The following is a 72,089-nucleotide window of genomic DNA, read 5'->3' as shown; positions in this document are numbered from 1 at the left end:
TAATTCAGTATCTTGTGGCGGGCTGTTCCAAGGGAGCCAAAATCGTGATTTACTTTTATTTATTTTTTATTTTAATCCCATTTATATCCCGCCCTTCTCCGAAGACTCAGGGCGGCTTACAGTCTAAAGCACAATTTAGCCAAGGTCAGGTTAGGTGGCTTTCTACAACCCAACTCACCCGTTATTTAACAGAATGACAGAGTTGGAAGGGATCTTACAGGTCTTCTAGTCCAAACCCCAGCACGAGCAGCAGTTTATTTATTTTTTATGTAATATTTAATTTTGTTTTATTTCAGTCGACTTTATTAAGTTTCAAAGAGAGATGAAATACAAAATAACAAAAAAAAAGGAAAACCACGAGAGAAAGGAGATCAAAAAGGGGGGAAAGTTAAAAAGTGACAAAACAAAGAGATTTACTTGGCCCTTTCTTCAGTACAGATGTAAATATGTAGTAAAAATAATCTCTTAGTCTTAATTAAAATAAAAGCACAAAAACATTAAAAAAAACAAATTAGACATCAAAATAGAATTATTTAAGCAAATAATTCTTACTCCAAGTTTACACCTAGGTAAAATATGTGTGTGTGTGTGTGTGTGTGTGTGTGTGTCCAACAGTAAAAGTGAAAATACACAGTATTTCTATAATCATAACAAATCCAAAAATTAAAGCTCTGTGTGTGTGTGTGTGTGTGTCAGTCAGAACTTTGAATTTGCATTGTAAACACCCTTTTGAATGTCTGTCATGCAGTTATTAAGTGACCCGTCAGACTTCCTGTACACTGGCTGTCTGGTTTGGAATTATTAATTAATTAATTGTTAATTAATTATTTGGAATTAATTAAGCAATCTGAAATTAAGGAGAAACTTCCTAACAGTGAGGACAATTGAACAGGGGGCTAGTCTAGAAGACCTTCAAGCTCCATTCCCGGCTCTATTCTGATTAAGTTGTTTGCTTAAGGATGGAGATATTGGCCTGTTTCCTTCAAGATATATACTCACAGATCAAGCAATGATGTTGCTATGTTCAGAACAGTGTTGCTTAACTCCTTCTCGGCTCCCGAGAGGGCGCCATTTTTCTACCCTTAAGATGGCATTTTGGCTCAGGCCTCTAACTCAATGTTACTCAACCTCAGCAAGGTTAAGATGTATGGACTTCAACTCCCAGAATTCCCTAGTTTGGGAATGGCTCGCTAGAGAATTCTGGGAGTTGAAGTCCACAGTCCCCTCGCTGGCAGCTTCTCCCTTCTTTTTTTTTGCCCTACCCATACAACATACACACTTCCATGCCAAACACCTGCATAGAGCTGTGTATATGCAACACGTATCCATGACGCTCCAAAAATTGCTTTATTGAAGCATTTGAATGGGATATAATCTCTGTGAACTATGCAGAATTGACTTGGGAGGCCGGTGTGTGGTGTAGTTGGTTCACATGGTGTGGCAGGATGGAGGGTTTGTTGTTACTGTGTGTTGGGGGGAGGGAGCACGGGGAGAGGCTCAGCTAATCTCAATGCCGCTTGGGGTGTGTGTGAAAGCCCTAATAAGCAGGCATATACATAGAGTGAAGGCTACTGCTAAGCTTGTAAGCCGCCCTGAGTCTTCGGAGAAGGGCGGGATATAAATGGAATTAAAAAAATAAAAAAAAATAAAAAATGTACACATGTTGTACTTTGACAATAAAGGTTTATTGTTGTTGTTATTATTATTATTATTATTATTATTTGAAGTATGAACAAAAGGGTGGGGTCTAAAGCGTGACTTTATAATTGAACATTTTTATTGATTGATCTATTTCTGGGTTTTATTTTTCTTGTGAGCCACCCAGAGTTGTGTTTTAAGTTGGGCGGCCAGACAAATCAAATCACTCGATAACAGTTTTTTTTTTGCACAAAGCCACCTCCCTCCGACTTAAGCCCACGAACCGCATGATGTCTCTGGTTTCTGTTTCAATTCCTTTCAAGCACATGGTCTGTTTCATTTCCCTTCCCAGTAAGGGGAATTTTTTAAGGGAAGTAGTAAACTCAAAAACCTAAAAAGCCCTTTTTGGCAAAATCATCCTGCTGTTCCAAATCTCTTAAGGTGGTGTTTTATCAACCTAGGCAACTTTAAAATGTGTGGATTTCAACTCCTAAAATTCCCCAGCCAGCCCTGCTTAAAGATGTGTGGAGTTCTTGCAAACTACCCAGAGTCACTTTTAGGGAAGATTTTTTATTTTTTATTTTTATTTTAATCCCATTTATATCCCGCCCTTCTCCGAAGACTCAGGGCAGCTTACAATTTAAGCACAAACCAATGTGCTTAGCAATAGCCTTCATTCTATGTATATGCCTCCTTATTAGGGCTTTCGCCCCCCCCCCCAAGCGGCATTATTACAAAGTCAGCTTAATTGCCCCCAACAATCTGGGTCCTCATTTTACCTACCTCGGAAGGATGGAAGGCTGAGTCAACCTTGAGCCTGCTGGGATGCGAACCTGCACTAATTGCAGGCAGCTGGTGTTACTTAAGGAGGCATTAGCCCACTGCTAAGATGGGTGGCATAAAAATTTAATAAACAAATTTCGGCTCAGAATTCCCCAGCAAAACATGCTTTAACTGTATGGACCTCAGGTCCCAAAATTCCCCAGCCAGCGTGATTCTGAAAGCTGAAGACCACATATCTTTTTCTGAGAGCGACTTTGTCTAGCGCAGGGGTTCCCAACTGGGGGGTGCGAGATGATATTCCAGGGGGTGCAAAAACTTGGGTTTTCAAAATTATAGTGTATATCCATAATTCATTGCTATTATTTCAAACTTTTGTAAGCGGTGCGAGAATATATCAGAAGCGTTCTAGGGATGCGGGGTATAGAAAAGGTGGGGAGCTGCTGGTCTAGCGGTTAAGGCACCAGGTTAGAAACCAGGAGACTGTGAGTTCTAGTCTAGCCTTAGTTTGTCTCCGATCAGAATCCAATTCACAAAATAAAATTATGTGGTCCACCAGGTCTACTGCTGTGTTCTTACAAGCAGAGTTTTTGTATGGCTCAAAATCTGGCTATCAGGAGTGTGAGGAAAAGCCATTTAATTCAATCTGATCAGATAAGACTGGATAAGAACTGTAAGGCTGATTAAACCTGGGGCCAGAGGCCAATTATTTTGATAAAGAGATGCTTAAATGAACCAGATGAGTTCTCCAAGACCAAAGAAAGTCCAGAATGGTATCACCTGCCGGGAGCAGTGGGTTAGAGTAGAACAGCGACCCCCCAACCTTTTGGGCATCAGGGACCAGTTTTGTGGCGAGAGGTTTTTCCGTGGCCTGGTGGGGGCGTGGTTTCATGTGCTGCCTGATCCCACGGATGGGGCTTTGCTTGATTCTGGCATGCCCTGGATTAGAAGACCTTCAAGATGCCTTCCAACCCTATGATTCTCTGTTTGATGTTCTAACTCTGAACTTTGCTGGACGAGGATCTGAGTTGGCATTTTGTAGCAGGCGAAGGTTTACTTTCAAACCTATTTTTCAAACAAAATTGGAGGAAGAAAGGCTATTAGATCACGTTGGCCACCTCGAGATATCTACGAACGTAATCAAAGTGGGTTAAACACTTCAGGAAAAACAGAATCACGAGCAACGGGTCCAATGTATGAAAATGCAAACACTAACTAAATCTATCCAGTCACACTGAGAGAAGAAAAATGAACAGCCTGGTTTGGTGACGGGTCTCATTCTTATTCTCCATTCTCCCTTCCATGGGGATTTGATCATTTCTGGGAAGTTTGTCCCTGGGCATTCCAGGAAAGAGAGAGTGGATTCCCAGGTTTGTTTTTTTTTGGCAAAGCAGCAGCTGCAGGCCTGGAGGAGTGAAGCTGGGGAAGGGGGAGGGGGGGAAAGGGTGGAGCGGTTTCATTATCAAGTGCTTGAGCGGAAATCAACTGTGTCCCAAGCACAGGGAAGTAGAGACGCAGGAAAGGGGTTCCCCACGCAGCACCTCAAAGCGAAAATAAGTCAAAGATTATCCTCCGGGGGGGCTTGCAGAAACAGCATGTGGTTAACGGTAGGTAAGGAGGCGGAAGGACCCTTGCTCCCCCATTCTGCTGACTCCTGTCACTGCCCCCCCTCCCCATTCCAGTGAGTGCTGCTTGCAGACTGCTTCAAGCTAGTTCTTGCTTAGCTTAATTAAGAGTGTAGCAAGAAGGGTGAGGATTGCAAGGTGATTTTTTAAAAAAAAAATTTGGTCACACTTGAGATGGCTGAAGTATCACCAGATGATTTGACCCATAAGCAGAATGCAGAATAAGAGAATTGGAAGGGACTTTGGAGGTCTTCTAGCCCAACCCCCCCCCCTGCTCTTATACCCTTCCAGACAAATGGCTCTTCAATCTCTTAAAAACCTCCAGTGACGGAGCACCCACATCCACTGGTTAATTGCTCTCACTGTCAGGAAACTTCTCCTTAGTTCTAGATTGCTTCTTTCCTTGATTAGTTTCCATCCGTTGCTTCTTGTCCTGCCTTCGGGCCCTTTGGAGAATAGCTTGACTCCCTCTTCTTTGGGGCAGCCCCTGAGATATTGGAATACCGCTATCTTGTCACCCCTCATCCTAAACTAGACATGCCCAATTCCTGCAACTATTCTTCATATGTTTCAGCCTCCAGTCCCCTAATCATCTTTGTTGCTTTTCTCTGCATTCTTTCTAGGGCCGCAACATGTTTTTTAATATCATTATAAATATCATTATATCACATGAAAACTGGGTGCAATATTCCAAGTCTGGTCTTACCAAAGCAATATGAAGCAGTACTAACACTTCATGTGATCTTGCTACAATTTCTCGGTTAATGTAGCCTAGAACTGTTTGGCCTTTTTTGGCAGCTGCAGCACACTGTTGGCTCATACTTAAGTGGTTGTCCACTAGGACTCTTAGTGGTTGTCCATTAGGACTCACAGTTAGCATTGCTGAGCCAGGTAATTCTATTCTATTCTATTCTATTCTATTCTATTCTATTCTATTCTATTCTATTCTATTCTATTCTATTCTATTCTATTCTATTCTATTCTATTAAGAGGCATGGACTTCAACTCCCAGAATTCTTCAGCCAGCACTTTGTCTGTGGAATTCTGGGAAATGAAGTCCCCACATCTTAAAGTGCCCCAGGGGTTGACAAATACTGGTTTAAGAGTTGTCAAGAGCTCTTTGTTGGGCAAACCATTACTGGTGATCGACCTGGGGAATTGAATTCCATACTTCTTGAAAGTTCTGAGATTGAAAAAAAAGTGTTTTAAAGCCTTTTGGGGGAGGATGGGGGCAAAGCTTGTAAGCCGCCCTGAGTCTTCGGAGAAGGGCGGGATATAAATGGAATTAAAATAAAAAAATAAATAAATAAAATAAAAATGCTATTATATTTCCCAGGCATTTATTCATGAACCAGTTGAATTAATATCTTTGAACTGGTAGCAGGTTCTGCATTTAATGGCTATTTTTTTTTCTTTTAACTTCTGGTCAGAGTGTTCCTTTTAGTGGTCCGATTTATGGTGGCCTCAAAGATGGGATGACCATATTAGTCTCCGGAAGTGTATTGAAGTCCTGCAAAAGGTGAGTCATTCAAGTGGAAGAGAAAAGGCGGGTATGGGAAGATCCATCAAAAAATCCAAATCTTTTCAAAATATCTGGGCTGCCATGGAACTAGTGAAGCCGCAACTAGAAGGAAGCTCCATCTCTGAACAAGGTGGACCTTTCAGTCCATATTGTATAACCATCATCTACCATCCGGGCATTGATAGGAGTGAGTTCTGAGACAAAATGATGCTTTTCTGACAGATTTGAAGTTTTGCAAATAAGTACAAAGAAATTAGGGACGCAGTGGCTCAGTGGGTTAGGACGCTGAGCTTGTCGATCAGAAGGTCGGCAGTTTGGCGGGTTGAATCCCGAGTGCCGCGTAACAGTCAGCGCCTGTTACTCGTCCCAGCTTCTGCCAACCTAGCAGTTCGAAAGCACATAGAAATGCAAGTAGAAAAATAGGGACCACTACGGTGAGAAGGTAACAGCGTTCTGTGCGCCTTTGGTGTCTAGTCATGCCGGCCACATGACCACGGAGACGTCCTCGGACAAGCGCTGGCTCTTCGGCTTTGGAACGGAGATGAGCACCGGCCCCTAGAGTTGGAAACGACTAGCACGCATGTGCGGGGGAACCTTTACCTTTACCTTTTTTACAAAGAAATTGCTGGTCAGTTGGAACCTTCATTTACGTTGCTTTATGATACAAACACTTCTTAAACAACCCGTTCCCAATACAATCATATTGTAAAACAGGGTTGGGGAACCATGGCCCTTTTATGATTTGTGGCTCAGGAATTCTGGAAGTTGAAGTCCACAAGTCATAAAAGGGCCATGGTCCCCCATCCCTGCTGTAAAGTGTAGAACTGTATAGTTTTGTATGGAATAAAAATGGATGTCTTTCAACTAAATCTGTTCGAAAGTCCTAAAAATTAAACAAGGAGCATGTCTCTTTATGCACATGATAGAAATAGATAGTTCTCAACTTACAACACTAATGAAGCCTGTCTTTGTGATGGTTGTAAAGCAGGTTACCCGCATGACCAACCCAATTTTGCAAGCTTTTTTGCAGCAATCATTAAGCGAACCAATCATTCACTTTAGACTGGTTTTCCCAAAAACTCTGAAAGTAAATGCTAGTTTTCAGCAAAAATGTCATAAAATATGGTCATGTGACCACAGGATGCTGCAAACAGCTATAAATGTAGGCTGGTTGCCAAGTGCCCAAGATGGAATGCATGTGGCCTGTTAACTGTTCAAAATTTGGAATTGGGTCATAAGTAGCCCTGTGGAGCAACATTGTAACTTCAAACAATTGCTTAGCAGCCGGCTGTAAATTGATTACTTGTATGAAGGGTATCTCACTTTGAAATTTCAGCACCTATTTTTGTGGGTTTTTATTGCAAAATAAGAATAGCCTAGCTTAGCCTAGGCCGGAATGGAATGGAATGGAACGGAACAGAACAAAACAGAACAGAATAGAATTCTTTATTGGCCAAGTGTGATTGGACACAAGGAATTTATCTCCAGCACATGAACTCTCGGTGTACATACAAGCAACAAAGTGATAAGTCATAAATTCAGTGATAGTCATAGGATACTAAATAAGCAAAACATAAATCACACTAGACCAGTGTTTTTCAACCTTTTTTGGGCAAAGGCACACTTGTTTCATGAAAAAAATCACGAGGCACTCCACCATTAGAAAATGTTAAAAAATTTAACTCTGTGCCTATATTGACTATATATAAAGTAATTCTCTTGAATAGGAATCAAATAAACACAAAGAAAGTATTTTATAATTACTTTTCAATTTTTCCCACGGCACACCAGGCAACATCTCGCGGCACACTAGTGTGCCGCGGAACAGTGGTTGAAAAACACTGCACTAGACTACTAAATAAAAACAATCGACATAAATACAAAGAACAAAGTAATAGTCATAAGAAGCTAAGGAAATAGGTAATAGGTAGAAGGATAATAGTAATACAGCCCTACTATGTATTTTGATATCCCAGGGCCATAAGACAGTGCTGTGGGAATTAGTTGCTTAGCAGAGTAGTGGTATAGCTGACTCAGGAATTCTGGGAGTTGAAGGTCATGAGTCATAAAAGAGTCGAGGTTGCCTACCCCTAGTATAGGGGGAAAAGCTGTCCTTGTATCTAGTTGTTTTGGTGTGCAATGCTCTGTAGCGTCCTCTTGAGGGAAGAAGTTGAAACAGTTTGTGTCCAGGATATGTGAGGTCTGTAGATATCTTCACAGACCTCTTTCTGGCTTGTGCACTGGGCTCCAATTGGGGCATGTCAGGGTTCTCTTAAAATCTACTATCATCTACAGTTTTGAGTGTGTTCACTTCAAGATTGACACAGATTAAATTTAAAGACACAGATTAAATTTAGCCTTTTAAGCTTATGGTGGCAGTATTTCCCAACCTAAGGAACTTTCTGATGCTGGCTGGGGATTCTGGCAGTTGAAGTTCATACATCTTCAAGCAGCCAAGGTTGAGAAACACTGGTAGAGTGGAACAAATGAATAAAAATATAATTTGTAAGTGGTTTGCCAAGGACTTCTTTTTTCTGTTTACCTTAATACCTGGTCCTCATCCAGATTATTTCTCTTTCTTGCTCTCTGTGCAGATTCCAGGTTGACTTTCAATGTGGCAGTTGCCAAATGCCCAGATCAGATGTTGCTTTCCATTTCAACGTCCGTTTTGATGAGAACTGTACTGTATGCAATTCACACGAAAAGGGCGGTTGGCAGCAAGAAGAAAGGAAATATGATATGGTTTTCCGTAAAGGACATCCTTTTGAGATCCGATTTCTTGTGAAAATCACCTCCTATGTGGTACGAAGATGATACGTCCTCTTTATGGGTTTTAATCATCATCTTTTTTTAAAATATAAATAGTTTGGTTATTGATTTTTACTTTGTACCAATAGAAAAGCATTTTCCAAAATATGTGAAATACAAAATGTCTCAAGACATCCCTTGCTGAATGCCAAAGTGCTATCTCAAGTGGTAAAATGGGCCCCCTCAATGCACACAAAAACCGACTGAGCTTTGATCAGACTTTCTTTTGATCTCATCTGTTTTTTTTATTTATCAACTTAAAACCATCTCCCTCACAGAGCAATTCATTGAGGGACTTACCAAGTTCTGTTTGAATGTTCCATACAGTCTGCCAACGGAGCCTGCCCATTATGGTCATATGTTGTGACTGTCATAATGTAGGTCATCAGATGATCAGACCTGTTTTTATGGCCTTTTTTCCAATGTTCATTAAGTAAAGAACCCATTCTTTACTATTGGCCATTTTTGCCGAAAATTGGGAGTAAACGCTGATTTTATACATAAACATTGTAAATCGCAGTCACATGACAGTGACGCATTGCAAAAGACTGTAAATGCAGACTGGCTGCTAAGTGCCCAAAACACAGTTGGGAGAGAAAGGTGGCTCTTGTAACTTTGCAACAAGGCTGTAAGTACTATTCGGCTGGTCCATCACTAAGCAATTGGTTGTAAGTCAAGGATCACCAGTAATCTCAACTTGGTTTAAGTGTTTTAGAGGGATCTAGCCCTTGTGATTTCTAAAACATGGTTTGTGATCTTCCAGTTGGCCTTATTCATAACTTACTAACGGGTTAGCCTGTTAGGTGGGTTCAACCGTTGTTTTTGTTCCTTCTCTGTTGTCTCAAAGGTGCTTTTTCCAAAAGGCAACTGGACTTCCTTGGTTTTTTTTTTCTTTGAAAACATTTTGCTTCTCAACCAAAAAGCTTCTTCAGTTCTTCAGATCAGAACTGAAGAAGCTTTTTGGATGAGAAGCAAAACATTTCCAAGGGAAATAACAAGTCCAGTTGCCTTTTGGAAAAAGCACCTTTGGGACAACCGTGAACTGGAGCCCTGGTGGCGCAGTGGTTGGAATGCAATATTGCAGGCTCACTCTGCCCACAGAGTTCGATCCTGACTGGCCCAAGGTTGATTCAGCCTTCCATCCTTCTGAGGTCAGTAAAGTGAGGACCCAGGTTGTTGGGGGGCCATATGCTGACATTGTAAACCATCCAGTGAGTGCTGTAAAGCACCATGGGGCAGTGTATAAGTCTGAGTGCTATTGCTGGATGATCGAGAATCTCCACAGACATTTCCTTCTCTGTTGTTGTTGTTCTAGTTGTGACAGGTTGCTCCCTTCTGTCTCTGCCAGGTTCTTGTAGATGGAAAGCAGTATTTGGAATTCAAACACAGGATCCCTCTTTCCCGGGTAAATACCATTGGAATATCAGGAGAACTAGATGTGGTCTCAATCAGCTTCCAAGGTCCAATTGTACGTATTTTATTGATTTATTTTATTTATAAAACACTTCTCCTACCTTCCCTCTGATAAACGGGTGCACTCATTTTTCTTGGGATTAAATGTGTGGAGAATTTAGACAGGGAAATACAAGCCTTTCCCCTTTCCTTCCAGTCTTTGAATAATGCAAAGATTTTCTGACAGTTTCCTGAGTGATTTGGCACAGTGGCTATGAGCAGTGGTTAGAATGCAGTACTGCAGGCTACTTCTGCTCACTGCTGGCTGCCTGCAGTTTGGCAGTTCGATTCTCACCGGCTCAAGGTTGACTCAGCCTTCCATCCTTAAGAGGTTGGTAAAATGAGGACCCAGATTGTTGGGGGCAGTGTGCTGACTCTGTAAACTGCTTAGAGAGGCTGTAAAGCACTTTGAAGGAGTATATAAGTCTAAGTGCTATTGCTATTGGGGGAAGATTAAAAAAAAAGCCAAGATAGTGGCCTAACGTCAACAATCCCTTATGTATGTCACAGACATGATGCACTTCAACGGAGACACAATGGTGATGGCATGTCATTAGTCGCCATCTTGATTTTTTTGGGGGGAGCACCTCTCTATCTTTTGAATTTGCTTGTTGTGAAAAGATATCAGAAAGTACCACATATTTGTATTGTAATTACAGGCAATCATCGACTTACAACTGTAATGGAGCCTAACATTTCTGTTGATAGTTGAGGCACTCACACGGCTGACCTGCTTTTACGAACTTTTTTGTGTGACAGTCGTTAAGCAAGCGCAGCACTTGTAAAGTGAAAGCTGCAGTCCACTCCTATGGGTGTGTTTTGCAGAAACCAGCCAAAAAGTCTGGAAACCAGCAAAAAAATATAAATTGCAGTCACATGATCATGGAACACTGCAACTGATGAAAAGTGAGCCAGTTGCCAAGTGCCCAGAATGTGGTCATGTGACTAAAGGTGTGTGTATACCTCAGTCGGAACCCAGAAACTAGGTTATAAGTATCTTCTGGGGGGAGGGCTTGTCGTAATCTTGGATGGTCACTAAATGACCGCTCATTAAGCAACACTGTCGGCACTATCTAAGGAGTGTTTTTCACTGGCTGAGGAATTCTGGGGGTTGAAGTGCATACATCTTAAAGTTGCTGAGGTTCAGAAAGACTGATCTGGAGGTAGCTCTTCCTTCTGATACTTGCTCATATAATTTCCTTCAATTTCTGATTTTTTTTCCAGACCTATCCAGTTTGTTCCAACCCAATTTTCCCAACATTCTCACAGGTATGACGTACGGTTCTTTTCTTTAAAAAATCTATGGAAATGTCTCCTTTTTTCTCCCCTATATTAATTGTTCTTACACCATGGAGAAGGAATTAGAGAAATAGCCCAGATGAAGTAGTATTAGCCAGTGTGGTGAAGTGATTAAGATGTTAGACCAGGGCTCTTCAAACTTGGCAACTTTAAGACTTGTGGACTTCAACTCCCAGAATTCCTCAGCCAGCCCTGAAGTTGAAGTCCACAAGTCTTAAAGTTGCCAAGTTTGAAGAGCCCTGTGTTAGAGTAAGATAATCCCAGTTTCAAAGCTGGATGGCATAGGGCCACCTATTGTTTGTCAGACCAACCTACCTCACAGGCTTGTTGTAGTAGAGACTTGGGGGGAAAGAATGGTCCTAAATGAAAGATGGTATATAAATCTTAACAAGCAAACAAATAAAAATTGTTAGGCATATGGTGCTAGCCTACAATGTTGGGTTGAAAATATATTAACCATAATGCTATGGCTTTAAGAAGTTAATTGGCCAATGGGTGTGTAAGTGTTCTCATGGCCATAAGAGGAAGCTAGGAACGTAGCTTCTCTCTCTCTCTGAATTCACTGATTTCTACTGTTACTGTTTTTTGCTCTGCTGTTGGTTTACTACTGTTGTAACCTGAACTGTGTATTGACCTCTGGACCGGTAAGAAGACTTTGTATTTTGGATTACTCCGTGGACTGTTGCTATTGTTTATGACCTGGACTGTTTATTTTTTGACTGTGCATTTTTGTTCTTACACCACCTCAAAAGTAAACTACTTTTTGTTTTTAGAACTCAGTGTACTTCTGTGTGTGACTTTTACTGCTCTCAGTACCATTCCTTGTCTGTGCAACTCTTTGGTAGCACAAGGAGACCTCTGCACAATAAATTTCATAACACTGGTTATGGGCCCAGGCCTGTACTGAGAGTAAGTACACACAGTATTCCTAGCTGAGTTTGTATTTGGTGTAAAATGGCACAGGAACTGTTGTCAGGCATCTCCTGGATAACCCGGTTGGATGGGACAAACTATGTTTCCTGGTCCACAAAATGCTGCTTGCTTTTGCGCAAGGAAGGACTATGGGCTGTTGTAAATAACCCACCAGATACTACTGCTTGGGATCCAGATGACGAAGAGGATGCAAAGAAGTTAGACAACTTTAAACGTAGCAGCGAGAAAGCTCTTTGCATTATTGGACTAACACTGAATGACCAGCAGCTTGTCCATATTCGTGGTGAGGAGTCTGCTGCTAGGTGTTGGGACGTTTTGCGAAGGCTTTATGTTCGAGACAGTGTGGGTGCACATATACACCTTACACGTAAGCTGTTTAGGGCTCGTCTGCAGAAGAATGGAGATATGCTGACCCATTTAAATTACATGAAGGCAACTTTTCAAGAGCTTCATGAAAAGGAGCTGATTTTTTCAGAGTTGCATCAGGTCTACATTATTCTGTCATCTTTGGATGAGAGTTATGATGAGTATGTTTCTTCTTTGGAAGTCCTGACCAGAGAGGAACTGACATTGACTAACATTACTGGGAGACTGCTGGAAGAGTCCAGAAGGAGGCGTGACAGAGACCAGCTGAGAGAGACACAGCCACAAGAGGAGCAGCAATTCACCACTGCTTACAACGTCAAGAAATGTTATTCTTGTGGGGCTAAAGGGCATATAGCCAAATTCTGTAGAAAGGGTAAAAAACAGAATGTGAATAGCAGTGGGAAGGCTAAGAAGGGCATTGGTTTGGCTATTTCTGGTGAATCAACATCCAGAAATAATGAATTGTGGGTTGTTGATAGTGGGGCTTCACAATGCATTACTAAAGTGAAAGAGAGGTTTATTAATATGAAAAACAGCAACCAATATGTTTCACTGGCAAACGGTTGGAGGATGAAGGCCTTTGGTGAAGGTAATTCCTATTGTCCATGCATTGATGAACAGTTACCTATGTTATATATACCTAAACTAAGATTCAACTTGTTATCTGTAAGGGAATTGGTTAAGGTTGGGTTTGTGGTAACATTCAGAGGGGAGCAATGCACTATTGAGAGGAATGGAACCTGTGTAACTGCTAATTTGAAAAATGGTTTATTCGTTCTCACAAGTAACCAGGTTAGTACAGTTAAAGCTAACTCAATATGTGAGAACAAGAAGCCACATGATGAATGTATACATTTATTGCATAGGCGGTTAGGGCATGTAAACTTTAACTCACTACGTAAAACAGTGGAATTAGTAGAGGGAGTTAAACTGAAGCCATGTAGTAAGTATTTGAATTGCAATGCCTGTAATCAGGAAAAGAGCAAGGCAACTCCTGCAAACAGGATAAACAGCTTCAAAACAACTGTACCTTTGGAAGTTGTGTTTGCTGATTTAATTGGACCCATGAAACCAAGTTTAGGAGGGTCATGTTATGTTTTAAGTATATTGGACCACTACTCTAGATATGGTTTTTGTTATCTGCTTAAGTCAAAGGCAGATACTTTCCAACAATTTGCAAACTGGCTGAAGTTCGTGGAGAGAAAAACAAAGAGAAAGGTTCAGTGCATAATTACTGATAATGGTACTGAATTTACAAACAAGCGCTTTGTTGATATGCTAGAATCTGCTGGTATTGAGCATAAACGTTCAGCCCCTTATAGGCCTCAACATAATGCTTTTGTTGAGAGACGTGGGCAAACGTTACAAGCCATGATGAGAACTATGTTAAGAGATTCTGGCTTAACAGATAGACTGTGGGGGGAGGCAGCAAAATGTGCAAACCATGTTCTGAATATAGTTGTTAATACTTCTACTGGTAAAATACCATATACTATATGGCATGGTAGAAGACCAAACCTTGATTACCTGCACACATTTGGCACCCCAGCTTGGGTCCACATTCCTGCACAACTCAGGAGTAAAGGCCAACATAGGGCTAGGCAATTATACTTCGTAGGTTACGAAGCTAATCACAGATCCTATCGTTTCTGGGAACGAGGCACAACTAATGTATATAACAGTGCTAGTGCAAAATTCCTTGAGCACGTTGGTTGGGATAGGTTAGAGCAAGTAACTGTTAATACTGATCCTCTAGTGTTTGAGGACTCCTCTGATAACGTAACTAGTAATGATAATACATCTCCTGTAAATATGAAAGATGAAGAGGAGATAGGGGAGATAGAAGAGAAATCAGAGGAAGGAAAGGAGACAGACATTCAAAGCCCTGTAATTTCTTGGCGTTCAATGCGTATCAGACATCCACCTGATCGCTATGAAGCTAGTATAGTATGTCAAGTTAGTGTAGAGCCATCTAACTATGATGAGATCAGGATGTATCCTGAAAAGGAACAAGCATCATGGAAAGCTGCAATGAACAGGGAGTTGAATTCTTTGGAGAATCTTAAGGTTTATGTGAAAGCAAAACTGCCACCTGGTGAGCAAGCTATAGGTTGTAAATGGATATATAAAATAAAGAAGGGTGTAGACGGAACTATAACCCATAAGGCACGTTTGGTTGCACAAGGTTTTGCCCAAACTACTGAGGATTATGACGAAGTGTTTGCACCCAGTCTAAGGGCGACTACTTTAAGAGCAGCTTTAGTATGGGCGGCTAAAAACCAATATATGGTTAATCATGTAGATGTTGAAACTGCATATTTACATGCTCCATTGCAACATACTATTTATTTAAGAATACCACCAGGATTGACCAGTGATAGAGACCATGATTGTTGGGAATTAAAGAAAAGCCTCTATGGATTGAAACAATCAGGCTATGAGTGTAATACATGTTTAGTTAATGAGTTAAGTGCAATAGGTTTTGTAGCCAGTAATGCTGATCCTTGTTTGTTTAGAAGAGAACACAACGGAGCATTATCTTTTATTTTATTATTCACAGATGATATTGCAATAATAACAAAAACTGAGTTAGAAGCACAAACTATCATTTCAAGATTGCAAAATAAATTCACAATTAGAAATCTTGGAGAAATTAGCCACTATTTGGGGTTAGATATTATGAAAACGAATAGGGGTTTTAAGGTGTCACAAGCCAGTAAAATATCTCAGTTATTAAAGAGATACAATATGGAAATGTGTAAACCAGCTAAAACTCCGATGGCTATGGATTTTAAGGACACTAATGTTGAGAGTCCTGTATTTGATAAGACTATGTACCAATCTTTGATAGGAAGTCTTATGTATCTGAGTAATTGGACTAGACCTGATATTTCTTACTGTGTAAATCAATTAGCTAGGTACAACAATAATCCAACTGTTAGACACTGGCAATCAGCTAAACGAGTATTAAGATATCTGAAGCAGACTATTCACTACTCGTTATATCTAGAGCCAAATCGTGAGTTAATCCTTACTGCATATGCAGATGCGAGTTTTGCCTCTGATACAAACAGTCGTAAATCTACCTCAGGGTTGGCTGTAATGTTGGGTGATTCTTTGATTGGATGGAAGTCCATTAGGCAAAAACACATAAGCTTATCTACAATGGAGGCTGAATTTTCATGTCTATCAGTGTTATGTACAGAACTGCTAGTGTACAAACAATTATTGTTAGATATGGGTTTAAATGTAAATGATCCATTTATTGTGTATGAGGACAATCAAGCTGCGATAAAGATGGCTAATAGTGCTGCAGTAAGAACAAGATCTAAACATACTGATCTTCGTTATTTAAATGTCAGACAATGTGTCAAAGATAAATTAATACAGTTAGAGTATTGTCCATCTGATGTAAATATTGCAGACCATTTTACGAAGGTACAAAGTGCTGTGAAACACAATGCTAATTGTGAAAGAATGTGCATAAGATTGTAAGAGTTATATATTATTCTACCCAAAGGGGAGAATGTTAGGCATATGGTGCTAGCCTACAATGTTGGGTTGAAAATATATTAACCATAATGCTATGGCTTTAAGAAGTTAATTGGCCAATGGGTGTGTAAGTGTTCTCATGGCCATAAGAGGAAGCTAGGAACGTAGCTTCTCTCTCTCTCTGAATTCACTGATTTCTACTGTTACTGTTTTTTGCTCTGCTGTTGGTTTACTACTGTTGTAACCTGAACTGTGTATTGACCTCTGGACCGGTAAGAAGACTTTGTATTTTGGATTACTCCGTGGACTGTTGCTATTGTTTATGACCTGGACTGTTTATTTTTTGACTGTGCATTTTTGTTCTTACACCACCTCAAAAGTAAACTACTTTTTGTTTTTAGAACTCAGTGTACTTCTGTGTGTGACTTTTACTGCTCTCAGTACCATTCCTTGTCTGTGCAACTCTTTGGTAGCACAAGGAGACCTCTGCACAATAAATTTCATAACAAAAATAAAATAAAAATAATCTGGTTAACTTAAACATACTTGGCCTGAATTAGTTCTGAGATAGTTACAAATTGCCCTCGAGTTAGCAACCATTCAAAGTTACAGCGGAATCCAAAAAAGCTGCTTATGACCCGGATTCTAATTTCCATCATCACTCCCTCCTGCACCCACTGTCACATAACCACATTTTGCGCACTTGGCAACAGGCCTACGTTTATGGCCATTTGCAGCATCCTTGATCATATAACCACGATTTATGCTTTAGCAGGAAACTAGAGTTAACTTCCAGTTTCTAGCAAAAAATGCCTGCCGGATTTGCTGCATGGGGGCTCAGTTGCGATCATAAGTCGAGGTCTACCTATATAGAGATACAATCCCTCATCCCGCAGGTTAAATAATATTGTAAGACAGACTCTAGATATTGATCTTTATGTGTATTATTATTGTTGGTGTTTGCTTAGACAGGTCACATTCAATAATGGCACCCCTTTCCTGCGGAGCAAAGTGGTATGGTCCTTGTTCTGTCCTCACTACACATTACCTCACGGGTCTTCAAACTTGGCCCTTTTATGGCTTTTGGACTTCAACTCCCAGAATTCCTCAGCCAGCATGCCTGGCTGAGGAATTCTGGGAGTTGAAGTCAAAAAGTCATAAAAGGGCCAAGTTTGAAGACCCCTGCATTACCTTGTGTGTAGCTCAATATAGAGTTAAACCAGTGGTGGGATTCAGCCGGTTCACATCAGTTTGGCAGAACTGGTAGCTAATTTTTTGTTGCCCAGGCCCAGAATGGACTTCCGGAAGCGGCATCCACATGGAGAACCGGTTGTTCACATAATTGAATCCCACCACTGAGTTAAACCGTTTATTCTTTAATAAACCAGACCATATAGGTAGATCTTGATGCTTTATTAAAGGAACAGGATGGTGAAACTGGAGAAGAATAGAAACACATGCAGTAAGAACCTGAATACAAAATAAACAATATTGAGTTGCTGGTGAGCATAATAATTAACAAATACTGATAAAGTCCAAGTCTCATCAGCAGTGCTATGTATATGGGACTTGGATTTTTGTTCTCTGATGAACATGCACCACAGATTAGGCTGGGTTCTGGAAGCAGGTGATTCTGTTTCCTCAGAATGGCTTCTCAGGATGCACCTGGTTTTTTCCCCCTTGAATGAGGGAGGATGGGAAGATGGGCATTCTGTAGGGTCAAAACACTACTAAAAGCAACTTTCTAAAGAATGAAAGGTTTTATCTTTGGCCACTAGGTGGAGCTCAGTACATGTTAGAGAGCAATAAGAGCATACAGGTAATCCCCGAGTTGTGAGCGTTCACTTAACGCTTGTTCAAAGTTGCGTGATGAGTGCCTCTAGTGCTTACGAGCAAGCCCTGAAGTTACAAATATTGCAGCACCACAGCAGTCTCCCTAGGCACCAGGCCTTTAATACTCACCCTGCGAAGATCGAGATCCTTTGCTTTCTTGGCTGCTCCAGGTCTTCGGTGCCTTCGCAGAGAATGGAGGCCTAAAGTAACACAAGATCACGTTAGATCATTGGGGTGAGATCTCACGCTATTGATCTCATGTGATCCCACGGTACTTTAGGCCTCTGTTCTCTGCAACAGAGAATGGAACCGAAGTTGGGGGATGCTTCCATGTGCCTCTGGAAGCCGGATCCAGGCTCCAGAGGCATTTTCCAGGCCTCTGCTGCCCTGATCTAAGGCCAGGGGACACTTCTTCACCCCACTGCGGCCCGATCCAGTCTCTGAAGGCATTTTCCAAGCCGCTGCCAGTTGGATCTAAGACTGGCGAATGCTTCCATGTTCTCCCATGGCCCAACCCAGGCTCTGGAGGTGTTTTCCAGGCCGCAGAAGTGTTCCCCGGCTTCAAATCTGGGCGGTAGCAGGAACAACAGCAGAATGTGGCAGGAAGGGAGGGGGAAGCATGCAGTATTTTAGTGGGTCGGGGAGGCCTTGGGGGCCTGTTCCAGCACTAGGCCCTCCATGGCCTTCCCTACCCTGAGATACCTCATGTTCGCTTAATGAGCCATGTGCGTTTTAACGAGCAAGGGAGTGATCTTCTTCGAGGTAGGAGATTCACTCTATGAGTTTTCGAGTTACGAGGGGAATGGGCAGGCTCCATTACACTCATAGCTCGAGGACTACCTGTACAGATATACAAACTGCTGTAAGTATAACAGTCCTTACTGTTTAGGACTCTTTTTTAAAAAAAAAAATCCCATTTATATCCCGCCCTTCTCCGAAGACTCAGGGTGGCTTACAATCTAAGCACAAATCAATGTGCTTAGCAATAGCCTTCATTCTATGTATATGCCTGCTTATTAGGGCTTTCGGGGGCCCCCAAGCGGCATTATTACAAAGTCAGCTTATTGCCCCCAACAATCTGGGTCCTCATTTTACCTACCTCGGAAGGATGGAAGGCTGAGTCAACCTTGAGCCTGGTGGGATGCGAACCTGCACTAATTGCAGGCAGCTGGTGTTACTTAAGGAGGCATTAGCCCACTGTTCCACCAAGACTCTACCACACTGAGCAATGTTTTGGGAAACAAAGAGATGGGAACGGGAAGATTTCATTCATGAACACTGGCAGGGATTAGATGACAATTGGGTTCTGCTTTAGAGAGCTGAGAGTTGCAAAATGAATTGCAGCCCATAGTGTGGTGTCACTGTACAGTTGACAAAAAAGGGAAGATGTGCAATGACATCATGAGGCACATGGTGTCTTTGTGGATTGTACTGGATGCCTACCTATTTCTCCCAATTTGCCTCTGCTAAAAAAAAGTCTGGCAGGTTTTTCAACTGGTGTGAAATCTGCAAAAGCTATTGGACGAAAACAGTGACATAAATGAAATATGCAGACTTCAAAACAAAACAGAATGGGTTGTTGGGATATGCTTGAAGACAATTGCCAAGAATTTGAGACCAAGAGTAGCACGAGTGTCCACTGTCCAGTGTTTCTCAACCTCAGTAACTTTAAGATGTGTGGACTCAACTTCATCCTTGCTGGATAATTTTGGGAATTAAAATGCACACTTCTTAAAAGTTGCCAAGGTTGAGAAACAGCTGTCAAGAGCTCTTGGTTGGGAAACTATTACTCGTGCTGGATCTGGTCCTTGCATTCTGGCTGTGATGTTGCCATACTCTGCGGCTTTGGGGGAACTGGAGTACTCACTGTGAGCTGCTATTGAAATTTCCTAGGTAGAGTTGTCAAAGGGCTTTATGGCAGACATTTTGCAACTGGCAAAACGAAGTAGTTAACTCTTGCAGGAAGAGGAGAAACCAGGATTAAAAATATCTCTTACTGGGTTGGAATTACTATCGGTTCTGCTTTAAGGAATTATTGGATTCCCAAGCTTTTTGATAAAAGTTTGGCTTATGTTTATATTTGGATTTTTTTAAAAAAAACCAAAACCTTTGCATGTAAAATCCTGACTGCTGTTCTGTTTTGTTCATAGCCAATTGCCTATCCCATTGGACAATGCATTCAGCAACAAATTTATGTAAGTCTTTATCATATTAGCAATATTTGCACATTTTTTCTGACCCATCAGTTATGAAGGATTTCAACCCTAGGCTAACATGGAATTATGAGAGTCAAAGTCCCACACATTTAGGGATCTGATTCTACTCAGGTAGGAATCCTCTGAAATGGGCACAAAGGATCATGGTAGGAATTTTGGCTCAGCGTGGGAACCCAGTCACCATGTTTGCACATTATGTGAATCAGGTTATCACAGTCAGACCTGCCCTGACTTGGTCCTTTAGTCAAGAAAAACCTTCGACTCCATTTGTAGTGACAGATATACTTTTACTAAAAGCCAAGTGGATTACAGTATAGCAAAAGCCAGAACTAAAGTCCGCCCGCCAAAATTCCCTGGTTAACTTTCCCCATCCGGTTCCTCTCCCCCCCTCCCCCCCCTCTTATTGTCCAATTATATTTGAATAAATTGTTTTGGGAATAGTTGCTTCAACGGGGGTGGGCAGGCTGGGGAGCCATTGCATTCCATTCCCAGAATTTTGACCTTCAGCTGGTGCCTCTGGATGGTAGGATGAGTAGTTGGCTTCATTAGTTTCACTTTCCCCCAAATAGTCAACCCCCTCCCGTTGGGCTCCCTCATCCCATAGCTCATGGCAGACTGACAGTGAAGGTGAAAAGCAAATGATAGCAGTCCTGACAATCACATTCAGCCATAATGTGCTTGATTAGTATAGGCCAGAGGTCTTCAAACTCGGCCCTTTTATGACTCGTGGACTTCAACTCCCAGAATTCCTCAGCCAGTGTGCCTGGCTGAGGAATTCTGGGAGTTGAAGTCCATGAGTCATAAAAGGGCCGAGTTTGAAGACCCCTGGTATAGGCTGTGCCGGGTACGGGAACTCAGCAACTGGAAGTTGTTAATGTGTCTTAAGCTTGTGTGACAGCAAAAGTGGGTAGCAGTTAGGTGCTGGACTCCGCTTCAAGCCCCTCCCCCCTGCCATGGGGGGCTTTGGGTGCACTGTGCTCTCACAGCTCAACCAGCCTCATTGCGTCATTGTTATGCGAAGATATTGGAGGGGGGAGTATTATATATGTCCCCTGAGTCTCCAGAAGAAAAGGAGGGCATAAATCTAAGATACCTAATAAAAATGAACCGGTATGAACCCAACCGTAGTAATCTGATGTAGCTTTTCTAATAAGAGCTGCAATAGGAAGGAATCAGTGCTGCGGGTTGGACTTGAGCATCCTTGGAATTTCCCATAATGCACCAGATTTAACTAGGCCCCTTGGGCATTGTGGGAAATCTGAATAGCTTGAAAGCCTTTTGAAAAGAATTCTTTAAGAAGTCAGCAGTGAATCACGGTACGGCCTTGGTGCTCTGGGAAAAAACCTGAAAGATGCCAGAGGCTAAGGCCATCAGTGGACATTTACAACTATGACCAGGAAGAACCATTGGTGTTTTCTTAGGGGAAAAGGCTACGCTTAGGTGGATAATCAAAGATGTCACCAGGAGGAGGTCAAAACAGTCAACATGGCAATAGAAGCTCTGCCCTCTTTTTATGTGAATGAGCGTGCACATTAAAGAGGGCAGGGATTTAATAATAATAATAATGATGATGATAATAATAATAATAGTTTCACATTTAATATGTGAGTGCAGCAAAATTGCGCAAACTGATTACAAGGCTAGACATGACCGAGTTGCTAAACTAATCCACTGGGCATTGTGTAAAAAATACAACTTGCCTGTGTCCGAAAAGTTGTGGGAACATAGGGTAGAAAAAGTTGTTGAGAATGAGAGGGTGAAGATCTTGTGGGACTTCCGAATACAGACAGATCGCCATTTGGAACACAACATGCCTGATATTGCAGTCATAGAGAACCGAAGCGTGCAGTTGATTGACATCGCTGTACCAGGAGATGCCAGAGTCGAAGAAAAAGAACTGGAAAAAAATACGAAATACCGCGACCTGGCCATCGAAACTGCGATTATGGATGAAACGTGTAACAGTGATACCTATTGTCATCGGGGCACTGGGAACTATGACCAAAAACTTTGCAAAATACATCAAGAAATTGCAGCTTCCTGCAATAACTCCAACAAAGCTACAAAAAACTGTGCTACTTGGAACATCTTACATTTTAAGGAGATACCTGGTTGATACCTAGGATGCTGGCAGCAACCCGTGTCAACCATTAGTGCCAGTCAATTTAAGTGTTCAGTTGACTGAGTTTCAATTTTTATGAATAAAAGTTTTATAATAATAATAATAAAGTTGGAAGGGACCTTGGAGGTCATCTACTGCAACCCCCTGCTCAGGCAGGAAACCCTATACCATGTCAGACAAATGGCTGTCCAGTCTCTTCTTAAAAACTTCCAGTGTTGGAGCATTCACAGCTTCTGGAGGCAGGTTGTTCCACTGGTTAATTGTTCTAACTGTCAGGAAGTTTCTCCTTAGTTCGAGGTTGCTTTTCTCTCTCCTTGATTAGTTTCCATCCATTACTTCTTGTCCTGCCTTTGGGCGCTTTGGAGAATAGCTTGACTCCCTCTTCTTTGGGGCAGCCCCTGAGATATTGGAACACTGCTATCATGTCACCCCTAGTCCTTCTTTTCATTAAACTAGACATACCCAATTCCAGCAACCGTTCCTTATATGTTTTAGCCTCCAGTCCTGCAATCATCTTTGCTGCTCTTCTCTGTACTCTTTCTAGAGTCTCAACATCTTTTTTACATCGTGGTGACCAAAACTGTTTGATTATGCCATGGCATCTGACTTTTTTTTTCCAGACCCACTCTATTGAACATCCTTATACAATTGGCCTTTGTTGATCTCTGATTGATAATTTGAAGGTGCAAAGTGGAAAGAAAAGGCAGATTAAATATAATACGCTTTGTGTGTATATTCTCTCCACAGCCTCTCCCTTACCGAGCTACCATCTACGGGGGCCTTTTTCCATCCAAATCAATAATAATCTCCGGTTCTGTGTCCCCTTCTGCCCAGAGGTAAAGACTAAGAAATATTATTGGTAAAATTTCCTTCTGCACGATTTTAGCCTGAATTCCTTTCGAATGAATGGTTTTGGGCTGCACAATTAAGTTGCCTTTTGAAAAAGCACATTAGAGACAACCGTGTAATGCAAGTGGTATCATCTACCAGAATATTTATATAAGCCTGAAATGTCTATAAAGTACATACGCATAACAAAAACTCTTGAGACATCTTAAAGACCAACAAATTGATCGTGACGTAGGTACAGTGACTGAAGATAATATATTTGTGCAGCAGTTTGAATTCAAAGGGAAAACTGTTTTGTAACACGCAAGGGCGCTTATGTTGCACCCATCAGTAACTCCTGAAATAACATGCAGGTTCCCCCCCCCCCCTGAATCATGCTGATTCCTAGAAAAGATGCTGCAATTTTAAGAAGTTGCAGAACGGACCTGTGAAGCATATTTTCCGTTTCAGTCAAAAATGCTGCATGGCTGTAATTTATTATTGCATTTATTTTATTATTAAACATATATGCCCACCCATCTCACTACTATAGCTCTGGACGGCTTATAAGATTTATCAGACTGTAAAGTGAGTCTCCATCCTTTTCTGTGTTTTGTATTTTACCTTTAGTGATAAAAAATAAATAAATATGTTTGGAAAAAAAATAAATGAAGTGAGGCTCCGTCAATAGATGATAAAGAGACACTGCAAATGAACATCAGTGTTCCTAGAGTGAGTTGGCCATTCTTCTGAAATGTATTCCTTCCAGGAACAAAGTTGGCCAGCCAAAAGCATAGCTAGTTGGGTGACAGAATGAACACCTCTTTGTCATCAATGCTCATTGTTCAGATCTGTTACCTTGCCCTATGAAATAAAATGAGGGGAAAGGACACACACCCAGGCACGGACACACCCATTCCAAAAGCACTACATGTGATAAAATGAACTTTGCTGTACTTTTTTTTAAGTGCAATTAAAAATAAAGAAGCATTACTAGTCACCCTCCATGCATGATGGTGTATGATGTGGTTATCTATCTATCTATCTATCTATCTATCTATCTATCTATCTATCTATCTATCTATCTATCTATCATCTATCTATCTATCATCTATCTATCTATCTCTATTATCTGTCTGTCTATCTATCTATCTATCTATCTATCTATCTATCTATCTATCTATCTATCTATCATCTATCTATCTATCTATCTATCTATCTATCTATCTATCTATCTATCTATCTATCTATCTATCTATCTATCTATCTATCTATCTATATCATCTATCTATCTATCTATCTAGTGAACCCCTTTTTCCAGATCTCTTTAAAGAATCTATTTGGTAAAAAGATTCTTGCTCGCCGGGTTCACACAGGAATTTCCTTTGAGAAAAATAATGGCTTTTGAATCAGCAATATAATATCTTCAGAAATTGGAATGTTCATTGTGTTGTTTCTGGATGTCGGGTCTCCTGTTTAGTCTGCGCCACAACCTATGTGTCTTTTTATGTAGGTTCCACATCAATTTGAAAGCGGGGAACGATACTGCTTTCCATCTCAATCCACGGTTTGATGAGAACGTGATTGTTCGAAACTCTAACCTCAACATGCGCTGGGGTTCAGAAGAGCGACACTTGCCCTGTGGGATGCCTCTGTTGCGTGGCCAACCCTTTACCGTAAGTCAAAGCAGTTTGGTTGCTCAACCTAGGCTAAATGATTTTGTGAACTGACTTAACTTTGCATTTATCAGGCTAGCCTAATGCATGAATTTCAGAGTCCTCGGTTCACCCACACAACAACACTCTCTTAAAAGTTGCACTGCTTACAATCACAGTTAAGACTGGAATTTTGGTCATACATTGGTGTGGTCATAAGTCAAGCCAACATGTTATCAGACCCAATTTTACAACCATTTTTACGGTGGACCTAAAGCAAGTCACTTCACAATTCAATCACCAACTAATCACTGTTAAACTTGAACTAGGAATGAGTGTCAGAATCATAATTAGCACAACATAAATTGCTAAATAAAATAATAAACAACTATGGTATTAATATATTGTATAAATAATGCAGTATGATGTAATATATACATTTCTTCCATATTGCTATGTATTTATTCTGATTTAAATATTTTGTAAAATTGAAATGTGGTAAACTAAAGTAAACCCAAATTTGGGGTGTGGTACTAATGCGTATATTAGGTTAAAATCTCAGACTGAGTTAAAATCTGTATCAGGGTTACTTTTAGTTATTCTGAATACTCATCATTTAATGACTTTGAGGACATCATCAGTTTTTGCAGATGCCTCTGTGAAACACATTTGCTGGTTTGTTGACTGGAAAATGGGTAATTTGTGATACAAATTAAATAAAATAAAAACTGAACTATCTGGGTTATATTATGGGACCCCATTAAAGTTATTACAAACATGCATTTTATCTTTGCAGATATGGATTCAGTGTGAAGCACACTGCTTCAAGGTGGCTGTGAATGGACAGCATCAGTTTGAATACAATCATCGCACACATAACCTACTCCAGATAAATCTGCTCGAAGTGGACGGAGACATAATGTTGACCAATATCCAGGCTTAAAGTTGTCAGTAGAGGCCCATTTTTGGATGGATGTGCAATTGATGGGAAATGTTGAGCTTTACTACCTAAAGTTTGAATAAATGCTCCTTTCAGATCATGTTTAAGAAACATATAAGTTCAGATTTTTTCCCTTCCAACCTAATTACATGAATAAACTTGTTTTGTTCATATCTAGTTTTGTTTGCTGACTCAAGTGTGGTAAACTGAAAATCTGGTTAGACATGGAAATTTCAGGAATATATCCTTCCTTTCTGCTGCTTTGGACTCTTGATTTAAGTAAATGGGAAAAGAATTTCAGTAGCCAACTACCAATAATATTCCTGACAGACAGTGCCCAATTTATTTGGGTGATGTTGCAGTATTTAAAGAGCGTTTTGCCTGCTGAAAAGCCTACAGTAGCTTAGAAAATAATGATCAGTCTCTGAATTTGCAAGCGTCGGTTAGGGATGTCAATAGCCTACAGAGGGGAACCCAAGTGTTGTCATCTCAGCAGATGGTGGTCCTGCTGAACCTTAGAATGGAGATAGTTTGGAAGAAGATGAGGTCCACTTCTAAGCCCTCATTAGAGTAGCAAGTGAGCGGAGACTGGCCATTTTTGTGCCTTTGGTTCCTTTATAGCAGACGTGTCAAACACAAGGCCCGGGGGCCAAATCCGGCCCGCGAAGTGGTTTCATGTGGCCCGCAAAGCCATCCTGGAAACTGAGGGAATGGCCCCCACTGCCTTGGCCCTGGCCCAGAGACCCTCAGATCTGTCCCACTCCTGCCCAGGCCCCCATAGGCACCCTTGATGCGAACGATGTAGAGCTGGCCACGCCCACCCAGTAGGCCAGACATGTCAAACACAAGGCCCGGGGGCCGGATCCGGCCCGCGAAGTGGTTTCATGCGGCCCACGAAGCCATCCTGGAAACAGTGAGGGAATGGCCCCCACTGCCTTGGCCCTGGCCCAGAGACCCTCCTCCTGCCAGAGACCCTCAGATCTGTCCCACTCCTGCCCAGGCCACCATAGGCACCCTTGATGCGAACGATGTAGAGCTGGCCACGCCCACCCAGTAGGCCATACGCACTCTAGCCACGCCCACCCAGTAGGCCCTACCCACCCGGCCCCCCGAGGGCAACCGCAATGCTGATGCGGCCCTCAATGAAATTGAGTTTGACACCCCTGCAGTAGGCCATACGCACTCTAGCCACGCCCACCCAGTAGGCCACGCCCACCATGGCCATACCCACCTGGCCCCCTGAGGGCAACCGCAATGCTGATGCGGCCCTCAATGAAATTGAGTTTGACACCCCTGCTTTATAGAGTGGTGCCAAATCACATACTTTCAGAAACTCTCTTCACCATGTGTGTTTCATGTGGGATCAGCAACTCAGCCTAGCTATCTCCATATGCTATTCATGATACCTTTTGGGGGAAGCAAATAGAACGGGGTCCTTCTGGGACTGGGGAGCCATCATCTGGTTTAGGAAGGTCACTATTCTACAAGGACTCTATTGGAGTTGGGCAGCTATAACAAATTTGGATGGATGGATGGATGGAGATGGTCAACTGCTCCCCTGACACTGAAGAATTGCAGCCCAGCAATTTTGTGGATCACTTAGATGGATGGGATCAGATAGAAAAGGTCCAGTGAAAAACAGCCCAGTGTGTAGTAGAGGTGATACCCATTCTGCCAAAAGAAGCTCCAAATTTATCAGGATGTGGATCAATTAAAAATTGGAGTTGGTTCTTCAGCAATTTAGCTCTTGACATCGGATGCAGAGCGCTGAGAACACTAACAGAATGACTGGAGAATTCTGCTAATCTGTGACAAAGAGGGACAATTATTTCTTTAACGTTTACTCAGTCAACCAAGCAGAAAAATGAAGGAATAGTGCCAGTGAGGAACTCACAAATGGTTTATTCAAGTCTTGTTGCATAGTTCTCTCCCTCACATTGATCTTTCCCAGTTCCCCCAAGATGTGAGACAAAAACATCTTCCAAGTCAGATGATCTGATTTTATTTGCCCTGTGCTGATAAGAGACCGGCTCCTTCAGAAGGGCAAGAAAGGGCAAGAACATTCAGGGTGGGACAATCAGTAGTCCATCATTTGGGACAGAGGTCTTATTTAAGATTAGGATCATCAATACCAAATCCATCTCAGCAAATGCTGGGCACGTTGAAATTCCCAAAGAGTAGACTCAGTCACAACCGTAACATACTGGGGATGGAGCGGGGGGGAAGAAAACATTTGCGTGCTATTGGAATGTGAAATTGCGTTGTGATGTGTTGAGAGCCAGCTTGGTGTAATGGTTATAGCACTGGCTAACAACTGGGAGACTGTGAGTGCTAGCCCTGCCTTGGGGACAAAGTCTGCTGGGTGAACTTCAGCCAGTCTCTTTCTCTTAGCCCTGGGAAGAAGGAGGTCCCTAGCAACATAGCTATGATCACTTCCTTCCCTGTAACTTTATGTGCCTAGAAAATATGACCTCCAATAGCAATGTCTCAGGCACATATGGAAGGCCAGGAGCATCCGTAGAGGAAGTCAGAAAAGTCAAGATGGCAAGTGCAATGGCACAAGTATTGCCTGCCCCTTTTTAGGTGTGATGTGCACGCAGTCATGTGATTACTCTTGTCATCTTGATTGGCTTTTATCCTCCTCACAGATGCCCCTGTGAAAGCACCTGTAAGCGGTTCCAATTTTTGGTTTTAAATGAGGTTAGCCTTTGCTCTTCTGAACACTCAAAAGCAGGGTGAAAACAGCCCGCAAAAGCTGCCCCTTTGTCCAAGAATGGGATTTAAATAATAATATCATAAAGACTGATCGGTACAAAAGTTCCAATAAAATATACGTAGTCTAAAAGAATTAAATATATAATTAAATAAAATAGTACAGTATGTAGTGTTTTGTCCAAAACCCAAACTATTAGGTTTTTGTGGTGCAAATCCTGCTTAATTGGTCCACGTTGGCAGATACTGCTGCAAAAGCAATACTCGGGGACCCCTGTTGAGGCTAAGGAAGGCCTAAGTGTGAGGTTACAGCTAAAGTTTTAGCTGGGCTTGAGATTCCAAGACTTTCATGGGTCTTTCAGCTTTCATTTCTTCCATGTTTCTTTGGTTCTCCTTTGGAAACGTTGCTCCAAATATGTCCTCTTTGTAGCGTTTCTGCCTCTGTAAAAACAAAACAAGAAAAGTTAAGAATAGGTAGAATTGTTTTAGTATAATTCCTCTTGAATTTTAAATAGAGGCATGGATGGAAGGACTCCGTTAAAACACAAATTGTTCAGACCGGCAGCATTCATAGAGAGGGTCAAAATCTGGCTGGTAGTGGGTGCAATGCCATGATCCAAACCATGTCCCTTTATTAGGTAAAGGTAGAGGTTCCCCCGCACATGCGTGCTAGTCGTTTCCGACTCTAGGGGCCGGTGCTCATCTCCGTTTCAAAGCCGAAGAGCCAGCGCTTGTCCGAGGATGTCTCCGTGGTCATGTGGCCGGCATGACTGGACGCCAAAGGCGCACGGAGCGCTGTTACCTTCCCACCGTAGTGGTCCCTATTTTTCTACTTGCATTTTTACGTGCTTTCGAACTGCTAGGTTGGCAGAAGCTGGGACGAGTAACAGGTGCTCACTCTGTTATGCGGCGCTCGGGATTCGACTCACCAAACTGCCGATCTTCTGATTGGCAAGCTCAGCATCCTAACCCACTGAGCCACCGTGTCCCATATGTCCCTTTATTACATGCCTGTAAAAATGGGTAATGCTTGGATTGCAGCTACTTGCCTTTCATCTTGCAGATTTTGATCATTCGCTGTGGATACCCCTTCAATGCAAACTCAGTTGTTAAATTGGGAAAAATATTCTATAAATACGTTATTCAATTTATTCAGTAAATAAATTGAGATACCCAGGATTGGTATCTAAATAAGTCCTCATCACCAGCTCCAAGGTTATCTTAGCCAGCTTGGTTACAGAGTGGGGCCTACACTGGCAGAACCCATCATCACTTCTGAATTAGTTAGCCTTATGGGTCTCTCCTGCTCATTCTGAGGTCTGGGGTCCAAGACTTCTGCCCTTTCTCTGCATTTGGGCAGCACTGACAAAATCACCATCAGTCAATTGCAAAAGGTAGCATTAGCTGGAACAGCTTACATCCTGCAATGATTTCGTTAACACTATCAAGCAGCAACATCTGCCTATCCCAAGTCCTTGGAAGGATTCTATAGGGGGAGAAAAAGGCCAGATTCAGTCTAAACATCTAACTGGCTATGCAGCAAACCATAACCTATATTAGGTCTTATCTCGCAGCGATGAGGGCGGCGAGGTGTAATTACTTCTCCGCCCTCATCGCGTCCGCAGATAATCGCCCGGTCACCCTGTTTAGGGTGACTCGCTCACTTCTTAATCAGGAGGTGAGGGGGGATCCCTTGCAGGGTCGTGCCGAGGAGTTTGGTCAGCATCTGTCGGATAAAATCGCTCGGATTCGGACCGGTCTGGACTCCAGCTGGGCAGAGTCTGACGATCAGGACACGGGCGGTCTTGTCAATGTTATCTGGGAGGAGTTTGATTCTGTGACCCCTGATGAAGTGGACAGGATTATGGGGAGGCTGAGCTCCACCACATGTTTATTGGACCCGTGCCCTTCCTGGCTGGTTTATGCAGCTAGGGAGAGGACACGAGGCTGGTTCCAGGCGGTGATATCTGCTTCTTTGAGTGAGGGTAATTTCCCCACCGTCTTGAAGGAGGCGGTGGTGAGACCCCTCCTCAAGAAGCCAGCCTTGGACCCAGCTGTGTTGAACAACTTTCGTCCAGTCTCCAACCTTCGCTTTCTTGCGAAGGTTGTTGAGAGTGTGGTGGCGCATCAGCTCCCTCTGGTCCTGGATGAAGCGGATTATCTGGATCCGTACCAATCGGGTTTCAGGCCCGGGTACAGCACGGAGACGGCATTGGTCGCTCTGGTGAATGATCTCTGGAGGGCTCGGGATAGGGGATGTTCCTCTGTCCTAGTCCTATTAGACCTCTCAGCGGCTTTCGATACCATCGACCATGGTATCCTGCTGCGGCGTCTCAGGGGATTGGGAGTGGGAGGCACGGTTCTTCGGTGGTTCTCCTCCTATCTCCTGGGACGTTCGCAGTCGGTGTTGGCAGGGGGGCAGAGATCGGCCCCTACGTCTCTTGTTTGTGGAGTTCCTCAGGGGTCGGTTCTCTCGCCTCTCCTGTTCAACATCTACATGAAACCGCTGGGTGAGATCATTCATGGTTTTGGAGTTGGGTATCATCAATATGCTGATGATACCCAACTTTTTATTTCGACCCCAAACCACCCCAGTGATGCCCTCGCTGTGATGTCCCGTTGCCTGGAGGCGGTTCGGGTCTGGATGGGGAGGAACAGACTTCAACTCAACCCTGACAAGACTGAGTGGCTGTACATTCCGGCATCCCGGGACATTCAAAATGTTCCATCTCTTTTTATGGGGGGTGAGTCTTTACCCCCCGTGGATAGGGCGCGCAACTTGGGAGTCCTCCTAGATTCGCGGCTTACCTTAGAAGATCATATAGTAGCCGTGACTAGGGGGGCTTTCGCTCAGGTTCGCCTGGTGCATCAGCTGCGGCCCTATCTAGACCGGGAGGCCTTGTGTACGGTCACTCATGCGCTCGTGACCTCTCGTCTTGACTACTGCAATGCTCTCTACATGGGGCTTCCCTTGAAGACCACTCGGAGGCTCCAACTGGTACAGAATGCGGCCGCGAGAGTTGTCTTGGGAGTTTCCCGGTACTCCCATGTTACACCTTTGCTCCGCGAGCTGCATTGGTTACCAGTTGTCTTCCGGGTGAGGTTCAAGTTCTTAGTGATGGTTTTTAAGTCCTTACATGGCATGGGTCCGGAATACCTCGGGGACCACCTGCTGCCGGCGTCAACTCCCCTCCGCCCTGTGCGTTCCCACAGAGAGGGCCTCCTCAGGGTGCCTCCGGTCAGAGAATGCCGGCTGGTGGCCCCCAGGGGGAGGGCCTTCTCTGTGGGCGCCCCGGCTCTGTGGAATCAACTGCCGGTTGAGCTCCGGATGGCACCGGATCTCCGCTCCTTCCGGCGCGGGTTAAAGACCCACTTATTCGAACAAGCTGGCCTGGCCTGATGGGGAGTTAATTTAGGGTTTTAAATATTTGTATATTTTATTGTTTTATTTTGGGCATTAATTTAATTCTATTTTAACTTTTGTATTTTTGTATTTTTATTATATGCCCTGTTCACCGCCCTGAGTCCTTCGGGAGAAGGGCGGTATAAAAATTTAATAAAACTAAACTAAACTAAACTAATAATAATTCCAGTCATCAAACTGAACACCATAAACACATGTAGATACCTGCAGAACCCATGTATTTCGTTTTAAACACTTCCATCCTGATATTCTTAATCCAAGGTAGTTCAGGCTATTATAAGTGTGATAAAATTGAAATCAATGGTACAAAGGTGAATGAAAAAGAGCTGAAAAATGAGGGGGGCAATATATTTGTAAAGAATTAAATAGTTGACAAGAAAAGTAACCGAAAAGTTAACGGTCACAGTATAATTTGCATTTAGATTAAACTTTGTGGTCTGTCCCCAGAATTTTGCAGAATTAGAGATACTTCATAATATAGCCAAAAGCCACAGGAGTGGAGAAGATAGAACTAGTCGATTCTGAAATGGGAATTAAGCTCACCCTTAAAATAATCTTCTCTAATCCAGAGTAAAGGTAAGGTAAAGGCGTCCCTGCAGATTTTATTCCACTAGTCCAGACATGTCAAACTTGTGACATCATGTGACATTGTGCAACGTATCGGGACAGTTTTGCCATTGCTGGCAATGGGGTGGGCACGGCTTCTGCACAGTGCGTCTGGCCTGTGGGCCGGCCGTTTAACACCCCTGCACTAGTCATTGCCAAATATAGGGGGTGGTGGTCATCTTCATTTCAAGGCCATTGTGCCAGTGCTCTCCGTCATGTGGCCAGCATGAGGTCACAGTGCATTGTTACCTTCCCACCAAAGGGGTACCTATTTATCTACTCGTATTTACATGTGTTTGAACTGTTAGGTTGGGCAGGAGCTGGGGTTGGGCGAGAACAGGAGTTCAGCCTATTGCGTAGCATTTGGGTCTCGAACCTGGGCTGCCAAACTTTCCAGTTGACTTCTTAACTGCTGAGCCACCATGCCACTCCTTAATCCAGTGTGCTGGACAACAATTTGGGAGATGGCGGAGATTAGAGTTCACCATATTTTCAGGGTCTGAACTTGGAAAGCCTATCTAAAAAGCAAAGGTTGCCAACTTCCTAAGGCTTCCCGCAGCCTACAGTGAGTGGCATTTGTGTCCCTTGAAGACACTTCCTTGCCCACGTGGATCATTCCTAAAGTCATTCAACCAAATAATCAATTCAGGCCCCTTTTGTTGAGAAATTCCAAAAGCCTGGATGACCCCAGATGCCAAGACATGAGTTGAGAACTTTCACCGTGTGTGTGTGTGTGTGTGTGTGTGTGTGCGCGTCTGTGTGATTTTAGCCCATTCCATATAGACCACGTTTACAATGCTAATTAGGTTTAGGATTGAGTTTGGCAGCCAACCAAATGGAAATGGGTCATACCTTCAGCTGAAAACAGTAGTCCTCGGCTTCCTCTTCGGCTAAGTTCAGCTTCTTTGCAAACATCTCCTTTAAAGTCTTAGCCACTTCGCTGGCCATGAGGATGTCGCCACAGACATACAGGTGTCCCTCTTCTTCATGGAGAAGCCTGTACACCTCTGCTCCTAATTCGTTCTGAAGGAGATCCTGCACATAAACCTGAACCATTTGCACATCATTCAGATTTTTTTTCTAAGAGAGCGGCAGTATTTAATCACTTAATAAGCTGGATAATTAGTCTGCTGCTTGCCAGAGGTTTTGGGCTTGCAGTTCCCATTAGCCCTCCCCAGCGAGGCTGGTGGCCAGGATTATGAGATTCATTTATCTGTTGGAGGCATGGAAGCGGAGTGCTTTGGCTACAAAGCTTTTTAGAGCAGAGCAAATGACAAGTGAATCATTCTTGTTTTTTGTTTTTTTTAAAGACTAATAAACTTACACTCCAAAAGGAAGGAAGAAGAGAAGGGAAGGAGAAAGTTGAAGAGTACTTCAAAACATTTTGAAGGCACTAGGGCAGGGCTTTTCAACCTTTTCACCCATTGTACCACTTTTAGGATATGGCAACATCCGAGTACCACTAGTTGCCTAGCAAGGTGTCAAAAACTTGATGCCCCCCCCAAAGGAAAAAAGTGATGCAGTACAGGTAGTCCTCGACTTACAGCAGTTCGCTTAGTGACTGTTCGAAGTTACAATGGCACTGGAAAAAGTGCCCCCCAAGCCACAGCTGAGCAAGACACCTGCCTGCCTGCCTGGCGGTGCTCTTCCTCCTGTCCGAGGTTTTCATTGTTGTGAGCATTTCTGTTGAGGATTGGCAGCGGGGGTGGGGTGGGGGGTGCTTGGTTTTTATTCCCCCCGTCTGCTGGGTGGTTGCAGCAGGTTTTGGGCACTTCACATGACCCTGGGACACTGTGATCGTCATAAATATGAATCAGTTGCCAAGCATCTGAATGTAAATCACAAGACCCTGGAGATGCTGCAACATTCCAGCTGGTCGGTGCTTCTTCTGGGCTCAGAACTGCTAGGATCAGCGCCGAGCTCCAGCTGGAGCCTGGTGCTGATCCTGGTGCTTCCGCTGAGCCCTGACAGCCCTGCAGCTCCAGGCATCTCTTGCTCAGGCTTGTGTGGTGCTGCCACCGGTTCAGCTCATTCCTCTCCCCTGCTACCACTTTTCTAGGATGGTTGCGTACCACCTGCCAGGTGCCAATGTACCACAGGTGGTACCCGTACCACTGGTTGAAAAGCCCTGCACTAGGGTATCTATCACCAAGTAGTTAGATAATCTATGCCACAGTTGGGACAAATAACTAGTAGAATCCCAGTATTTTAGAGTATGACACCCATAACGTATATACTATTAGAAGAGAGTTTTTGTAGCTCAGAGTTGACCTGTGAAGTTCTTGGTGCTCTTGGAAGTTGGTTGTTTGCTTGCAGAATTTTCCTGACCCAACTAAGTACGTTCATCACTGCAAGCAAGTGTGGGGTTTGCTGCCATACACACTTGCACTGATGAGGTTACTTAGGTAGAGAAGATAAAGATTATGTACACGTAGTCCTCAACTTACGGCAATTGAGCCCAACATTTCTGTTGCTAAGTGAGACATTTGTTAGGTGAGTTTTGTCCTAGTTTACGATCTTTACGATACGATACAATAATCTTTATTGTCATTGTCCGCAGTGCTTTTTTTGTAAAAGAAAAAGGTGCCGGAACTCACACATGTCATACAACCCGCCTTGCCTACCCTACAAGGTTCCATCCAAAAAAGGTGCCGGAACTCCGTTCTGAGCGTTCTATGAGGAAAAAAGCCCTGATTGTCCCATACAGAACAACGAAATTTCTTGCCACAGTTGTTCAGTGAATCACTGCAGCTGTTAAGTTAGTAACACAGTTGTTAACAAGTTGATCTATGCTTGCTAGAAGGTCCCCAAGGTGACACAGCAATCATCATAAATACGAGTCGGTTGACAAGCATCTGACTTTTGATCACGTGACCACGGGGATGCTGCAATGGTCGGAAGCGTGAAAAATGGCCGTAAGTCATTTTTTTCAGCGCCCTTGTAACTTTGAACGGTCACCAAATGAACTGTTGTAAATTGAGGACCACCTGCACTGTACTGCTTTTGGCCGCCCTGCTTCCTTACTATCTTTGTGTTCCCCCTTTTTTTAATCAGTGAGACCAGAGACTGAACCCAGGTCTTCCTGGATACAATTTAGTGCTCTGCTCTGAGCAAAGTATCCAAGGCAAAGAGGCAACTGAGGCTTACTTTGGGATTCCCAGGCTCTCTGGAGTAAGCTGTGTAGACCTCTTGGAGAATCCCTTTCTGATGCATCTCCGCCATTTCTTCTCGATAGAGGTGGTCCAGGTTGGAGTGCCGGCAGCCAAACAGCAGGATCAGACCCCTTCCTTGGATCCCTATAAACCAGAAGGCCAAAATCGATTGGGCTTCTTATGCAGCTCAAGGCAGTGTTTGCAGTGACTAAACTAGAGAGAAGGAGTCCATTGTCCCAATCAGCAGAATGAACTGGGGGGGAGGAGACCTTAAATGCAGCAACATTATCACATTTTGAAAGAAGAGAAATAACTCACAGTGTCATCTAAAAGGCGCAAAGCCATGTTGCAAAACCACAATTTAATGATATAACTGCAGCTCTGAATGGGACACACAAACACGAGTCTCGTGAAGGAAACATAAAACCTGCCTCAGACTAACCTGGGGTTTACCTTTAGGCTTAGCTTAACATGTTCGCTTTGCAAGATCTACTTCACAGAATTGAGCAGACGTTCCAAAAGTGTAAGGCTTGTATTCCATGACCCCCAAATAAGAAATTAGAAAGTCTAATTTCTAATTAGAGCCGTGGTGGCACAGTTGTTAGAATGCAGTATTGTAGGCTAAGTCACTGCTCACTGCCAGGAGTTCGATCTTGACCAGCTCAAGGTTGACTCAGCCTGCTATCCTTCCAAGGTTGGTAAAATGAGGGCCCAGATTGTTGGGGGCAATATGATGACTCTGTAAACCGCTCAGAGAGGGCTGTAAAGCACTATAAAGTGGTACTGCATATAAACCTAAATGCTATTGCTAGTGCTAATTGTTACATAATGTCAACCCCTAATCACTGCCCATTTCAGTTACATGTGGATTTGTCCAACCAGATCGCTCAGAAAGTAGCAAAGCCCTCACCTTTATTTTCTAAGTCAAAAAGTCGTTGTTGCCAGAAGCTTCTAAAAGGAGCAATTCCTGTGCCGGGACCAATCAGGATACAGGGTTTCCTTGGATCCTTTGGCAGTCGAAATCCAGCAGCACTAGAGAAGACAAATAAATATCTTACTCCTAGAGAAGCATGAAGTGCTAATGCCTCTTCCCAGATTATTTTGCAACACGTCACGTATCTTAATTTCTTTAGCTTTCAAACAGATCTAAGTAGTTGTCACTTAGTGAGCACAACTGGGACTGGCAATTCCATTGGTAAACATTGTGGTCGCTAAGCAGAAAATTGCATGACCACCATGGACTTATGACACTTCCTCTTTGCAAAACATCATGTGATTGATTTGCAATTTTATTTCCATGTTCCCCATTAATTCTGTATGTCACAAGGAACTTAGGAAGCATGCAAATGCAATCATGTGACCATGGTACAATGTGACAGTTGTAAATGTGAGGAGGTGATAAAGCTGATTCTTTACACCTTCATTTTTTTTTTACAACTCCAAATGGATGCTAAATGAGGCAGTTAATAAGTGAAGATTACCTGTAAATTGAAATAGATGCTGCCTATATGCCAGTTGGAAATGTTTAGGCCTCGTTGGTCTGTTTTTATTTTTCTTTTCCTTGTCACTTAAGAGAAAAGGCTAAGATGCAGCCCATCCCCTTATCTTAATTTCTATTTGCAGGTCTTTGAACAGCACAGAAATTAGTCCCTATGCTTTACAGAAATTAATTCATATGCTTTTCAGAAATTAGTCCATATGCTTTACACCCCTAACAGAATCAACCTATATTTCATAAGATGCCATTTAGGTATTTTTCAGTTTGAGAACTCAAGTTTTTGTTACCAGCTACTTTTCATCTGCAACTTTACCTGCGAATAAAACAGGGCACTCTCTTTTTCAGGTCCATCGTGTTCAACCAAGTACTGCAAACCCCATGGTGCACTGGACCTTTTCCATCTGAGAAGAAAGGGGGAGAAAAAAAGACCACACATATGATGTTTTTGTGAAGTATTTTGAGAAGGTTTAGCTGAAATCCCAAGAAAGGTTATAGGAGAGTAGGCAGACTTTGCTATATGGTGATTTTAGCAGGCCCTACTCAGAGGATAAGAAGAGTATTAATGCTTTTGAACTTTCCCTTTGGAGAAGACTCCCAAGAATTCTGTCTACAAGTAGTCCTCAACTTACATCAGCTCATTTAGTGCACATTCAAAGTTGCAGTGGGACTGAAAATAGTGACTTATGACCATTTTCCACACAACCATTTTAGCATCCCCATAGTCATGTAATCCAAATTTAGACGCTTGGCAACTCATATTTATCATGGTTGCAGTCTCCCAGGGTCATGTGATCGCCTTTTGCGACCTTCTTACAAGCAAAGTCAATGAGGAAGATTCACTTAACAACCAGGTTACTACCTTAATAGCTGCGGTGACTCACCTAACAACTGTGGCAAGAAAGGTCGTAAAACGGGGCAAAATTCAACAGTTGTCTCGCTTAGCAACAAAAACTTTGGGCTCGGTTGTGGTTGTAAATTGAGGGCCACCTGTAGTTACCGTATTTTCCGGCGTATAAGACGACTTTTTAACACATGAAAATCACCTCAAAAGTTGGGGGGTCGTCTTATACGCCCAGTCGTCTTATACGCCGGAAAATACGGTACTCTTCTTTCTTGGAGATGATAAAAAGTTGCAGGAACTTTTTATCATCTCCAAGAAAGGATGATTCCTAGCACAGCTGGAAAGAGGATATAATCTTGGGATATTAATATTTGTTGAGCTGTTCAAAAGGACATTTTTAATTATTTTTATTCTGCTTTATTATTTTTAAATAACTCAAGGTGATGAACATAGTTAATACTCCTTCCTCCTCTTATTTTTCTCCATAATATCAACTCTGGGAGGTGAGCTGGGTGGAGAAAAAAAAATGACTGGCCCAAGGTTACCCAGCGGGTTTTCATGCCTAACATGGGACTAGAACTCTCAGCCTCCTAATTCCTAGCCTGCTGCTTTAACCACACTAGACCAAACCAGCTCTCACATTTAATGAAGGATCAGTGCAAACACAGGGCCAATGGAGTTTCAGAACAGAAAGCCCACTTACTTCTAGATCTATAGGTCACCACTGCCACAGTCAAATGTAGTTCCTGGGGCTCCCAATCCTGCGAAGAACTGATTGAGTAATATCTGGGCTTCAGTAAAGGCAGCTGAGAGAGTAAAAAGGCTGTTGAGATCCTGATGGATGGGAATTCCTCCAGGACTTCCAAGATGGTAGGGCTGTTGTAAAATTTCCACTTGTTGTATTCCTCCAAATTCTACAGTGAAAAGCAAACATATAGACTACTCAGGTACCTGGTGTTTATTCACTGATTTATATTTATATCTCCTCCGAAATGGAGGTGCAGCTTGTTGTAGAAATAATGGCATCCTGTAAAATTGGATAACATAAATATAAAACAGGAAAAGAGCATAGAAATAACTACAATAGGCGTAAATTTGACTCAAAGCCAGAGATGAAAACGCGCTATCCTAAACAAAGTTATTATGTTACCGATCCCTAATCAGTTCGCTGGGGTTGCACTATTGCAGCTATGTTAAAGCCCCTCTTGAGTTGAGCTTGAATCCACATGACTATACAGACATGTCAATGCAGCTTTTTTAGTAGCAGGACAAAAGTGATCTGCTATTGGAATGTTTTCAACTTCCCAGTATGGTCTACTCTACAGCCATGAAATCTCCTGATGGTCTCCCGCCCAAGCACTAATAGAATAACAGAGTTGGAAGGGACATTGGAGGTCTTCTATCTTGCCCAACCCCTGCTCAAGCAAAAAATTGTCATCCAATCTCTTTTTAAAAACCTCCAGTGTTGGAGCACCCACAGCTTCTGGAGGAAAGTCATTCTACTGATTATTAATTGTTCTCACTGTCAGGAAATTTCTCCTTAGTTTTAGGTGGCTTCTCTCCTTGATTGGTTTCCATCCATTGCTTCTTGTCCTGCCTTCAGGCGCTTTGGAGAGTAGCTTGACTTCCTCTTCTTTGTGGCAGCCCCTGAGATATTGGAACACTGCTATCATGTCCCCCCTCGTCCTTCTCTTTATTAAACTAGACATACCCAATTCCAGCAACCGTTCCTTATATGTTTTAACCTTCAGCTCTCTATTCATCTTTGTTGCTCTTCTCTGTACTCTTTCCAGAATCTCAACATCTTTTTTATATCATGGTGACCCAAACTGGATGCAATATTCCAAGTGTGGTCTTACCAAGGCGTTGAAAACTGGTATTGTGTAGTGGGTCATGCATACATAACAACTGGTATTAGCACTGAGTCCAACCTTGCCTAACTTTTGGAGATCAACCATGGTTGACCACGTGCTAGCAGACGAAACAGAGACATGCTCTACAAGTAATTTTTTTTTCTCTCTGCCCGTAACTGATGCCAAACTCACATGACACAAGAGATTCAGCCTTTCCTTCTCATTTTCATCTTTTGCCAGCTGGGAAAAAGATCTTAGCAACTGCTGAGAAGGAGGAGAGGTTACATCGAGGAAATGCATCAAAGCTTGTGCCAGTGTACACGCTGGAAACTTTTTGTAAGGAGTCCAGTAGTCACCTGGAATGAAAGCGGAAATGGGTGACAATATATTCTAAGGGTCAGGAGAAGAAATCAGCTGGGGAGAGACTTCATCTAAGTCTAAAATAAATGTATCTCACCAGTTGCCTTCCAAAATAGTCTTTCCTGTTGACCTGAACTGCTAACTGAAGTCAATCTCATCCCTGCAAGGGGACGCCTCATCTCCAGAGCCTTTGAGTCATTCTGCCCAATTTGTAATGAATGGCTTGCCCATTTTGGAGTGTGAAAGTAGTAAAACAGGAGCGTTAAACTCTCAGTTGACTTAACACGCCTATTTTACTCAGGGGAAAAATAGCTAGCAAAAAATGCCACACCCCAAATTGAACAAAGGAAGCCCCAAATTCCACATACACACACCCTTTCTGAAAAAGCCATCCCTTCACCATGAGGTCCCTTTGGAAGGTGAAAGGCTAAAATGCTGCCTAAAGGTAAAGGTTCCCCCGCACATGCGTGCTAGCCGTTTCCAACTCTAGGGGCCGGTGCTCATCTCCGTTTCAAAGCCGAAGAGCCAGCGCTTGTCCGAGGACGTCTCCGTGGTCATGTGGCCGGCATGACTAGACGCCAAAGGCGCACGGAATGCTGTTACCTTCCCACCGTAGTGGCCCCTATTTTTCTACTTGCATTTTTACGTGCTTTCGAACTGCTAGGTTGGCAGAAGCTGGGACGAGTAACAGGCGCTCACTCTGTTACGCGGCACTCGGGATTCGACCCGCCAAACTGCCGACCTTCAGATCGACAAGCTCAGCGTCCTAACCCACTGAGCCACCGCGTCCCTTAGCAAAATGCTGCCTACTCTTGCCCAAAAGGAGAAGAGCTGAATGCTAAAATAACAAGGGTTTCCTTTTCTTTTCCTTGTTCACTCCAAATTCATATGGATATGCATTGTCCCTTTCATGAGCCAAAATGCATCTTTATTTACAAAGATATCCACTCATATCCCAGAGCAAAAAAAAAAAAGTTGGAAAGAGGACTCCAGACTTACGATCACAGCAAGCTTCCAGTCTAATGATTTCATTGAATGGAGGAGCATCTGCAACATGGGATATGATGCCATCGACCAAAGCTTTTTGGTTTTCAGGGAAGATCCCAAGATGATCTCCTGGGAGATAGTGGATTTCCTGATTGGTTTCACAGGAAAGTTTAATTAGCATGGTAACACGGCTGAAAAGGAAAGGGAAACACAAACCCGTTTTAGGTCAACCGTCACAGGATTTCCTTATTAAAACCACAGACAGGATACTTCTCAAACTTCATGTGGGAAGCGTTAGAGTTGTTTGACACCATTTATGGGAAACCTTTTGAACCTTAATGCATGTCATTATATTTTTAGTTGAGGGGAGCCATAAGCCATAAGCCTCCATAAGCTAACAAAATATACAGCGAGGATTTTAAATCCCAAAGATGCTTTTTCCAAAAGGCAACTGGATGTTCTTGGTTTTTTCCCTTTGAAAAGTGTTTTATTTCTCATCCCGGAAGCTTTTTCAGTTCTTCGATGAAAAATGAAACATTTTTCAAAGGAAAAAATCCAAGAAAGTCCAGTTGCCTTTTTGAAAAAGCACCCTTGGGACCATCATGACTTGGATGATTGAGAAACTCTTTAAACAAGGATTTTAACCTCCTATACATTTAAAATGTAATTGACTCATGCCAAGAGATTGAAAAATGTTAATACCTTTTCCAGCAAGAAAAGAGAAAATTAAGAATGCTTTTTTTTTCTTCTTAGCCCATATTTATTGCCACATACAACTCTTGACAGGTCTTTTAAAGACTGAATTTAGCTTTTGACCTTTAAAAAGAAGTGTCTCTCTTCCTTATATTGAGCTAACAAATATATTTAGCTATTTATTGGTAAAATGTAATTCTTTTATTGATATAAACTATATGCTTGCATATATAATCACATGGAAAAGTTTAGGCAGTTCTGATCAAAATGCATATCTAAGTACACAACGGCTAATGCAAACTCTGCATGGCACAGAGTTAAAAATAACATCTTTCTGCAAATTTGAATGCATACTTAAGGGCAGTCAGATGTTTAATGGGTTCAAAATAAAAAAAACTGGAAGCATGAGAGAATACCTGGACTGTGAACTTTGAAGATTCTGCCGAAATTTGAGGATCAGTGGAACTACATTTTTCCCATGAATATCACCAAGTGCTACAGAGAAAACAGAAACAAACTGTCTTTTGCCACAGCTAAAAAAAATTTGGACCATTCCCAGGGCTTGTTTTGTAAAAGAAAAAGGTGCCAGAACTCACACATGTCATACAACCCACCTTGCCTACCCTACAAGGTTCCATCCAAAAAAGGTGCCGGAACTCCGTTCTGAACGTTCTATGAGAAAAAAAGCCCTGACCTTTCCACATAAGACCTCAAAACCATCCCAAGACGGTTCAGTGCAATTCCCCTCAAGATGCTGGAGCAGCTGTGGGAAAGATGCAGCTGTTTTTGAGGTGTTCTCAGTAACCTGAGTACCTGATTGCACTCCTATCACATGTGGGTAAATTGTAACTCAAGAATTGCAACTGAGCCTGGCATTTGGGTTGTAAGTTGTTGCAGTTATAAGTTGAGTCATTAAATGACTGGGCTTGATTTTGCAACCATTTTTACAACTATTGTTAAGCCAGTCACTGCAGTCATTAAGCAGATCATGTAGTCTGAATCCAACTTACCTAATGGATGTTTTTGGCTGGAAAATGGCAAAAAACATTGCAAATTAATTGCATTCACATGACCATGGGACGCTGCAACCAGTCATAAATGTGAGCTAGTTGCCCAGTGCCCCAAATGCAATTATATGGCTCTAAGACATGTGTGTTAATTTTTATTGCTTTGTTTCAAGTTGCCATTCTTCCCTAAGGTAGAATAACTCAAGACAAATTTTGTCTTAAATTTGGAACAAACCCCTAAAAATAGGATATTTTGTTCAAGTTCAGAACATATCCCTTTTGATATTTTAAAATCAAAAGGGATATGTTCTGAACTTGAACAAAATATCCTATTTTTAGGGGTTTGTTCCAAATTTAAGACAAGATTTGTCTTGAGTTATTCTACCTTAAGACAATTTTTGTCTTAAATTTGGAACCCCTAAAAATAGGATATTTTGTTCAAGTTCAGAACATATCCCTTTTGATATTTTAAAATCAAAAGGGATATGTTCTGAACTTGAACAAAATATCCTATTTTTAGGGGTTTGTTCCAAATTTAAGACAAGATTTGTCTTGAGTTATTCTACCTTAAGACAAATTTTGTCTTAAATTTGGAACAAACCCCTAAAAATAGGATATTTTGTTCAAGTTCAGAACATATCCCTTTTGATATTTTAAAATATTACCCTAATAACTACTAGGATATATTTCATGAATTAAACCCTGTTTTCCAAGCTTGGCAATTTTAAGAAGTGTGGAATTCAACAGCCAGAATTCCCCAGCCAGCATAAAGCCAATGTATCTTAAAGTCACCAGGATTGAAAAATATTGATGGAAAAGAATCAGAGTGATGATAATATCATTCAGTTAAAAATAAAGGCATTTGAGTATCAGAGAAAACATACCTTTCTCTAAAGCCAATGGCTGAGAGTCATATACAATCCTAAAATCCTTGGGGTTCCAGGTTTCTTTACATGTATATTCTTTTGGTAACAGGATCCTGTGCTTTCCACGGATATCAAAAGCTTCACAGGCAGTCTTTTCAAATATATATAAAAAGAATAGATGAAAGTTATCGAGGACTCTACGTAATCATCTTGGGCCTTTGGGCTAGTCATCTTGAACCTTCCAGTTAGGGGTTGAAAGTAAATGAAATTGATTTCAGTCAAGTGGCTTGTTTAAAAAACGCATTTTCAATTCACAGCAGAGCAACTGCGAGGAGGATCACACAAACAATACAGCTTTCTCACTTCTCGGGAGGCCTACACTAATATGTGCACGGAGAAGGAAAGTGAGACTGTTCAATGCAATTACCATCCATTATGCACAGAAGTGACATGATTTGCTTCTTTAGGAAGCAAAGCTGGATTAGAAGATTAGCCCCATTGTTTCTTAGAACAATTTAACGGATAACTAGGGACACCGTTGGGAATGAGAGGAGAAAGACCAAGAATACTGCCTGTTAATTCAATGGCATGGCTAATCAGCAATGTGGTGTGAACACAGACTCTACACAGGCTTCTGCAAGAAGATACAGAAAGTAAAACAGCAATATACTTGTATAGCAATATATACAAGTAGTTTTTGTTAATTGCGAAGTCGTGTCCGACCCAACGCGACCCTATGGACAATGTTCCTCCAGGCCTTCCTGTCCTCTACCATCTTCTGGAGTCCATTCAAGCTGACGCCCACTGCTTCAGTGACTCCATCCAGCCACCTCATTCTCTGTCGTCCCCTTCTTCTATTGCCCTCAACCTTTCCCAGCATGAGGCTCTTCTCCAGTGAGTCCTTCCTTCTCATTAGGTGGCCAAAGTATTTGAGTTTTAGCTTCAGGATCTGGCCTTCTAAAGAGCAGTCAGGGTTGGTCTCCTCTAGGACTGACCGGTTTGATCGCCTTGCAGTCCAAGGGACTCGCAGGAGTCTTCGCCAGCACCATAGCTCAAAGGCCTCAATTCTTTGGCGCTCGGCCTTTCTTATGGTCCAGCTTTCACTGCCATACATTGCAACTGGGAAGACCATAGCCTTGACTATACGCACTTTTGTTGACAGGGTGATGTCTCTGCTTTTTAGTGTGTTGTCTAGATTTGCCATGGCTTTCCTCCCCAGGAGCAAGCGTCTTTTAATTTCTTGGCTACAGTCCCCATCTGCAGTGATCTTGGAGCCCAGGAAAATAAAATCTGTCACTACCTCCATTTCTTCCCCATCTATTTGCCAGGAATTGAGAGGGCCGGATGCCATGATCTTGGTTTTCTTAATGTTTAGTTTCAACCCAACTTTTGCACTCTCCTTCTTCACTCGCAACAAGAGGCTCTTTAGTTCCTCTTCACTATATACAAGTAGTTTTTGTTAAATGACTGCCTTATTTAGGAAGGTGATGAAAAAGTAATTTTAAGACCGATCTTTGCATTTACAACTTTCACAGCTTGTAAAGCCAGTGAAAGCTGAAGAAGTCCCTAAGTCCAGTTGTGGGTTTGTTTAGCAACCTCTTTGCTTAACTGGAATTGCCAGTCCCAATTGTGGTTGCTAAATGAGAACTATCTGTATTCTAAGGCTACCTTCCTATAGAAGTCAAATACATTCATTTTTGCTGCTCTGTGTTTATCTCATTTAGATTCTTCCTTTCTAGGCTCTCTCGCCCGGGATAAATAATGTTTTGGGGCTGGGTCAAACCTTATACCTCTCTTTTCTCCCAGGAAATTAAGCTAAAGCAGAGTTTTTCAAATTTGGCGACTTTTAGATGCGTGAATTTCAACTCCCAGAATTCCTCATCCTGGCTGTGAAATTCTGGGAGTTGCAGTCCACACATCTTAAAGTTGCCAAGTTTGAAAGACACTGAGCTAAAGCACTGAATTCTGCTATCCCCTGCAGAGACATTGCAAACTCCAAGACTCACTGTGCATCAAGATTATTATAGTTACCTGAAATGTAAGAATGGCCCAGTTACGAAAAGCTTCTTCTTGCCCATTGAGTTCATCGCCTTCACCCATTGGACTGATTGGAACTGCCCCCAACTGTGCAAGTTTTTGGTGCACAAGACGGGCAAAGGCACAGAATTCTGGATACATGCTTGAACCCAAGCCAAAAACTGCATACCTGTTTCAAGAGAAAAGCTGCATTAATGCTGTTATATATATATATATATATATATATATATATATATATATATATATATATATATATATATATATATATATATATATATACACATACACACACAACCATGGACAAATACGTGTGTTGGAAGAGATCTCATTTTAACACAGGCATTTTTCCTTCTGAGATTGTCCCTGTTGAAGTACGTATGTTAACAATATTTTTATTTATTTTATTTTAATTCCATTTATATCCCGCCCTTCTCCGAAGACTCAGGGCGGCTTACAAGCTTAGCAGTAGCCTTCATTCTATGTATATGCCTGCTTATTAGGGCTTTCACACACACCCCCAAGCGGCATTATTACAAAGTCAGCTTAATTGCCCCCAACAATCTGGGTCCTCATTTTACCTACCTGGGAAGGATGGAAGGCTGAGTCAACCTTGAGCCTGGTGGGATGCGAACCTGCACTAATTGCAGGCAGCTGGTGTTACTTAAGGAGGCCTGCTGCTTGATAGAACTGAGAATACTTTTATAGCCAACCAACATTTTTAATCTATTATACTTAACAGGTTTCATATTAGCTGGGGTCCTGCTGATCAAGATAAATAAATACACAAATAAAGAAATAAAGTCATTTGTATTACTCTACTGGTATGCAGCCCACTTCACCAGAGATTGTGATGTTCACAAGAACACATCAATAAAATTCCAATAATAAAAAATACAGTTAAAAAATAGGATCATACAGTCACCTAATAGCTAGCACATCAATTAAAAACCAGAAGAAATTCTATCTCTAGTCCAGGGGTGTCAAACTCAATTTCATTGAGGGCCACATCAGCATTGCGGTTGCCCTCAAGGGGCTGGGTGGGTATGGCCAGGGTGGGCTTGGCCTACTGGGTGGGCGTTGTGGAAAATAACTGGAAGTAGTGAGGAAGTTTAAAAATAAAAATATATATGCTTTTAGTATTATCATGTAATCCTATTTTATATTTTATAATAATCATTTTATAATCAATTGCTTAGTAGATGCTTTGAGAATATGGGGAAAAATACAGGCCTCAAGTGGAGGGAGGGGGTGAACAGGAGTTACTATGGGGCCCAAATGTGAGTCACTATCTAGGAATTGTTTTTAAGTACCTTCTGGTGCCTGGTACCCCTGGCAGGTGTAGAACATGGGAGACATCTCTCCTTTAGAAACAGGATAGTAGGGGAGGGATCTTATTAGTATAATGTAAGCAAACAGGGGCAGAGATAATGTATTTTGTTTAGGCGCTTCTGATAGATTTTAACCTCCAAAGCCTAAGCCAATGGGGCCATGGGGGAGGGAATGGGGCGTCGCGATAGGATGTATAATAATATGTGATTTTGGAATTTGGGGGTGTGGTTCAGTGTTTGGCTACATTGTTTGCCTTCCTGAATCCACCAGCTTTGCAAACCGTTACTTTTTAGACTTTGTTGTGAAGTCTAATAAACTTCTTTTCTATTTGTAACACAAACAGAGTGAATTTCAATTTGTGACTATTTTTGTGTCTAACAGCGTGGCTAGAGTGCGTATGGCCTACTGGGTGGGCCTGGCCAGCTCTACATGGTTCGCATCAAGGGTGCCTATGGGGGCCTGGGCAAGAGTGGGACACATCTGAGGGTCTCTGGCAGAAGGAGGGTCTCTGGGCCAGGGCCAAGGCAGTGGGGGCCGTTCCCTTCACTGTTTCCAAGATGGCTTCACAGGCCACATGAAACCACGGGCTGGATCTGGCCCCCGGGCCTTGTGTTTGACATGTCTGCTCTAGTCTATCTTTTATAACCCCTTTTTAACCACCATCTGAAATATCCTTAAGAAGGGTGGTGGTGGTGGTGGGGGGTCACTCTCACATGGATGATATGAAGGCAGAGGTGATGGGAACATTAGCTGAAAAGTTAGATATAAGCTCTGGGAAGAGGTGGTTTAATTTCCTATACCTCCAGATAGAGAGAGGACACATTCCTGTTTAAAACTTTTGCTGTAGGTCTGCTTCCCCAATTTGTGTCAGCTACCCATTTTGGACTCAGTCATCATTTTCCATTTGGGGTATGTGTGTGATAGAACATAGGTACATATTCAGCGCACTGCTGGATGGCATCCCTGGTCATCTAATTCAGCAGTCTCTTCTCATAGTGAGCAACCAACTGTATGAGGAAGTCCATAGATATCCCAGCAGATGGTCTTCAGAAGTAGTTCCATTGCCATCAAATTATGAGCTTCAGTGAAACCACTGAAGTTATAATCAATACAGAGAATTCCAAACTGGGGCCAGCTGGTTTACCTTAGGAATCACCTGCTGCCAGCGTCAACTTCCCTCCGTCCAGTGCGCTCCCACAGAGAGGGCCTCCTAAGGGTTCCGCCGTTCGGAGAATGCCGTCTGGTGGCTCCCAGAGGGAGGGCGTTCTCTGTAGGCGCGCCTGACCTATGGAACCGTTTACCGGTTGAGCTCCGGATGGCTCCTGACCTTCGCTCCTTCCGACGCGACCTAAAAACCTATCTGTTTGAGCAATCCGGTCTGGTCTGACGGGTTCTGTTGTAATTATTGTTTTAAGGTTTCTTATCTTCTACATTAATGTTTTCAATATCTGTATTTGTGCATTTGATATTTATATCACTGTTCACCACCCTGAGTCCTTAGGGAGAAGGGCGGTATATAAATCAAATAAATAAATAAATTATATTAGATGAAATAGCAGCCCATCTTAAAATAAGGGCATTTAAAAAGAATAGGAATCGGTGAACTCGAAGTAATTACCGGAATTTGTTGCTCAGTTGTTTCATAGACAAGAGGGCATTCTGCAGAGTCTATAATAAAAAAAGAAAGACCGTTCTATGGCACGAAGAGTCTGACTGATTATGGAAAATCTGTATATAGCATGAATTAAAAAAATATTACTTTGCCATTGCTCGGTGCATCGCCATTTCCAAAAGTACTGGTGACCACCAGAAGAAGAGTTTCCTTCTCAAGGTCTCTTAGGTTGTAATCGCCCATACAGGTGACCTAAAAGGAGAAAGAAACGTTATCAGGAACGGTAGAAGGTAGAGGGAAGTGGATAAAACGTTTTGAGGCAAAAAAAACAATGTTCACTGTCCATCTTAAGGTGGGAAGCATATAGTCAGACCATAAGGTCCTCTAGACCAGAGGTCCCCAACCTTTTCGGCACCAGGGACCAGTTCTGTGAGAGAGAGGTTTATTCTGCAGACTGGAGAGTGCGTGGTTTTGTGTGGATGGGGCTTTGCTTGTTTGTGCGGACCGGTTGTGCTGGCATGCCACGGCCCGTTACTGGTCCACCGACCAGGGGTCGGGGCCCCTGCTCTAGACCAGGGATCCTCAAACCCTGAGCCATGGATCGGTACTGGTCCGTGGCTTGTTAGGAACTGGGGCTCACAACTGGAGGGGAGCAGCGGGTGAGCGAGCAAACTTCACCTGCGTTTGCAGCCACTCCCCAGCGCTAGCATCACCGCCTCAGCTCCACCTTAGATCATCAGGCATGAGGTTCCCATAGGAGCATGAAACCTACTGTAAACTGAGCACGCGAGGGATCTAGTTTGCATGTTCCTCCTCCTTCCCCAATGCATGGAAAAATGGTCTTGAACGAAACTGGTCCCTGTTGCCAAAAAGCTTGGCGACCGCTGCTCTAGGCAATGGTCAAGACTTATTGGCAATGGCATTTCTGTTCTCAGCATTTTACTTGTTTATCAAAATATAAAATACAGAAAATAAACAAAGAAAAATGAAAATGGGAAAATAAGGGTGGAAAGGGGAAGAGAAGAAAGAGTAGGGGAGAGGGGGAAAGAAAAAGAAAAGCATTGACTTCCAACTCTTTTTAGTGCAATAGAATAAGGTAATAGTAAAAACATTTACGTTATATAATAGTATTTACTAGCCATTTCTATAACAACAAACCTATTTAATCAGCAAAATCCAAAATCAAAGTTTCTTTTTTTCCCCCACCTCAAGCACAAAAGTCCAAAAGTGGTTTCCAAGTAGAAATCAAATTAATTGCGTTCTTTTCTTTCATCAAAGCAGTCAATTTAGCCATCTCTGCAAACTCTAGGAACTTTTGCAGCCTTGCATCACTTGTGGGAATCAAATAATAATAATTTATTTATTTATTTTATTTATTTATTTTAATTCCATTTATATCCAGCCCTTCTCCGAAGACTCAGGGCGGCTTACAAGCTTAGCAGTAGCCTTCATTCTATGTATATGCCTGCTTATTAGGGCTTTCACACACACCCCAAGCGGCATTATTACAAAGTCAGCTTATTGCCCCCAACAATCTGGGTCCTCATTTTACCTACCTCGGAAGGATGGAAGGCTGAGTCAACCTAAAGTTGGAAGGTGCCTTGGAGGTCATCTAGTCCAACCCCCTGCTCAGGCAGGAAACCCTATACCTAAAGTATACTTCTATTTTTTATTAATAATGGTATTTCATAGTCTCAAGCAGAAGTTGAGCTATTCAAGAGTGAATGTCCATGTGTCCTTCGGAGCACTTAAAAAAAACCAAAACTATAAAGTGCTACAAAGCTCTAAAATGAAACAGTTTTCAATTTAGGTTCAAGGAGACACAGGTTACTTAAGAACATAGCCAAACTTCGGTAGTGACATGATACATTGTGGAAGACAATCTTCCTTAAAAGCTTCCCTAAAGCTCAGGATTCAAAAAGATCTTGACAAACTGGAACAATGGGCCCTATCCGACAAAATGAGTTTTAATGTGGAGAAAAGCAAAGTTTTACATTTAGGCAGGGAAAATCAAAGATACAAGTACAGATTAGGTGAGACCTGGCTCAAAACAGTAACTGTGAGAGGGACCTTGGAGTCCTAGGGGACGATCAATTGACTATGAACCAGCAATGTCCAGCAGCAGCAGCAGCCAAAAAAGCTAATAACAATCCTGGGTTGTATAAACAGAGGCATAGAATCAAGATCACGCAAAGAATTAGTACCACTTTATAAAACCACACCTGGAATACTGCAACCAATTTTGGTCACCATACTACAAAAAAAGATGTTGAGACCCTGGAAAAAGTTCAGAGAAGAGCAACTAAGATGATCCGAGGCCTGGAGACGAAAACATATGAAGAACGGCTGCAGGACTTGGGTTTGGCTAGTCTAAAGAAAAGAAGAAACAGGGCTGACATGATAGCAGCATTCCAGTATTTGAGAGGCTGCCACAAAGAAGAGGGGTGTGTGTGTGTCAAACTATTCTCCAAAGCACCAGAGGGCAGGACAAGAAACAATGGCTGGAAGCTGATCAAAGAGAAAAGCAACCTGGAATTAAGGAGAAACTTCCTGACTCACTGGAGAAGAGCCTCACGCTGGGAAAGGTTGAGGGGAAGAGAAGAAGGGGACGACAGAGAACGAGGTGGCTGGATGGAGTCACTGAAGCAGTAGGCGTGAGCTTAAATGGACTCCAGAAGATGGTAGAGGACAGGAAGTCCTAGAGGAACATTGTCCATAGGGTCGCGATGGGTCGGACACGACTTCGCAGCTAACAACAACCATCACTGGAGGTTTTTAAGAACAGACTGGACAGTCACTTTTCTGAAATGGTATAGGTTCTCCTGCTTGGGGGGGGGGGGGCTGGACTAGAAGACTTCCAAGGTCCCATTCTATTCTATTCTATTCTATTCTATTCTATTCTATTCTATTCTATTCTATTCTATTCTATTCTATTCTATTCTATTCTATTCTATTCTATTCTATTCTATTCTATTCTATTCTATTCTATTCTATTCTATTCTATTCATAAAAGCTAGCTACCTTATCTATTTTATCAACCCTGTCTCTGCTTTACACAACTGGGAGGCAGGGACACTGCACTATTTTCTAAATATCTGCAATAATATGGCTCTTCTTCACAAGCAAAACAATATTTATTGTTCATGGTCAATCACAGGCATCTTACCTTGGTACTGAAGGCACAGTTGAACATGTCACCCAGCTTTCGAGCCAGTGTCTCTGATTTCCCCGTTTCTGTGGCATAGAGCACCGTTGCTTTGATCCTGACTGCCATGGCTCTTCGCATCAACAAGGATGCAAAAAACACGGCCCTGCGAAGAGGAACATTTGCTGTGATGCAGATCCGTGAGTGGATTGTCAGACAGATATTACAGACTTCTCCTGGAAACTTACTTGGCCCATATGCAGAATCTGATCTCTCTTTTCTTTGGCTTGTGTTTCTCATCTTTCCAGATATGTGTTTTCCATGCATCCACCTTGAAGAATAGGGAGTAGTTGGACATTTCAAAGTCAGATTACCAGGATTTAAGCCAATTACCCAGTGTTGCTTATAAAGCTAGCACTGAATCCACAGATCTATCACTTCTCCTGCAAATGTTTCCTTCACTGGCCCTTTCCTCATTCTGCTTCTATCCCTTTTCCCCCTTGTTGCGGAAAACAATGGGATTTTTGCACTTGCTAAATTGAACTTGGGGCACTGGTGAATTGTATCGCTTCCTAAGGATCCTTGTCCACTTCTGGGCCATTCTGAAATCTTTTAGGAATCCAGGAAGCGTCACAGAGATATTTGGACACTGCTGTCTGTTAAGGATGACTTCAAGGAGGTTACCCTTTGACAAATCATTGCCAAGCCTAATTGTAGTATATTTATACTTAGTGTTGATAAGAAACACTTGCTTCTTTAATAATGTTCTAAGCCAGTGATGGCAAACCTTTTAGAGACAGAGTGCCCAAACCGCAACCAAAAACCCACTCATTTATCGCAAAGTGCCAGGGCTGCATCAGCGTTGTGGTGCCCTCAGTGGGGGGGGGCAGGGAGGCGCCTCTGAGTGCCACCTCTGGCACGCAAAAACTGGGGGCACAAAAATGGGCCACCGTGCTGCAAGGCGCAAAAACGGCCGCCTCCAAGCCACGGGGTGCAGATACAAGGCGCTGCACCACGCAAGAATGGGGCAGGGCTAGTGAGTATCACGCAGGCACTAGCCCCGCCCCATTTGCAGCGCATGCATGCTCACGGCCCCATGCACGGATGCACACATGTAAAATGCTTTCCCCTCCCTTTCCTTCCAGTCCACCAATCGACAATGGTTGGTGGCCTCTGCTCTACCACCTCTACTCCAGCTTGCTAGTTGGCTGCTTTGCCTCCTTTGTGCTGGGTGGGGCTCCTGCTCCGGGTGGCAGTGGCGGCCTGATGGACCTGCTGCTGGCGGCGGTGGTGCGCGTGCCAACAGAGAGGGCTCTGAGTGCCATCTCTGGCACGCGTGCCATAGGTTCGCCACCACTGTTCTAAGCTATTTCTTGCTCCCCAAAAGTACCTTTTCTGAAGCTATGTTTAGGACTAGACAAAATGTGTGATAAGGATAAAAGAAGGAAGGCAGGACTAAGTTTGAATTAGCTGATGGCAGAGGTGAACCAGAGGTCTGAACTCAATTTGCATGGGAATAATACTTAGGAACCGGGGAAATTACTCCATCCATCCATCCATTCATCCATCCATCCATCCTATATTTCCCTGATATATCAGCTCCGATCCATCCATCCATCCATCCATCCATCCATCCATCCATCCATCCATCCTATATTTCCCTGATATATCAGCTCCGATCCATCCATCCATCCATCCATCCATCCATCCATCCATCCATTCATCCATCCATCCATCCTATATTTCCCTGATATATCAGCTCCGATCCATCCATCCATCCATCCATCCATCCATCCATCCATCCATCCTATATTTCCCTGATATATCAGCTCCGATCCATCCATCCATCCATCCATCCATCCATCCATCCATCCATCCATCCATCCTATATTTCCCTGATATATCAGCTCCAATCCATCCATCCATCCACCCATCCATCCATCCACCAGAGGCATGAAAGTAAGCTGGCTGACTTAGCCAGGTCCCTCTCTTTCAGCCCAACCTACCTCACAGGATTGTTGTGGGGAAGATAGAAGGAGGAAGGAACGTTAGCTAAGTTCGTCATTTTAAGTTACTTATAAAGTAATAAAGGTGGGATTTTTTTTAAAAAAAAACCCTCTGATGCATAAATTAAAAAAAATAAAATAATTAAAAAAGCCAGAATAATGTTTTCATGGGAAACATTGCTGGTTTTGAATTGTAAGACGCTAATGTGAACCACACAATCAGCTGAACTGTGCTTAGCTCACCTGATAATAATAGAATGGTGAAATAATGTAATTCAACATCTCCTGGTGGAAGAGAGGTGTAATGCTACCGGAGATAGGAGGAACCAGCCAAACCCAATCTGCCGGACACCCACCACGAATCCGATATTCATTCTGCATATACTTCATGAATGATTCAGCAGCAGAATGGTGGTCCATGATGGTGATGCTTTGTTTCTAGAAGAGTCACCGAAATGCAAAACTTACTTAATTCCAGTGTGCATGTTGGTTAAAACTTTCAGGCACAAGTCCATGGCCTTACAGGTAGTCCTCGACTTACAGTCATGTGTTTAGTGGTCGTTTGAAGTTACAACAGCGCTGAAAAAGGTGACTTATGACCATTTTTCCCACTTAACAACCATTGCAGCATCTCCACGGTTACATAAAATTCGGACACTTGGCAACTGGCATGTACTTATGACAGTTGCAGCGTTCCAGAGTCATGTGTCCCAGGGTCATGTGATCCCCTTTTGCAACCTTCTAACAAGCAGGGTCAATGAGGAAGCCAGATTCACTTAACAACCATGTTAGTAATCAAAGTTCGGACACTTGGCAACCGCCGTGTACTTATGATGGTTGCAATATTGTGGGGTCACGTGATCGTGTTTTGCGACTTTCTGACAAGCAAAGTCAATGGGGAAACCAGGTTCACTTAACAACCATGTTAGTAATTTAACTGCAGCAATTCAGTTAACAACACTGGCAAGAAAGGTCATAAAATGGGGCAAAAATCATTTAACAACTGTCCTGCTTAGCAACAGAAATTTTGGGCTCAACTGTACTCGAAGGTCAAGGATTACCTGTATTTACTCAAATGAGCAAGAAGGGCTTCCAACAGAGATAATATGGCTGACTATAATTAGGAATAAGTGAAATAATACATTCATGGCAGGGGTTGTCAGAAAAGTCAAAGTGGCAATGCGCACTAAAAGGGGATGGGGCTTTGATCCCAGAGCTGTGAGGCCTCTTGAATTTTTGGTCCTTTCATGGACCACTCAAAATACTATTGGCTTTACATTAATCCCTGAAGACCTGGATGTTCCCTCAGGCATGGCTGGGCGAGCCCATCAATGTGGAATTTTTTTGGCACCACTGTTTTACATATATGGATTGGGTTAGACTGTGCACTTGTGTTCTTACTGTTTTATTCTGTTCTCTTGGTTTTTGATCTTATGTTTGCTGCCCCAGATCACATCTCCATAATTTGATATGATTGATTGAGTGATTGATAAATAAATAAGCCTAGTGTGACAGCATGGCTGCCACTGATGACTAGTTTTGAAGGACCTCAACAACCCTTCCCTGCCTTTTCTAATGGCAGGATACCCTGAGAACATACTTTCTTGGTGATTTCTCTACTTTCCAGAGCTTCCCTCATTGATTATGAGCAACTGATTTACCCTATGAAGCAACTAATCCAATCAATGTTTGGGTTAGTTGCTTGCAAAGATCTCCAACAAAGCCTTTTCTTCTTTGAAGGGGAAAAACAAAAACAAAACACCAGTTCTCAACTTCAGACCATCTGACCGCAAAGGAAGTGGCTAAAAATAGAGAAGAGTGACTTTTTGCCTCCTCTTTTCCCACTCACCTGAAAACTATGGAGCACGGCAATATTAACCTCTATAACGGCTTTGTCCTTCCACAGTGAAGAGAGTTTGTTTGTTTCCAAGCCCATCCTTTTCCCCACTTCCTGGATCGAGCAGACAAAAATGGGGGAACAAACAATGTGTCTTATTCTAGCTTCACTGAAACGGCATAATACAGCCGTTCATTCTCTGCACCCATCCCCTCCAGATGCCTCTGGCCACCTGAAACACAGCTTAACCACCCGACCAACCTTCGGAAGGGTTACCTGAAGAATATTGTAACGCCGGGCATCGCAGAAGTCCCGTACCCCAATCTCAGTCCCCATGTACCAGCCATTAAAAGGACAAGCTGTAAATTCCAACCCACCAACTTCAAGGAGCATATTAGACACAGCTGGAACTGCATACCACTTCAAGTCCAGGTCTTTAAACCATTCATATCTGCAGAAAGAATCACAGGGAGTTGTATTAACAAGCCATCGCTGTTTTTGTGTGTGTTTTTTGACTGGATAACCTATTGGTTCTTTCATTGTAAATTCACACCGCATCTCAGTTCCTCAACAGCCGCTTCTCATTAAGTTTCTTTGTTGGAAGGGGAAAAACACAAATAACTGGAAATGTGGACTACAATGGCAGTCTTGCTATCTATGTTTGGACTCTGTTTCATAACAGTGGCCTTAGCATCTGGTGAAAGTTTTCCCTGACGATATCACTAAGGGAGAGAGAAAGAACTCATTTTGACTAAACACAAGATGAGAAAAACTGCAAGAGCTTCAGGACTAAACATTCTTGCTGTTTCATTTCTTCCAGCTCAGTTTTGCTTGTCTGTTATCTCCAAGGGCACGTTCGACATCACTTAACCAAATAAAAGCCAAGCCAACCGGTCCCAAGGCCTCAGCAAACAATCTTGCTTTTGATTAGTCACCCACCTGACCCGTCACAAACAGGTCTGGGCTTCTGTCATCTGAAGCCAACCAAGATGCTTACGTGGGATGCTCCATCGACACCTCCAGGATGAGCTCTGGCGGCAATTCAAATAATTCTGGGTCTTGACCATTGGCTTGCAGGACCAGTGGAAGCACATCAAAGCAGCCATATTTGGCTTTCCAGCCAAGCTGGATGCAGAGCTGAGAGAAGGGAAAGAAAAGTGGCAATTCTTTTTTTTTTCTCTCTTCTGAGATGAGACAGAGTATTCAACTCATGGAATGTCCCAAGAGCATGAATTATGGGCTCTGGAACTGGATGCAGTTTTGCTAAAGGCAGAATGCCCTGATCATCTCAGGCTTGGACTATTGCAATGTGCTCTATATGGGATGCAGAATGCAGCAGCACAGGCAGTTTTTGGCGCCCCTAGGGTGGGCCCAGGTAACACCAGTGCTGTGGAAACGGCACCGGTTGTGGGTTTGCTTCTGGGTCCAGTTCAACATGTTGGTTATCATCTTCAAAGCCTTTCATGGCATGGGCCCAGTCTATCTGAGGGACATTCTCACCCAATGGGACTGGCCGACCTCACTCACTCCTGCAGAAGAGGTATGTTATGGACAGTGGTGGGATTCAAATATGTGAACAACCGGTTGTCTGTGTGGATGCTGCTTCTGGAAGTCCTTTCTGGGCCTGGGCACCAAAAACTAGTTACCGGTTCTGCCGAAGTGGTGTGAATCGGCTGAATCCCACCACTGGGTACGGACTCCGCCGGCTGGCGGGGTCCAGAAGAAGAACCTTTTCTGCTTGGCTCCTGCCCTTTGGAACAGCATGCCCCTTGAGGTCAGATCAGCCCTTACCATCTTGGTCTTCTGAAATGGCCTCCAAGCCTGGTTCCAAATGGCCTGGGGTCCCAATAGGGTTGTTCCACTTTGGAGGTGGTTAGTAGATTAGAAGATCCTACCTCCATCCCAGTCATTTATTGGTCCCTTTTATTTAAACTCTTGTTAATATTTAATGCTTTAATGCTAACGCTGAGTGTTTTTCATGTTTTAATGCTCTCATTGTTTTATATTGTGCTTTTAAGATTTTGTAAGCCACCAAGGAGATGGACGGCATAGAGCCAGTTTGGCCTAATGCAGGGGTAGGCAACCTTGGCTCTTTTATGACTCGTGGACTTCAACTCCCAGAATTCCTGAGCCAGCCATGCTGAGGGGAAAGGGAGAGGTTTCTAAGCTGAGCCATGCTGGCTCAGGAATTCTGGGAGTTGAAGTCCATGAGCCATAAAAGAGCTGAGGTTGCCTACCACTGTGTTTAAGGCATTGGGGTAGACAGCACGAGGCCATTGACTTCAACTCCTATCTTAGCAGAAAAGCCAGCTGGGTTATTTTGGGCCAGTCATTCTCTCCTCAGGATTGTTGTTGTGGGGAAAATAGGAGGAGGTTATGTTGGATAAGTTCAACACCTTGAGTTATTTATCAAAATAATAAAGGCGGGATACAAATAAATAAAATAAATATAAATAAATATAAATTCAATAAATAATAATAAAAATAAAAATGCACTACTCTCAATATTTATTTTGTATATACCTGTGTAAACTCCACGTTGGCTGGATCTCCCACAATGGATCCATCTGGCATCTGGTAGCCAGCATACCTGATGAGTTGATTATTCCATATTCGGAAGTCGTGCTTTCCATCGGTCCTGTGGGGGAAGACAGTGATGGTGGACCTGTTTCAAGAGAATGGGGGTGAATGACAGCTTACTCAGTGAGTCTATAGATCCAGATTATATATATATATATATATATATATATATATATATATATATATATATATATATATATATATATATATATATATATATATATATATATATACATACATACATACATACATACATACATACATACATACACATACATACATACATACATACATACATACATACATACATATATATATATATATATATATATATATATATATATATATATATGTCATATGTTAACTCTGTATACCTGTGGCTCAAGAAGTAAAAACACTGCCTAACGTGCAAGCAGCCCAGGTTCGAATCTCAGAAGGGTATGACTGACTGATGAAGACTAATGAGTCAGAAATGCATATCAGCCTCCCTAAATTCTTTGTTAGTAATTTACACAAATATATATATATATATATATATATATATATATATATATATATATATATATATATATATATATATATATATATATATATATTCCGGCCTAAATAAGGGCCAAACCTTATTGCCTATATCAGCCTAACCTAAGGCCATCCACAAGCTGTAGTCGCAACTGTGAAATTTACATATATATATAAATATATATATATATATATATATATATATACCCTCCCCCACACACATAAAACAGCTCATACCTTATGTTCCCTCCATTTGTAGCATACTCCAAATGGCGACAAAGATGTTCAAACATTTCTTTAGCATTAGTGCAACTACGAGCATCAAACACCTAAAAGGCATTAATTAGCAAATGAGAAAACTTAATATTATTATATGCTTCCAAGGTCGCTTTCCAACCCAATCCAAAAAAATGTAACTTTTGCAATCTTAAATAGCTCTTAGAGAATTTATACTTGAATCTTAGCAACTAGTTAGCTTAGCATGTTTTGCAGATAATATCCTCACAAAAAAGGCACTTATAGATTATTTAGCTCCAGCTTTGTTAGAGAGAAGACCCATCATGCTAAAATGAATTTCCTGGACACCTTCAGTGTTCCACAGCCCATAAGTTATATCAGAGTTCTCACTAGGTCTAGGACAATATTTCTCAACCTCAGCAACCGTGTGGACTTCTACTCCCAGGAATTCCCCAGGCACAGCTTAGAGGTGCTGATGTTGTGAAGCATTGTCCTAGATAGAAGATCAAAGGAAGAGTATCAGTCTCACATATCAATTCTTATTCATCTTTTTCATTTTTCTCTGAAACGTGCTCTTTTTCAGGTTACAAATCCTGAACTTCGAGAAGGCAGATAATTGGGGATCCAGTTAAGCAGATTCAAGAATTTAAATCTCTGCTTAGATTGTAAAGTCCAATAAAATGTGTGCCAACCCTTTCCTACTTCTAACCTTGCTAAGTGAAATCATTGACATCATCACAGCATCTGAAGCATAGTCCTAAAATGCTGGACCAGAATTCTACTCTTTGTCTTATCATTTATGTGGAGGTATCACTATGGAATATGATGAGCTGAACTCTGGCTATTTCAAGTAGAATTTGGTAAGCCTTCAAGAGCAAAAGCAAATGGATCACCTGTAGATTGGACCATTGGATTCTCCCGATGCACCGAGGAGCATTTCTCCAAGCTTGCTTTGTGGCAAAGATAAGCTCTTCTTTGGTGAGTTGATAAGTCCCTGTTCTTTCTATCTCTTGAGCCACTGCTTCCAGCCGACTTGTGTGCTCTTCCGTTTCTGCCCTGCAAAGAAAATAAAGGAAACGGTGACAGAGGTGAACAGTACAGTAAGCAATATTGGGAGTTAACTTAATTCAGAAAGTCCCTATTTTTCTACCTGCATTTTTACGTGCTTTCGAACTGCTAGGTTGGCAGAAGCTGGGATGAGTAACAGGTGCTCACTCTGCTACGCGGCACTCGGGATTCGACCCGCCAAACTGCCGACCTTCTAGTCAACAAGCTCAGCATCCTAACCCACTGAGCCACCGCGTCCCTTTTATTCTTTCCTATAACTAAATGGATGGTGCTCCTGGTAAAAGGAGAAAAGAGCCTGTAAAACCTCTTGTTCCCTTGACAAATTGCTGCAGGAGTCATAATAATGAGACTTTTTTTTTCTTGCAGCACCAATAACATCGTTGTTTGCTTGTAAGATTAGAAGTAGTCGGCAAATGTCTGTAAACTCTGGCTCCAAAGATTAAAATACAGCTTTCTAGATAATAGAGATCCTTGACCTAATGACTTGGTTTAACCATTTAATACTCAATGGTTTCTTTAATCAGCTACACAGATAGTCCTCGATTTACAACAATCGAACCCAAAATCTCTGTAGCTAAGTGAAACATTTGTTAAGTGAATATTGCCCCATTTTACAACCTTTCTTGTCACAGTTGTTAAGTGAATTACCACAGTTGTTAAATTAGTGACATGGTTGTTAAGTGAATCTGGCTTGCCCATTGATTTTGCTTATCAGAAGGTCGCAAAAAGGGATCATATGACCCCGAGACATTGCAACTGTCGTAAATATGAATCAGTTGCCAAGCACCTGAATTTTGATCACATGATCATGGGAATGCTGCAACAGTTGCAAGTGTGAAAATGGTCATAGGTTACCGTACTTTTTTCAGTGCCGTTGTAACTTTGGTCACTAAATGAACTGTTCTAACTTGAGGACTACCTGTAATCAGTAGTTGGTTTATTAACAACAATAAACAGCAATGAAGCTGCTTCAAATTCTGTGCTTAAGCCAGAATCAATTAAACCAGAGTGGGGAGGAGGGAGAAAATCTGTGTAATTGCTAGGAGTTAAAAACAACTTGATGGCACATGATAAATCAATGCTTAGTGCAAGGAGAGAGCCGTCAATGACAAGTAATTCTGCCTGTTTTATATCATTGTTTCACCACTGCCCTCAGCACATTTTTTAAAAAGTGCGTGCATATGTGGGAAACTTCAGCTGCATTTCTGTTCTCCAGTTGCATGGCTAATCATTCTTCTGCCAGCCATACACAGGCACAGAAATGTCTTGGTCTAACACAGTTTTTTTCCAACCTTGGCTATTTTAACATGCATGTACTTCAACCCAGAATTCCCTGGCCACCTTGCTAAGGAATTCTGGGAATTGAAATCCACACTTCTTAAAGTGACTGAAGTCGAGAAACACTGAAGAATATGAAATCTCATCTGAACAGATATATAATACCTGGGTTCACACAGTATGTTAAGCCATTGCTTTCAGGCACTATAGTGCATAGAACAAATCCAGATGGCTATGTTCACACATAGAACTAAGCCAAAGCCAAGCAAACTATGTTATGCCATACTGGGTGTGTGAACCCAGTCAGCATGAAAATGCATAGCTCTCTAGTAAGGTCTCGGGTGGAAACTCTTCCTAGATTTTGCAAGACACTCAATAATATGACTGTTATGATATTACCCGCAATGCAGAATATAAAGAAAGCAGCCGTAGGATCAATGGCTCTTAGCCTTAATAGTCATGGGACTATCTCTGGAGGCCATCTGCTGGGAGACTATGGGCTTCCTTGGCTAGTTGGTTGGCCACTGGGAGAATAGACTCCTGGATGGAACGGACCAGGGGTCCGATCCAGCAGGGCACTGCTTAGATTATTATGTTCTGAGTGAATAATTACCCAAACAAATGTCAGTTCTATAGGCCAAAAATAAAAATGGCCTGCTAAGGACTCCATCTGTTCTGCCAGATCCTGTTAGCTTCTCTTCATCTCTCTCCCCCTCTTTTGATCTCTGCTGGAGTTCAGAAATTGTGTTTTTCAGCATTAAATTTCTAATCTCTTGTCAGCAGCTATTTGGAGATAACAAGGTCAAGCCTCCCAAGGCATTCATTTTTTTCACTCTTCCTCTCTAGCCCCGGGAGGCAAAGCTTTTTGCACGTGAGAGGCTTCTTCCTTTCAAAGGGAATGTGGGACGGCTCCCTCTGCATTAAAGAATGGCTTAAGGAGAGCAGGTGGTGGAACTATCTGTCTATGAAGTTGTCCCTTTATCTGACTTGCCAAGGATGCAAGAGCGGAGAATGCAGATGTGGGTCACTGCACCTGCCACAAGTGTCTGGCACAAGAAAGTCATGTGCATCATTACGTCATTATATAATTTGCATTATCTACACAAAGACGTCAGAACGTGAAGACCCTTGTCCCTTTCTTGCAGAAGCCCCAAACATCTGTTTTTGATGTGGTCGTAGGATTGCATGTAAAGTAGCTTGGATATCTGAAGGCATAATTCAAGGGTAAATGTTCTTTAATCTTTCTATGTTCTTTCCTGCGTTCTGAGACGTGCCTTCCCTGATCACCTGCTTTTTCCTTCTGTTTCACTTACAAACCTAAGACAACCCAAAGGCACTTGTTTATTGCTGTTAGCACTACAATTAGAGTAACACTATCACACCAGTAATGGCCTAAAGGACCTGATTGGAAGATCCTTTAAAAAGACCTTCCAAGTTTGCCAAAAGGAAGTAAATCACAGGACAGAAGCTCAAAATAAACAAAAAGCTGACTCACTTTTGAAGTGTGTTGTAGAAAAGATGGATAAACTCAGTTGCTTGGAGTAGTAACTTGTCTCTGGGGATGGGTTCATTTCGGGGACCTCGAATTAACCCTTTTGGACTCATGAGAGATCCCTGGCAAACTTGGCTCTGACAGTTAAGAACCTGGAACAGAGAGGCAGGCAAGAGAGTAAACACTTCCAGAATTTGCGGTAGGCACAGCTGCAGGGTTTAACATTTGGGGTAGTTTAATGCCCACCCAATGAAATATTGCCCTTACAATGGAAAGTGTAGTATGGAAGAAATCTGCTCAGGATCTCAGATCTATATGGATTAATTATGGATGATTGTACTCCCGAGAATAACACGGACAACCAAGAAAGCAAACCAACGGATCACTGAGCAAACCAACCCAGAGTTTTCACTTGAGGTACAAATGACCAGGCTCAAATTATCCTACTTCAGACATATTATACAAAGACCCTTGAAAAGGCTCTATTGCTGGGAAAGGTGTAGGGAATGAGAAGAAGAGGACAACCAGCAGCAAGATGGCTGGACCATTGGAAAACCTGAAGGACCAGGTTGGAGATAGATCATCCTGGGAGAAGATCTACCTACTGTATGTGATGGCTGATGTTGAAAACAGTTTGATGGCACACAATCATTTTATCAATGGATGGATGACTGTAACAAATGATGGCTTCTTTTCACTGAAATGCTTACTGTACAGCTATGTGCGTATGCATGTGAAAACATGCCCGTTTAGTTTTTAGGTTTTTTTCCCTTTTATGTATTTATTTATTTATGTATTTTGTGTATTCTTTTTATTTCTTACTTTTGCGTTTAGTAAATTAAAAAAATATGGGGTAAAAATGAATGCAAACTTCTAGAGATAGAAGCCAAAAGTGAAGCGCTAAGCATTCCAACTTGACTTCTGAACAGGAATCCAGATGGATTCTTGACAGATGCCTCCTCAACCTCTGCTGAAGCAGGAGTAGCGAAAGGAAGGCTGCTACCTTCCTGGACAAATTGTTTCCCTGCCAACTTCTTTCATTAATACAGTTTTTCCTAATTTTAATGGGGTATACGCCTTCCTGTAATTTTAAGCTTCTAACAGTAATAGTTGTGGCCGCCACTTGAGATAATAGATAACAATCCTTCAGTTATTTAAAGAGTATTGTTGGATCTCCTTCAGCTTTCTCTGAACAGAGGAGAGTCTGCTATGGCCACTTCAACTCTGTGTGGTCTACTGGAGAGGTGGGGAAAAAACACACCTAAATCTAAGCATTTTTCTTACCTCTTTGGACTGATGGTGCAATGCATCTTGAAGGATTGTTCCAGTCTCCCAATTTTTAATGTTTAAATGCCTTGGGCACCTAGATGTTTGTATGGTATTATTTTGGAGAAGTTTCTGGGCAGAAAAGAAATTTTTAAAAAATTGATTAGATTTAATTTGGATTTGATTGCTGCCCTTCCTGTAAAAATCAGGGATTATCTATCTGTCTGTCTGTCTGTCTGTCTGTCTGTCTGTCTGTCTGTCTGTCTGTCTATCCATCCATTCATCCATTTATTTTTATCTTCGCAAAAACAATTTTCAAGGGCCAAGGGCTTCAGAGCTGAGTAGCACAACATAAAATTGAATTCAGCCTAAAACATTTAACCCGAATACCTGTTATCTGATTACTGTACTACTTTTTCTGCCTTTGAATAATATTCTGAACATAATTTACCAAGTGAATCTGAGTTGATGCTACACAGGAAACTACAAAAACTAACCAGAGTATCAACTAGATTTCTAACTGTCCTCATTAAGCATGTTTCCATGGACACAGGATTGGGCACACTCTCACAATTGTCAAGAGCCTTGGTGGAGCAGTGGGCTAATGCCTCCTTAAGTAACACCAGCTGCCTGCAATTAGTGCAGGTTCGCATCCCACCAGGCTCAAGGTTGACTCAGCCTTCCATCCTTCCGAGGTAGGTAAAAGGAGGACCCAGATTGTTGGGGGCAATAAGCTGACTTTGTAATAATGCCGCTTGGGGGGGGGCGAAAGCCCTAATAAGCAGGCATATACATAGAATGAAGGCTACTGCTAAGCTTGTAAGCCGCCCTGAGTCTTCGGAGAAGGGCGGGATATAAATGGAATAAAATAAAATAAAATAAATAAATTTTACAGTTGTCATTTCACTTGTTATTTTAACTCAAGCTAAATTCATAAAATATGCTAAAGGCCAAACTGTACAAAATATATCTTAATCTAGGCATTGGTATTATGCTGCTCTCCAGATGAAGCTGATCATCCTATTATCTCTGCTCTCTTGGAGCGCCATCTGATCCCCAACTTTGCTTATCGCCTGTATTTCATAGTCTTAATTTCTGATGATTTTTGGATAAAGGCAGGGCTTTTTTTCTCATAGAACGCTCAGAACGGCATTCCAGCACCTTTTTTTTGCAAAAAAAAAAAAGCTCCCTCTATTGGCTTTAGGAGTAGGCAATCTTGGCTCTTTTTTATGACTCATGGACTTCAACTCCCAGAAATCCTGAGCCAGTCACGCTGAGATGAAAGAAAGAGGTTTCCAAGCTGAGCCATGCTGGCTCAGGAATTCTGGGAGTTGAAGTCCTTGAGTCATAAAAGAGCCAAGGTTGCCTACCCTGCACTAGAGGAGGACATTAAAATTATTTACAAGGTTACTTCTTTAGGAACTAAACTTTTAGAATCTAAACCAGCTAATTCAAAAAAGCCAACAGGAAAGAACCTCACATTTTTCATCTGCTTCTGTCTTTTGGAAGGTAAAATTAGATAACAAAATAATCTATTTCTATGTTAACATCTCTGCAATGAAATCAATAAAGGTAACAGGAAAGAAATGAGAAACATTTTTCTCAATGTAATATGTCTAATTTAGCTGATGCTAGAAAAAAAAATAGTATCTTTTGTACACTCTTGAAAACTATTTTGAATCTATAACCATCTATTACAACTAAACCACTTTAAATTAAACAATTCTTAAGAATGAATATTCTTAATTTGGACTTTACTTTTACTGTTTGGAATGTTGTGTGTTTTGAAAAATATATTATTTAGAATCTAGTTATGTTGCACTTCAGTCTTTAAATAATTAACCTAGTATATGCATAACAATATATGATGTTTTCCATGGTGAGCTTAACATCAATAACAACATTTATTAAAAAGGCTAAAATAATTTCTGGTGGTATTATCTGTACATTAAAATTTTGTTTAGTCACAATCTTTCACTTCTGACATTCTGGACAAGCAGTGGCCATGTATCCTAGCAAAAGATGTTACATATGCACATAAGCGTAGTCAGTAGCATATGCCTTTTTGAAAATATCAGACATGCAAAGAAACAAAAATAAGTCCAAAATATCTGTATTACATCCAGAAATGCCAACTTTGCAACCAATATTTCTCATCCATAACTATGGCACCCTAAGGATACCTGCATACATGCAAATGCTTCTCTGGGATCAGTAACGCAGCAGGGATTGCTTTTTCCTTCCAGTAACAGATTGATGGGAAATACCAAACATGGCCTTGAGAATTGCAATGTTTGTTACAAATTTTTCTGGATGTGGTTGGAAAGAGGCTGTTTGGCGCCAGAGACCACTGCCACGAGGAACACAGCTCTGGGTCGGGGTTCGGAGCAGCTCCAGGTGGGGGCTCAGCACAGGCCGCGGCGTGGCAACTGTGGGGAGGGGAATCCCCATGGCAGCTGTGGGGAGGGGAATCCCCGCGGCATGTGGCTCTGAGCCGCAGGGGTGCAAAGGACGGGCGGTGACGCTGTAGCAAGACATCGGCATTGCTCCCAGTGACAGCACCTCTGAGTTCCGGCACCATTTTTTTTTAGAAAAAAAGCACTGGATAAAGGGACCCCAAAGCCAGACTCACTTCTTTCGCCTTCTCAAGCAATGTGATGCCATTGGGTTTCCTGCTCAGACTCTTAACAAGAGCACCTTCCTGCTTTGCCACACTAGGAGAAAGGAGAAATAACAATCCTTTATGAAGATGTGAGAAATGCTTGATAGTAAAGCATTCAGTCTATGCTAAATAAGTGGGTCATCATCATTATCATCATAAACATTTTAGCCATTGACTATCCACTCCAGGATGAAGGCCTCTTCCGCAAGTTCCAACATGATCACATATTTCTAGACAAAAGGTAAAGAAAAAAGTTTCCCTGCCCGGTTGTGTCCGATTCTAAGGGCATGGTGCTCATCTCCATCTCTTCGTTGAGGGAGCCATGTTACTAGCATGGTCTCGAGGGTCCCTTCCAGCTCTGTTCTGTTCTGTTCTGTTCTGTTCTGTTCTGTTCTGTTCTACTCTACTCTACTCTACTCTACTCTACTCTACTCTACTCTACTCTACTCTACTCTACTCTATATACCAAAGGTGCACAGAATGCTGTTACTTTCCCACTGAAGTGGTACTATTAATCTGTTTTGCATTTGCATACTTTCAAACTGTTAGGTGGGCAGGAGCTGGGGCAGGAACAGGAGCTCACCCTGTTGCATGAACTCTTGCACCTGGGCTGTCAGCTTTCCAGCTGACAAACTCAGCGTCTTTAACCCCTGAGCCATCGTGCCCCTGAGCCAACCAAAAACTGGCCTGTTTCTCCTATCTTTTATGATGACCCTATTAGAGAAGCATGGTTGTACAGGTAATCCTTGACTTACAACCACTTGTTCAACAGCCGTTCAAAGTTATGACAGCTTATGACTGTCGCAGCATCCCTGCAGTTATGTGATCAAGATTCTGACAAGTGGCAACTGGCTTGTATTTAGGACAGTAACAGTGTCCTGGGAAACGTGATCACTATTTGTATCCTTCCCAGTTATCTTCTGACAAGCAAAGTCACTAGGTGAAGCCAGATTTACTTAACAGCCACAGCAAAATGAGGTCATAAAATTAGATATGACTCACTTAACAACCGCTCCAGTCCCAAATGTGGTCATAAGTTAAGGATGACATTTATGATTGCCCTCACCTGGATGGAACATTTTTTTTCTTTTTGAAAAAAGGGGGATTTCAACTAATGTCATTTCCTTTGGTAGGCATCCTCCTATGGCATCCCAAATATCCAAGCAAATATAGATAATGTATAATGGATTTCCCAGGGAGGTGTGTGTGTGTGTGCGCGCGCGTGCGTGTGTGTGTAGGGGTTCTATAAAAACCAATTGCTGAGTTTTATGCTATATCCTTTTCATTTGTATCTTAAGTTGGCATATGTGTTCCCCACTGTTGCCATTCTTGCTAGAAAGTAAGAGATAAAGCAGCCTGAAAGAGCCGGGTCCAAGGACACTGAGATAATTTTCTGGCTAAGGTGGAGATCTGAAATCCTATCTCCCCAGATTTATTTTTATACTTTTTTAAAGTTGAAAAAGGAAATGTCTGCTGAAAAAAAAAGTGAGAAAACTGCACCTGAAAACAGCCATCATTGTTGAGGTTTTTTTTTAAAAAAACTAGAAATTATAGTTGGCATCACTGTTTACTGTATTAAAAAGTGGATTTTCCAGAGCAGGAAAAAACACTGACTAGCAACTATAAATAAACAGCTCTAAATCACTAATGAGGAAATGGTCACTGTGTTAATAAGATAGGATGATGTCCTAGGAAAACACACATCCAGGAAGGTATTTTCTCTGTCTGCACATTGATACATACATGAGTAAGAAAAAAGGTTAGCAATGTGCCAAATGGGATAGTGATGGCACTTAATTAAAATACACTTCAATTAAAATTAAATCATTCTTAAATATCAAGGGAATAATTAAAGAACTCTCATTCAGTTTTGGCTTACATCTCATTTATGGAGGAGGAGGAGGAGGAGGAGGAGGAGGAGGAGGAGGAGGAGGAGGAGAAGAAGAAGAAGAAGAAGAAGAAGAAGAAGAGGAAGAAGAAGAAGAAGAAGAAGAAGAAGAAGAAGAAGAAGAAGAAGAAGAAGAAGAAGAAGAAGAAGAAAAAGAAGCATTCATAAAGCACTATTCAAAGGTAATGCAATCATTTAAACCTCACCAGATAATCAATGTCCATTGTCAGAGAGGAGTTAAAACTGCCAAGATAGGGGCTATAGGTATAGGTCCAAAGCCCACAGCTACAGCCTGTTTTTATCTGCATCACATGCAAGGCTTGCCAAAAATGGGTGACACTTTGACTGCATGGTTGTAGCCGCCATCTTGATTTTTTTTGACACACCCCCTTCCATGGATGACCATGAATAATGGAGCAAAAAACCAGAATTGTTATTCATGGCTAGGGGATGGACTTGCCATTCTTAATCAATTCTAACTGAGAACTTCTGGGTTGGTGTATTAGCACAGTTAGTCCTCGACTTAAGACTTTCCATTGTTAAGCAAGGTGGTTGTTAAGTGAGTTGTACTTGATTTTACAATCTTTTTTTTGTGCCAAGTTTGTTAAGCAAATTGCAGCAGTTGTTAAGTGAATCACACTATTGTGAAGCGAGTCCAGCTTCCCCTATTGACCTTTCTTATTGGAAGCTGGCTGGGAAGGTCAGGCAGGGTCCCAAGACACTGCAACTATTAATGCCAGTTGCTAAGTGCCCAAATTTTGATTACACGGCTGTGGGGATGCTGCCATGGTCATAAATGCAAGGGCCCATCGTAAATCACTTTTTTCAGTGCCCTTGTAACTTCAAACGGTTACTAAACAAATGGATATAAGTCGACAGCTGCCTGTCCATAAAAGGGATACGATGAAAATGTTTTTTCTCCGATATCTTTCCAAGCAGAAAGATAGACTACGTAAGTTCTCAGCCCAGAGAAAAACCAAGCCTACAGGACAACTGCTTGAACCCTGGGGCACAAAAAGAGAGGCAGAGAGGAGAAGCATGTGTGAAAGACCTAGCCACGATCCCATTGCTTTGATAAATCGGAAAAGGCTAAGCAGAAGCTTCCTGGGATGCTGGTTGGTGGGCAGAGGGAGTGCCAAGCCAGGGCACCACCCATTGAGCTAAACAAAGAATCGCTCGCGTCAAGCTGCCTCAGAGATCAATGGGGAACAAGCTGCTGATAGGAACAAAACAAAGACAGGGAAAGCAATTCACAGAATGGATGGCTTTGGGGAATTAACTGGGTGGGTATTGCAAAGAATTCCAGATGTGCGCTCGTCGAGAAATTAGTCGTGAATTTCATTGCTTTCCTGTAGAAAATAATAATAATAATAATAATAATAATAATAATAATAATAATAATAATAATAATAGTAATAAGGATTTTTGAACTTGTCTCCCTTCCTTTTCATTTCCACGCAGGGCAAGGGAAAAGGGTGGGTTGTTTTTTTTTACTTATCATATTTCCCCACCTTTCCTTTAAGGCGTTCCCAGCTGAGTTTCCCTTTTGAAGTTCTGTTCAGATGACGATCCTGTGAGGTAGGCGGTACTAAGAAAGAGGAATGGCCTCTCTCTCAGTACCACGGCTGAGATTTTCCTAGACTTAAGATGCCATCTCCACACAAATGGATTTCTACATTTTCTAGAGCAGGGGTGCCCAACCCTCAGTCCGTGGACTACTACTGTTGTGATTCAGGGTCAGCCTGTGGGTTCGGCAGTTGGGTCGGACGACTCAGAGGAGGAGGAGGAGGGGGGTGTTGAAGAGCTTGATGAGAGCCCCCAGCCAGGCCCCTCTCATCTGGTCACGGCGCAGACCCAGCTGTGTGAGCCTGACAGCGTGGATGAAGATGACCCACAGCTGGCCCTGTTCAAGGACGCCCAACTCAGGAGGCAGTCAATCAGGAGTAAACAGAGGAAGGCAATGGGGCTCCTCGGAAGGAGGCAGAGAGAAGCCATGCCCTGAACTGTATTTAAGGGGGAATGCGTGGGAGGGCTGGTTTGCTGAAGGCAACCGCTTGAATAGTTCCTGTTTCATAGCTCCTGTTTCATGGTTGGTGTCTGTTTTATGTTAATAAATTTGGCAGGCTTTATTCCAGCCTCTTGCCGTTTGTAAAGGGGTTGTCCCTGCCTTTTCTGCAGGGCCGGTAGCAGGCTAGTACAGAACAACTACATGTTCGCGGCCCGTTGGGAGCTGGTCTGCACAAGCGGCAGGTGGGTGAGGGCACGAGGCTCAATTTGTGTAGGTGGTGGGCATATGCATGAAACCATCCCACTGCCACCGCAGCTGCCGGTCCACGGAGCCAGAAAGATTGGGGACTGCTGTTCTAGAGTTATCCAACTATTTACCATGGTTTGTGATGGCACAAATGAGAGAGGCAGGTTTCATTTATTCATTTATGAGATGTATATCCATAATGCCCTCTTCCCTTTTCCCCACTACGACAACCCCGTGAGGTGGGTTGGGCTGAGAAATACAGACTGGCCCAATACCGTGCAGTTTGTTTCTGTGCCTAAAGGAGGACTAGGCCTGAGAATCTCCCATTTTCTAGCCAGCCTTCAGTACTATGATGATTAGAGGTCTGGAGGCCAAAACATATCAGGAACGGTTGCTGGAATTGGGTCTGTGCAGTTTAATGAAGAGAAGGACGAGGGGTGACATGACAGCAGCCTTCCAATATCTCAGGGGCTGCCACAAAGAAGAGGGACTCAAGCTATTCTCCAAAGCACTTAAGGCAGGACAAGATGCAATGGATGGAAACTAATCAAGGAGAGAAGCAACCTAGAACAAAGGAGAAGCTTCCTGACAGGACAATTAACCAGTGGAACAACCTGCCTCCAGAAGCGGTGAATGCTCCAACACTGGAAGTTTTTAAGGAGAGACTGGACAGCCAAATGGTATAGAGTTTTCTGCCTGAGCAGGGAGTTGGACTAGATGACCTCCAAGGTCCCTTCCAATTTTATTATTACTATATCACCTCCCAAATGGCTGCATGATGCTACAGATTGTAATAAGTGCAAAGAGGCATTCCAGGTGTGTGTGTGTGTGTGTGTGTGTGTGTGTGTGTGTGTGTGTGTGTGAGAGAGAGAGAGAGAGAGAGAGAGAGAGAGAGAGAGAGAGAGAGAGAGAGAGAGAGAGAGAGAGAGAGAGAGAGAGAGAGAGAATGTTTTCTTGGCTGTTTTCCAATAGGATGTAATTTCTCAGGTAATTTCCAGATTTCAAGCCAAGGAGAAACGTGAAGCCTCACCTGTGGACATTTTCATTTGCTTTTTCCATATTGTTGTTGAGATCCATCTCTTCCCACAACTCGGAGTGACTGGATGGTGGCACACAAAGCAACGCCCAAGGATACCTCATCCTCTGCATAATCTAGACCAAGGTGGTTTGGATGCCGTTCAAACCTAGCTAGACAAGATAAGTCTGTTTCTGCAAAAAGAAATACACAGCAGGCATGAAGAGACAAAGAAGATTTGTTTTTGTTTTAAGAACAAGGGAAGGTCAGGGTTGGTCGGGTGTGGCCCAAAAAGTCAAGATGGCCACCCTGCACATAAAAGGGGAGCAAGGCTTCAACGGTGTGATTACATTCCA

The 72,089-nt window shown here is 42.4% G+C and overlaps 2 protein-coding genes across 3 annotated transcripts in view; one reads left to right on the top strand and one right to left on the bottom strand.

Moving 5' to 3' along the window:
• LGALS9 (galectin 9) overlaps window positions 1-25,646 on the top strand; it is a 25,861-nt gene extending 215 nt beyond the window's left edge. The window contains exons 1-9 of one of the 2 annotated variants that reach the window (XM_081346620.1): window positions 3,907-4,025; window positions 5,474-5,562; window positions 8,160-8,367; window positions 9,722-9,841; window positions 11,050-11,094; window positions 19,899-19,943; window positions 22,834-22,922; window positions 24,428-24,590; window positions 25,366-25,646. In XM_081346620.1, the coding sequence (XP_081202746.1) occupies window positions 4,014-4,025; window positions 5,474-5,562; window positions 8,160-8,367; window positions 9,722-9,841; window positions 11,050-11,094; window positions 19,899-19,943; window positions 22,834-22,922; window positions 24,428-24,590; window positions 25,366-25,512 (918 nt within the window). In that variant the 5' untranslated portion in view covers window positions 3,907-4,013 and the 3' untranslated portion in view covers window positions 25,513-25,646. Of the gene's footprint in view, window positions 1-3,906; window positions 4,026-5,473; window positions 5,563-8,159; window positions 8,368-9,721; window positions 9,842-11,049; window positions 11,095-19,898; window positions 19,944-22,833; window positions 22,923-24,427; window positions 24,591-25,365 lie in introns of those variants that run through there. The other variant, XM_081346619.1, reaches the window with a different exon arrangement.
• A 2,752-nt stretch (window positions 25,647-28,398) lies between these two features.
• NOS2 (nitric oxide synthase 2) lies at window positions 28,399-71,867 on the bottom strand (the record flags this gene model as incomplete). Its single annotated transcript, XM_081346577.1, has 26 exons — window positions 28,399-28,662; window positions 33,104-33,298; window positions 35,399-35,547; window positions 36,314-36,435; window positions 37,215-37,302; window positions 38,446-38,656; window positions 39,788-39,951; window positions 40,955-41,133; window positions 42,052-42,130; window positions 43,527-43,659; window positions 45,540-45,714; window positions 48,493-48,542; window positions 48,634-48,738; window positions 51,653-51,797; window positions 51,880-51,962; window positions 53,881-54,075; window positions 55,487-55,588; window positions 55,751-55,925; window positions 56,472-56,611; window positions 57,998-58,139; window positions 58,811-58,902; window positions 59,704-59,866; window positions 62,652-62,800; window positions 63,933-64,046; window positions 66,547-66,628; window positions 71,749-71,867. The coding sequence occupies 26 exons, from the start codon at window positions 71,865-71,867 to the stop codon at window positions 28,534-28,536; spliced, it is 3,480 nt and encodes a 1,159-aa protein (XP_081202703.1). The 3' UTR covers window positions 28,399-28,533.
• Window positions 71,868-72,089: the final 222 nt, after the last annotated feature.

The sequence above is a fragment of the Vipera berus genome (genome assembly GCF_964194415.1).
Source record: "Vipera berus genome assembly, chromosome: 1".
Classification (NCBI taxonomy): Eukaryota; Metazoa; Chordata; class Lepidosauria; order Squamata; family Viperidae; genus Vipera; species Vipera berus.
This window is presented reverse-complemented; position numbering and strand designations above follow the sequence as displayed.